Source organism: Pseudophryne corroboree, chromosome 2 (genome assembly GCF_028390025.1).
Source record: "Pseudophryne corroboree isolate aPseCor3 chromosome 2, aPseCor3.hap2, whole genome shotgun sequence".
Lineage (NCBI taxonomy): Eukaryota > Metazoa > Chordata > Amphibia > Anura > Myobatrachidae > Pseudophryne > Pseudophryne corroboree.
In genome coordinates, this window is record NC_086445.1 from 550,806,244 (window position 1) to 550,878,332 (window position 72,089).

Sequence of the window (72,089 nt, forward strand, 5' to 3'; positions counted from 1 at the left end):
TGTCTGCATTTTCAAGGAGGCTGCGTGTCATCACATGCAGCTGCTCCGAACTAAAAAAATGCTGGAGGGGTCTCCTGCTGTCGTAGGTAGGCTGCGTCGGCAGGAGGCATCCACAATTTCCGCAATCACACTGTAATTGCGGCACGATCATAATTTCAGTGTGATCGCAGTGGGTGGGCGGTGGGCTGCATGCTGGGCGCCCTTGCCCTGCGATGGGCGGCCCCCAGCATGCAATTTAAAGGATTGCAAATTACTGAATAACCCCCTCAGTGAGTCAGCTAAAAAGGACTTGTGCGCTGCACGTTTTTTCTTCTTCCCCTCATTAGATTTACTTAATGCTGTCTGCAACTGCAGCACTTGCAGCGCCCAGGGCTGTTAACTGCTGCATCTAGTTCACATTTTTCCACAAATTTGGATATATTCTGATTCTAATGTGTTGTAAGGATTGGTTATTTAGTATTTTACAATAATACACACACTTTCCAAAGGTAATTTCTAATTGATACCTAAATACCCTACGAAGGGTAACACCTGACATCGGGCCCGATTGAGACCTGATCGCTGCTGTGCGTTTTCGCACAGTGGGCGATTATCGAACTACTAGGCATGCGTATGCACCGCAATGTGCAGGCGTGTCACCAAACAGCGACAGGATTTCGATTGCACGCCCGTTCGCAAGGTGATTGACAGGAAGAGGACGTTTGTGGGTGGTAACTGCTTGTTTTCTCGGAGTGTCTGGATAAACGCATGCGTTCCCAAGTGTTTTCAGGGAGGGTGTGTGACATCAGCTCCGGCCCCGATCCGCCTGATTGCTTCGCACTGGAGGAGTAAGTATTGAGCTACGTACAGACTGCACAGAATGGGAAAAACATTAGATGGTGAGTGTGATGAGAATGGTTTTGCAGCTGTCCGCTGACTGAGGGGAATAATCGCACAGCGTACACATGTAATCACACACTTGCACGGGGCAAATTTTCTCTCCCCCTGAGCGGCGACTATCTCATCGCAAGACAGTGTAATTTACAGCACAGCGATCAGGTCTGATCGCTGCATCCATAAGGCTGGATGCAGCAATTCTGAAAATATGGCCAAACTTCTGAAAATGCAATTTTCAGAGGTTTGGCTGCCTGCCACATATGCACCAAGCTCCACATGCGATACATGCTGGAGCTTGGATGCAGTGGGCAATGCCAACCGCCTGTGGGCTACTTTCATCTTGCCACTTGAGAGGGATACAAGCAGAGCACTCCCATCACCCCCTGCGGTGCGTGCCTCACTCAACGCATGCACAGACAGACCTCGGGATCTAAGCCAGGAAGTCCCCACACTGCAAAGGACAACTCTTACTGGGAGAGCTGTGCTTTGCTGAAATATTCATGCATACGGTGTTAATAAATGCTGATACGCATGCGATGAGATGCGGAATGCATCGCATTGCGTCATGCATTCCGACCATAAAGTGCCACCTATTCAATTTGTATATCTCATGAACTATAGGGTTGTTACTCTGTTTTTGAAGTTAAAAGTACCAATGTTAGCCTTGTGGTGCGATGCAGCTGCGGTTCTAGATGCATGATTAAAAGGCTGCTCCCATATTGGGGCTGAGAGGGTGTCCGTTTCAGATAATGGTAGCATGCCGACCCCATTTTCTGGGCGTGCCAAGGCCAGTGTCCGTATCTCTCGGCACAGATTTACTGGCCTTGACTGCGGGGTTCAGGTGGCCATTCTGAGCAAGCTTAGGAAGAGTACACAACAGACAGGTATGTGAGTGGACTCAACATTGCGCCGACTGAGGGGCCGATTCAGGCACTGTAAGTATACACACTACCGATCGCCCGCTCGATGTGTCGATCCACTCATCCAGCTGGGCGGGGATTTAAGTGTACCCGTTGGCGATGGCCCCTGCAGCATATCTTTATAGATGCCAGCCATTGGTTGTGCTGCACATCCGACGAGATCTGACTGTGTACTACGTCATCCACAGTCATATCTGGTGTACACCAAAGCCGACAGGCTGGCGATACATCAGCCGTTATATCGCCTAGTGTGTACCCAGCTTAGCCTAACTTAGATGACCGATGGCTGCTAGATGGTTTTTCATGCTGCGTCTTTGGACACAGCACTCTGATCTGCAATTCCGGCAGTGGGTGTCTTTTGTCCACAGACGCCTCCTGCGGCAGTAGCATGTTTTTGCATCTCTGCTGAGTCCAAAGAAGCAGCAGCAATACAAATAGTGTACAACTTAGAATCAGACCCTAATACATTACTTTGTGAACTAAAACGGAACCTGTTTCAGACCTCTGAAAGCTTTGCTACCAGAATGGATATAGATTTGTTGGTGTCTGTTGGTCATTGTCATTTCTGCAATTCATGTGTGTAAGGACAAGGAAAAAAAAGTTCTAAAAACTGGAAATGAATCAACTTTGGGTTTTTATTATCCAGCTAGGCCTCATATTTTCTATAAGGAGAAAAAAAAATAAAAAATAAAAATATATATATATATATATATATATATATATATACAGTATATGTATGTATGTATGTATGTATGTGTGTGTGTGTGTGTGTGTGTGTGTGTATATATATATATATATATATATATATATATATATATATATATAGCGATTGGGGATGCCAAGAGTAGAAAGCCAGCCTAACATGTTAGTTATCATGCCATTTTAAAAGAGTTTTGACATTTTCATCACCCTATATATTTTCCTTGCAGTGTATGCGCTATCCCTGTTTCCTGGAGGGCGTTTCTGCTAATCATTTGGCATCTTTAGGAGAACAGCCCCTGGCTCCCAGTCTCTGTTCATCTATCAGAAGGGACTCTATGCCCAGATAAAATATTACCATCATACATTATGAGAATGCCGTTGCTATGGAAATGTATAGCCACAATACATCACACCCATGACATCACTTAGCTAATGTATTGCTAGGAATACTGTATGTAACAGGAGATGCACCTTATAAACAATGGAATTAAGACAGGGAAATGTTCAGTTAACAGATTTTTACACAGCAAAAAGCAATGGCAATGTGACAGATAAGACATATTCGTAAAATCTCTTTGGCTATATCTATTGTTTATCTTATTTTTTTTCCTGTTGCATGTGTCGAAGAGGCGGAGAAGGTTATGTTATGTATTGTAGTAACGTTTTCATAACAGAGCATGGCAAAAAGTGTTTTATTCTTTAATAATTACATTTGGAAAACATTAGATCCTAAGCATTATGTGCATTAGTGGGAAATTTTGGTAAGCATACAGTTTAAATAGCAGGGCAGGGGCAGGTTTCACCTATCCACAGATGCTGTAAATGACTTCACTCTAATCCCTGTCCCTGATTGTCCAAAGCAATATGTTTCTAACATCTACAGAGAGTATCTGGGGATGTATAGAGTTTTTAACCTGCAAATACACAACTTGATCCTACTGCTTGGCATAAGCAACGTAGACCCATATACAGGCTGGACGCATGTAGAGTACTTCCAACATGACGGAAAATAAGAGAATGTCTGTATGCATGGCAGTGGTGCAAGTAGAAAAAATGTCTCTCCTGCCCCTCAGTCTCCGGCCGTGGTGCGGGTGTCTACCTTCAATTCAGCGCCGATCCGTGACCCAATCAAAGCTCGTGGTCCGGCAGCCAATCAGGAGCCTTGGCTGCCGGTCCGCGAGCACTGATTGGCTCACGGGCCGGCGCTGAATTGAAGGTAGACACTGAGCGGCAGGAGAGGCGCACGCTGCGCTCTCCTCCCCTCAAGCAGCAGCAGCGGTGAGCAGCAGCGGAGGGAGGGAGTGGCGGCCCGGCGGCGGTGGGTACAGCATACCCACGGCTAAATTCTTAAGGGTACGCTGTACCCACCCGTACCCGCCCACTTGCACCGCTGATGCATGGTTATTGACTGATAAAGAATCTAATAATAATAATAATAATAATACTAAATTGAATAAAATAGCTATTTGGTTTAATAATCGGGTGCTGGAATATTGAGCCAATTGCTTCAGTGAAAGCTGCGATATTGCAACACTTGTGGCCATCATTACTCTCTGAGATATCACATATCACAGCCAACCAGCAATCTTGGAGCATCATGATTATATGTTAATGAAACCAACAAAAATACAATTCATTTAATAAGAAATCCAACCAGGCAGAGGCAGAACTCTGGGAGGCAACGGAGTCAGCTGCCGCCGGGCTCCTGCTTTGAAGGAGGGCACCTCCTCCGGTTCCGTGTGTTCAGCGACATTAATCAATTAAGTTAAATGACAGCAGCCGGTATCTCTTCCGTAGCCGACTTCCCCACTAGTCACTACACCTTACAAATCACACCCTCTTTATTATAGATACACTGGAAGCAGACACCTTACTGATGGAGCTATTTGCTCCTATAAAGGAAGCATGAGAATTCTAACTATATGAAGTTTTTTCTCTGACAATTACACGTAACTTCATATAGTTAGAATTCTCATGCTTCCTATGCAAGAGCAGATATCTCCATCAGTAAGGTGTCTGCTTCCAGTGTAATAGGTTGTGGGTTCTAATCCTGGATATGTCACTTGCAAACTAATTGTCAGAGAAATAATCAGCATTGTGAGTGACTGAGCAGATCTATGTAGTGTGTGGCTGGACCCCTACATAGATCTGCCTAGATGCAATGGTTTTGTAGTAGCTTCATATAGTTAGAATCTGCAGGCTTGCTATGCAGGAGCAAGTGTGTGTGTGTGTGTATATGTGTGTGTGTGTGTGTGTGTGTGTATATGTGTGTGTGTGTGTGTGTGTGTGTGTGTGTGTGTGTGTGTGTGTGTGTATATGTGTATATATATATAGTCAGGAAGAAAGACTGCGGCACTCAGGGTCTTGTTTTAGTATAAAGATGTATTAAAAATACATTACAAAGACCATCAACGTTTCGGGGTGTCTAGCCCCTTTGTCATCTTGACAAAGGGGCTAGACACCCCGAAACGTTGATGGTATTTGTAATGTATTTTTAATACATCTTTATACTAAAACAAGACCCTGAGTGCCGCAGTCTTTCTTCCTGACTATCCACAATTGTTGCTGGGGGCACCGGGGCGCTATATTCAGAGGAGGAGTGCCGGGCCATACATGATCTGTATATATATATATATATATATATATAATAAGAATTTACTTACCGATAATTCTATTTCTCGTAGTCCGTAGTGGATGCTGGGGACTCCGTCAGGACCATGGGGATTAGCGGCTCCGCAGGAGACAGGGCACAAAAGTAAAAGCTTTAGGATCAGGTGGTGTGCACTGGCTCCTCCCCCTATGACCCTCCTCCAAGCCTCAGTTAGGATACTGTGCCCGGACGAGCGTACACAATAAGGAAGGATTTTGAATCCCGGGTAAGACTCATACCAGCCACACCAATCACACTGTACAACCTGTGATCTGAACCCAGTTAACAGCATGATAACAGCGGAGCCTCTGAAAAGATGGCTCACAACAATAATAACCCGATTTTTGTAACAATAACTATGTACAAGTATTGCAGACAATCCGCACTTGGGATGGGCGCCCAGCATCCACTACGGACTACGAGAAATAGAATTATCGGTAAGTAAATTCTTATTTTCTCTGACGTCCTAAGTGGATGCTGGGGACTCCGTCAGGACCATGGGGATTATACCAAAGCTCCCAAACGGGCGGGAGAGTGCGGATGACTCTGCAGCACCGAGTGAGAGAACTCCAGGTCCTCCTCAGCCAGGGTGTGCCCCTGACCAAGTAGCAGCTCGGCAAAGTTGTAAAGCCGAGACCCCTCGGGCAGCCGCCCAAGATGAGCCCACCTTCCTTGTGGAATGGGCATTTACATATTTTGGCTGTGGCAGGCCTGCCACAGAATGTGCAAGCTGAATTGTACTACACATCCAACTAGCAATCGTCTGCTTAGAAGCAAGAGCACCCAGTTTGTTGGGTGCATACAGGATAACAGCAAGTCAGTTTTCCTGACTCCAGCCGTCCTGGAAACCTATATTTTCAGGGCCCTGACAACATCTAGCAACTTGGAGTCCTCCAAGTCCCTAGTAGCCGCAGGTACCACAATAAGCTGGTTCAGGTGAAACGCTGACACCACCTTATGGAGAAACTGGGGACGAGTCCGCAGCTCTGCCCTGTCCGAATGGACAATCGGATATGGGCTTTTGTGAGACAAAGCCGCCAATTCTGACACTCGCCTGGCCGAGGCCAGGGCCAACATCATGGTCACTTTCCATGTGAAATATTTCAAATCCACAGATTTGAGCGGTTTAAACCAATGTGATTTGAGGAATCCCAGAACTACGTTGAGATCCCACAGTGCCACTGGAGGCACAAAAGGGGGTTGTATATGCAGTACTCCCTTGACAAACTTCTGGACTTCAGGAACTGAAGCCAATTCTTTCTGGAAGAAAATTGACAGGGCCGAAATTTGAACCTTAATGGACCCCAATTTGAGGCCCATAGACACTCCTGTTTGCAGGAAATGCAGGAATCGACCGAGTTGAAATTTCTTCGTGGGGCCTTCCTGGCCTCACACCACGCAACATATTTTTGCCACATGTGGTGATAATGTTGTGCGGCCACCTCCTTCCTGGCTTTGACCAGGGTAGGAATGACCTCTTCCGGAATGCCTTTTTCCCTTAGGATCCGGCGTTCAACCGCCATGCCGTCAAACGCAGCCGCGGTAAGTCTTGGAACAGACATGGTACTTGCTGAAGCAAGTCCCTTCTTAGCGGCAGAGGCCATGAGTCCTCTGTGAGCATCTCTTGAAGTTCCGGGTACCAAGTCCTTCTTGGCCAATCCGGAGCCACGAGTATAGTTCTTACTCCTCTACGTCTTATAATTCTCAGTACCTTAGGTATGAGAAGCAGAGGAGGGAACACATACACCGACTGGTACACCCACGGTGTTACCAGAACGTCCACAGCTATTGCCTGAGGGTCTCTTGACCTGGCGCAATACCTGTCCAGTTTTTTGTTCAGGCGGGACGCCATCATGTCCACCTTTGGTCTTTCCCAACGGTTCACAATCATGTGGAAGACTTCCCGATGAAGTCCCCACTCTCCCGGGTGGAGGTCGTGCTGAGGAAGTCTGCTTCCCAGTTGTCCACTCCCGGAATGAACACTGCTGACAGTGCTAACACATGATTTTCCGCCCAGCGAAGAATCCTTGCAGTTTCTGCCATTGCCCTCCTGCTTCTTGTGCCGCCCAGTCTGTTTACGTGGGCGACTGCCGTGATGTTGTCCCACTGGATCAATACCGGCTGACCTTGAAGCAGAGGTCTTGCAAAGCTTAGAGCATTGTAAATTGCTCTTAGCTCCCGTATATTTATTAGAGATGAGCGGGTTCGGTTTCTTTGAATCCGAACCCGCACGAACTTCACTTTTTTTTTCACGGGTCCGAGCGACTCGGATCTTCCTGCCTTGCTCGGTTAACCCGAGCGCGCCCGAACGTCATCATGACGCTGTCGGATTCTCGCGAGACTCGGATTCTATATAAGGAGCCGCGCGTCGCCGCCATTTTCACACGTGCATTGAGATTGATAGGGAGAGGACGTGGCTGGCGTCCTCTCCATTTAGATTAGATTTAGAAGAGAGAGAGAGAGAGAGATTGCTGTGATACTGTAGATTAGAAGAGAGTGCAGAGTGCAGACAGAGTTTAGTGACTGACGACCACAGTGACCAGTGACCACCAGAGACAGTGCAGTTGTTTGTTTTATTTAATATATCCGTTCTCTGCCTGAAAAAAACGATACACAGTCACACAGTGACTCAGTCTGTGTGCACTGCTCAGCCCAGTGTGCTGCACATCAATGTATTGTATATAAAGCTTATAATTGTGGGGGAGACTGGGGAGCACTGCAGGTTGTTATAGCAGGAGCCAGGAGTACATGATAAATAATATTATATTAAAATTAAACAGTGCACACTTTTGCTGCAGGAGTGCCACTGCCAGTGTGACTAGTGGTGACCAGTGCCTGACCACCAGTATATTAGTAGTATTGTATACTATCTCTTTATCAACCAGTCTATATTAGCAGCAGACACAGTACAGTGCGGTAGTTCACGGCTGTGGCTACCTCTGTGTCGGCACTCGGCAGGCAGTCCGTCCATCCATAATTGTATTATATACCACCTAACCGTGGTTTTTTTTTTCTTTCTTTATACCGTCGTCATAGTCATACTAGTTGTTACGAGTATACTACTATCTCTTTATCAACCAGTGTACAGTGCGGTAGTTCACGGCTGTGGCTACCTCTGTGTCGGAACTCGGCAGGCAGTCCGTCCATCCATAATTGTATTATAATATATACCACCTAACCGTGGTTTTTTTTTCGTTCTTTATACCGTCGTCATACTAGTTGTTACGAGTATACTACTATCTCTTTATCAACCAGTGTACAGTGCGGTAGTTCACGGCTGTGGCTACCTCTGTGTCGGAACTCGGCAGGCAGTCCGTCCATCCATAATTGTATTATAATATATACCACCTAACCGTGGTTTTTTTTTCGTTCTTTATACCGTCGTCATACTAGTTGTTACGAGTATACTACTATCTCTTTATCAACCAGTGTACAGTGCGGTAGTTCACGGCTGTGGCTACCTCTGTGTCGGCACTCGGCAGGCAGTCCGTCCAACCATAATTGTATTATATACCACCTAACCGTGGTTTTTTTTTCATTCTTTATACCGTCGTCATACTAGTTGTTACGAGTATACTACTATCTCTTTATCAACCAGTGTACAGTGCGGTAGTTCACGGCTGTGGCTACCTCTGTGTCGGCACTCGGCAGGCAGTCCGTCCAACCGTAATTGTATTATATACCACCTAACCGTGGTTTTTTTTTCATTCTTTATACCGTCGTCATACTAGTTGTTACGAGTATACTACTATCTCTTTATCAACCAGTGTACAGTGCGGTAGTTCACGGCTGTGGCTACCTCTGTGTCGGCACTCGGCAGCCCGTCCATAATTGTATATACCAGTGACCTAACCGTGGTTTTTCTTTCTTTCTTTATACATACATACTAGTTACGAGTATACTATCTCTTTATTAACCAGTCTATATATTAGCAGCAGACACAGTACAGTGCGGTAGTTCACGGCTGTGGCTACCTCTGTGTCGGCACTCGGCAGCCCGTCCATAATTGTATATACCACCTAACCGTGGTTTTTTTTTCTTTCTTTATACATACATACTAGTTACGAGTATACTATCTCTTTATCAACCAGTCTATATATTAGCAGCAGACACAGTACAGTGCGGTAGTTCACGGCTGTGGCTACCTCTGTGTCGGCACTCGGCAGCCCGTCCATAATTGTATATACCAGTGACCTAACCGTGGTTTTTTTTTCTTTCTTTATACATACATACTAGTTACGAGTATACTATCTCTTTATCAACCAGTCTATATATTAGCAGCAGACACAGTACAGTGCGGTAGTTCACGGCTGTGGCTACCTCTGTGTCGGCACTCGGCAGCCCGTCCATAATTGTATATACCAGTGACCTAACCGTGGTTTTTTTTTCTTTCTTTATACATACATACTAGTTACGAGTATACTATCTCTTTATCAACCAGTCTATATATTAGCAGCAGACACAGTACAGTGCGGTAGTTCACGGCTGTGGCTACCTCTGTGTCGGCACTCGGCAGCCCGTCCATAATTGTATATACCACCTAACCGTGGTTTTTTTTTCTTTCTTTATACATACATACTAGTTACGAGTATACTATCTCTTTATTAACCAGTCTATATATTAGCAGCAGACACAGTACAGTGCGGTAGTTCACGGCTGTGGCTACCTCTGTGTCGGCACTCGGCAGCCCGTCCATAATTGTATATACCAGTGACCTAACCGTGGTTTTTTTTTCTTTCTTTATACATACATACTAGTTACGAGTATACTATCTCTTTATCAACCAGTCTATATATTAGCAGCAGACACAGTACAGTGCGGTAGTTCACGGCTGTGGCTACCTCTGTGTCGGCACTCGGCAGCCCGTCCATAATTGTATGTACACTGCAGTGCCACTCCTAGATGGGCCCGGTGTTTGTGTCGGCCACTAGGGTCGCTAATCTTACTCACACAGCTACCTCATTGCGCCTCTTTTTTTCTTTGCGTCATGTGCTGTTTGGGGAGGGTTTTTTGGAAGGGCCATCCTGCGTGACACTGCAGTGCCACTCCTAGATGGGCCCGGTGTTTGTGTCGGCCACTAGGGTCGCTAATCTTACTCACACAGCTACCTCATTGCGCCTCTTTTTTTCTTTGCGTCATGTGCTGTTTGGGGAGGGTTTTTTGGAAGGGACATCCTGCGTGACACTGCAGTGCCACTCCTAGATGGGCCCGGTGTTTGTGTCGGCCACTAGGGTCGCTTATCTTACTCACACAGCGACCTCGGTGCAAATTTTAGGACTAAAAATAATATTGTGAGGTGTGAGGTATTCAGAATAGACTGAAAATGAGTGTAAATTATGGTTTTTGAGGTTAATAATACTTTGGGATCAAAATGACCCCCAAATTCTATGATTTAAGCTGTTTTTTAGTGTTTTTTGAAAAAAACACCCGAATCCAAAACACACCCGAATCCGACAAAAAAAATTCGGTGAGGTTTTGCCAAAACGCGTTCGAACCCAAAACACGGCCGCGGAACCGAACCCAAAACCAAAACACAAAACCCGAAAAATTTCAGGCGCTCATCTCTAATATTTATGTGGAGAGAAGTCTCCAGACTTGATCACACTCCCTGGAAATTTTTTCCTTGTGTGACTGCTCCCCAGCCGTTCAGGCTGGCATCCGTGGTCACCAGGACCCAGTCCTAAATGCCGAATCTGTGGCCCTTTAGTAGATGAGCACTCTGCAGCCACCACAGAAGAGACACCCTTGTCCTTTTACTCTAAGCAGCTCTTTAGGAGAGCCACCTAGATTGCACCCTTCTCGGCCGGGCACAAAAATCTAACTGAGGCTTGGAGGAGGGTCATAGGGGGAGGAGCCAGTGCACACCACCTGATCCTAAAGCTTTTACTTTTGTGCCCTGTCTCCTGCGGAGCCGCTAATCCCCATGGTCCTGACGGAGTCCCCAGCATCCACTTAGGACGTCAGAGAAATATATATATATATATATATATATATATATATATATATATATATATATATGTAGGGTGGGGGGCACAAATATTTTCCTGGCAACTGGGACAAACTTACGCCACTGCATCTAGGATTACATTTAGAAAATGTGCTACTTCTTTTGCATACTTAAAAATAAACCTGGATGAGTTGTAGAAGACAGAGTATAAGTGCTACTGTTCACCAATTATACAGCCTAAGTTATGAGTTCTGTTTTGCTAACCTCATAGATGTTAAACCTAGGCTGGAGAGTACAGGTGCCCTCTGGGTCATTATACTACTACCGGCCCCAGATCCTTCATTCTGTACAAAGAGCACTACAAGATAATACAACATACAGTACAGCCATTTCCGGGCTCATTTGTCATTGGTGTCGTTATTGTTGATTAGATCAAATAAAAGGTAATTTCTAATGTCTCCCCCTCCACACACAGGGTCTTTGTGAGGCTTTTTATTGTCTCCAGCTAGACATGTTAATCGGTCAAAAGCCTTCCCGTTGCCGTTTCTTGTTTATCAGCCCACCAATCTGTACAGGCTTGCTGTTTAAATTCTGCCATCTAAATCGTTTTGTTTTATTATCCCCATCATATGCTATTAAGAGGCACAGAAACAAAATATATATGCATATACTTTTAGAAAGGTTATTATTATTCCTAATTATTTAGCTTGTGCTCTCATATAGACAGATAATATTACACTAGTGTATTCTGATTTGTTTAGTTAGAGATATATATAATAAACACATTAAGGGGTCTAATTATCAAACACATCCTCGGAAAATTGTATTTTCAGAACATTACTGCATTTTTGAGCATTGGTGTTATTTAACAAACATGCAACACAACAGATATCAGCATTATAAGCATTTCCAATTGGATCCCTCTAAGAGCAAAATGTGGAGAGAAGCCTATAGGCTTCTATAGGGTAATGTCAGCAAAAGTTTGCATTATCCACTGCATCCAAGCACCTGAATGCATCACTTTTTTCGGTGCTTGGTACAGAGGCGGAACTACCGCCAGTGCAACCAGTGCGTTGCACTGGGGCCCGCCTCTGTCCAGGGGCCCAAAGCATGTAATGAGTCAAACTGACTAATTACATGCCGCTGTGCGCTGCGGGCAACCGCTGCCCGCAGCGCACAGCCGCCCGGAGAGAGGAGAGGAGCAGCGGTACGGGGGAAGGAGGAGGAGGGAGGTGAAGGAGGGAGCCGCAGCAGCGCTTTACTACTGGTGGAGGCGCTGCTGCTGCTGCCCCTCTGCTTCACTATAGGCTGTCTTCCGAGAACAGCCTATAGTGAAGCAGAGGGGCAGCAGCAGCAGCGCCTCCACCAATAACACAGCGCTGCTGCGGCTTCCTCCTCCACCTCCCTCCTCCTCCTTCTCTCCAGCCCGGGAATCGTCTGACGCTGCACCGAGGAGCCTGAGCCAGCGGAGAGGGTAAGTATAATTCTTCTTTCTTTCTTTCTTTCTTTCTTTCTTTCTTTCTTTCTTTCTTTCGACTGCCTGCCGCTATGTGTAAAAATGGGGGACTGCCTGCCGCTATGTGTAAAAAGGGGGAATCTGCCTGCCGCTATGTGTAAAAATGGGGAATCTGCCTGCCGCAATGTGTAAAAATGGGGAATCTGCCTGCCGCAATGTGTAAAAATGGGGAATCTGCCTGCCGTAATGTGTAAAAAGGGGGACGCTGCCTGCCGTAATGTGTAAAAAGGGGGACGCTGTCTGCCGTTATGTGTAAAGTGTACGCTGTCTGCCGCTATGTTTAACAAGGGCACGCTGTCTGCTGTTATGTGTAAAAAAATGTACGCTGTCTGCCGCTATGTGTAACAAGGGCACGCTGTCTGCCGTTATGTGTAAAAAGGGGATGCTGTCTGCCGTTATGTGTAAAAAGTGCACGCTGTCTGCCGTAATGTGTAAAAAGGGGACGCTGTCTGCCATAATGTATAAAAATAAGATTTTACTTACCGATAAATCTATTTCTCGTAGTCCGTAGTGGATGCTGGGGACTCCGTCAGGACCATGGGGATATAGCGGCTCCGCAGGAGACAGGGCACAATAATAAAAGCTTTAGGATCAGGTGGTGTGCACTGGCTCCTCCCCCTATGACCCTCCTCCAAGCCTCAGTTAGGATACTGTGCCCGGACGAGCGTGCATAATAAGGAAGGATATTGAATCCCGGGTAAGACTCATACCAGCCACACCAATCACACCGTACAACCTGTGATCTGAACCCAGTTAACAGTATGATAACAACGAAGGAGCCTCTGAAAAGATGGCTCACAACAAGAATAACCCGATTTTTGTAACAATAACTATGTACAAGTATTGCAGACAATCCGCACTTGGGATGGGCGCCCAGCATCCACTACGGACTACGAGAAATAGATTTATCGGTAAGTAAAATCTTATTTTCTCTGACGTCCTAGTGGATGCTGGGGACTCCGTCAGGACCATGGGGATTATACCAAAGCTCCCAAACGGGCGGGAGAGTGCGGATGACCCTGCAGCACCGAATGAGAGAACTCCATGTCCTCCTCAGCCAGGGTATCAAATTTGTAGAATTTAGCAAACGTGTTTTTCCCTGACCAAGTAACTGCTCGGCAAAGTTGTAAAGCCGAGACCCCTCGGGCAGTCGCCCAATATGAGCCCCCTTCCTTTTGGAATGGGCTTTTACCGATTTTGGCTGTGGCAGGCCTGCCACAGAATGTGTAAACTGAATTGTATTACAAATCCAGCGACCAATCGTCTGCTTAGAAGCAGGAGCACCCATCTTGTTGGGTGCATACAGGCTAAACAGCGAGTCAGATTTTCTGACTCCAGCCTTCCTGGAAACATATTTTTCAGGGCCCTGACAACGTCAAGTAACTTGGAGTCCTCCAAGTCCCTAGTACCCGCAGGTACCACAATAGGTTGGTTCATGTGAAAAACAGAAAACACCTTAAGGAGAAATTGAGGACGAGTCCTTAATTCTGCCCTGTCAGAATGAAAAATTAAGTAAGGGCTTTATATATGATAAAGCCGCCAATTCTGTCACACGCCTGGCTGAAGCCAGGGCTAATAGCATCGTCACCTTCCATGTGAGATATTTTAAGTCCACAGTGGTGAGTGGTTCAAACCAATGTGACTTTAGGAAACTCAAAACCACATTGAGATCCCAAGGTGCCACTGGGGCACAAAAGGAGGCTGTATATGCAGTACCCCTTTTACAAACATCTGAACGTCAGGCACTAAAGCCAGTTCTTTCTGGAAGAAATTCGACAGGGCCGAAATTTGAACCTTAATGGACCCTAATTTTAGGCCCATAGACAGTCCTGTTTTCAGGAAATGTAGGAAACGACCCAGTTGGAATTCCTCTGTAGGGGCCTTCTTGGCCCCACACCACGCAACATATCTTCGCCAAATGCGGTGAAAATGTTTTGCGGTTACATCCTTCCTGTCTTCGACCAGGGTAGGGATGACTTCATCTGGAATGCCCTTTCAGGATCCGGCGTTCAACCGCCATGCCGTCAAACGCGGCCGCGGTAAGTCTTGGAACAGACAAGGCCCCTGCTGGAGCAGGTCCTTTCTTAAAGGTAGAGGCCACGGGTCTTCCGTGAACATCTCTTGAAGTTTCGGGTACCAAGTCCTTCTTGGCCAATCCGGAACCACGAGTATCATTCTTACTCATCTCCCTCTTATGATTCTCAGTACTTTTTGTATGAGAGGCATAGGAGGGAACATATACTCTGACTGGTACATCCACAGTGTTACCAGAGCGTCCACCGCTATTGCCTGAGGGTCCCTTGACCTGGCGCAATATCTAGTTTTTTGTTCAGGCGGGACGCCATCATGTCCACCTTTGGTTTTTCACAACGGTTTACAATCATGTGGAAGACTTCCCGATGAAGTCCCCACTCTCCCGGGTGGAGGTCATGCCTGCTGAGGAAGTCTGCTTCCCAGTTTTCCACTCCCGGAATGAACACTGCTGAGAGTGTTATCACATGATTTTTCGCCCAGCGAAGAATCCTTGCAGTTTCTGCCATTTCCCTCCTGCTTCTTGTGCCGCCCTGTCTGTTTACGTGGGCGACTGCCGTGATGTTGTCCCACTGGATCAATACCGGCTGACCTTGAAGCAGAGGTCTTGCTAAGCTTAGAGCATTGTAAATTGCCCTTAGCTCCAGTATATTTATGTGGAGAGAAGTCTCCAGACTCGATCACACTCTCTGGAAATTTTTTCCTTGTGTGACTGCTCCCCAGCCACTCAGGCTGGCATCCGTGGTCACCAGGACCCAGTCCTGAATGCCGAATCTGCGGCCCTTTCATAGATGAGCACTCTGCAGCCACCGCAGAAGAAACACCCTTGTCCTTGGAGACAGGGTTATCCGCTGATGCATCTGAAGATGCGATCCGGACCATTTTTCCAGCAGATCCCACGTAAAGGTTCTTGCGTGAAATCTACCGAATGGGATCGCTTTGTAAGAAACCACCATTTTTCACAGGATCCTTGTGCAATGATGCACTGATACTTTTCCTGGTTTTAGGAGGTTCCTGACTAGCTCTGATAACTCCCTGGCTTTCTTCTCCGGGAGAAAACATCCTTTTCTGGACTGTGTCCAGAATCATCCCTAGGAACAGTAGACGTGTCGTCGGAAAAAACTGCGATTTTGGAATATTTAGAATCCACTCGTGCTGTCGTAGAACTACTTAAGATAGTGCTACTCCGACCTCCAACTGTTCTCTGGACCTTGCCCTTATCAGGAAAGCGTCCATATTTCTTTTAAGAAGAATCATCATTTCGGCCATTACCTTGGTAAAGACCCGGGGTGCCGTGGACAATCCAAACGGCAGCGTCTGAACTGATAGTGACAGTTCTGTACCACGAACCTGAGGTACCCTTGGTGAGAAGGGCAAATTTGGACATGTAGGTAAGCGTCCCTGATATCCAGTGACACCATATCGTCCCCTTCTTCCTGGTTCGCTATCACTGCTCTGAGTGACTCCATCTTGATTTGAACGCTTGTATGTAAGTGTTCAAATATTTCAGATCTCACCTAGCCGTCTGGCTTCAGTACCACAATATAGTGTGGAATAATACCCCTTCCCTTGTTGTAGAAGGGGTACTTTGATTATCACCTGCTGGGAATACAGCCTGTGAATTGTTCCCAATACTGCCTCCCTGTCGGAGGGAGACGTTGGTAAAGCAGACTTCAGGAACTTGTGAGGGGGAGACGTCTCGAATTTCCAATGTACACCTGGGATACTACGTGTAGGATCCAGGAGTCCACTTGTGAGTGAGCCCACTGCGTGCTGAAACTCTTGAGATGACCCCCTACCGCACCTGAGTCCGCTTGTACGGCCCCAGCGTCATGCTGCGGACTTGGCAGAAGCTGTGGAGGGCTTCTGTTCCTGGGAATGGGCTGCCTGCTGCAGTCTTCTTCCCTTTCCTCTACCCCTGGGCAGATATGACTGGCCCTTTTGCCCGCCTGCCCTTATGGGGACGAAAGGACTGAGACTGAAAAGACTGTGTCCTTTTCTGTTGAGATGTGACTTGGGGTAACAAAAGGTGGATTTTTCAGCTGTTGCCATGGCCACCAGGTCCGATGGACCGCCCCTTTATACGGCAATACTTCCATGTGCCGTCTGGAATCTGCATCACCTGACCACTGTCGTCTGGCAGATATGGACATCACATTTACTCTTGATGCCAGAATGCAAATATCCCTCTGCGCATCTCGCATATATAGAAATGCATCCTTAAAATGCTCTATAGTCAATAAAATCTTGTCCCTGTCAAGGGTATCAATATTTTCAGTCAGGAAATCCGACCAAGCCCCCTCAGCGCTGCACATCCAGGCTGAGGCGATTGCTTGTCGTAGTATAACACCAGTATATATGTATATACTTTTAGGATATTTTTCAGCTTCCTATCAGCTGGCTCCTTGAGGGCTGCCGTATCTGGAGACGGTAACGCCACTTGTTTTTATAAGCGTGTGAGCGCCTTATTCACCCTAAGGTGTGTTTCCCAACTTGCCCTAACTTCTGGCGGGAAAGGGTATACCGCCAATAATTTTCTATCGGAGGAAACCCACGTATCATCACACACTTCATTTAATTTATCTGATTCAGGAAAAACTACAAGTAGTTTATTCACACCCTACATAATACCCTTATTTGTGGTACTTGTAGTATCAGAAATATGTAACACCTCCTTCATTGCCCTTAACATGAAACGTGTGGCCCTAAAGGAAAATACGTTTGTTTCTTCACCGTCGACACTGGAGTCAGTGTCCGTGTCTGTGTCTGTGTCGACCGACTGAGGTAAATGGGCGTTTTTACAAGCCCCTAACGGTGTCTGAGACGCCTGGACAGGTACTAATTTGTTTGCCGACCGTCTCATGTCGTCAACCGACCTTGCAGCGTGTTGACATTATCACGTAATTCCTAAATAAGCCATCCATTCCAGTGTCGACTCCCTAGAGAGTGACATCACCAATACAGGCAATTTGCTCCGCCTCCTCACCAACATCGTCCTCCTACATGTCGACACACACGTACCGACACACAGCACACACACACAGGGAATGCTCTGACAGAGGACAGGACCCCACTAGCCCTTTGGGGAGACAGAGGGAGAGTTTGCCAGCACACACCAAAAACGCTATAATTATACAGGGACAACCCCTTATACAAGTGTTTTCCCTTATAGCATTTTTATATATGTAATCATATCGCCAAATAAGTGCCCCCCCTCTCTGTTTTAACCCTGTTTCTGTAGTGCAGTGCAGGGGAGAGCCTGGGAGCCTTCCTCACAGCAGAGCTGAGCAGGAAAATGGCGCCGTGTGCTGAGGAGAATAGGCCCCGCCCCCTTTTCGGCGGGCTCTTCTCCCGGAGTTTGTGAGATCTGGCAGGGGTTAAATACATCCATATAGCCTCAAGGGCTATATGTGATGTATTTTAGCCATAAAAAGGTATTATACATTGCTGCCCAGGGCGCCCCCCCCAGCGCCCTGCACCTTCAGTGACAGTTGGTGACTGTTGGTGAAGTGTGCTGACAACAATGGCGCACAGCTGCAGTGCTGTGCGCTACCTTATGAAGACTGAAAGTCTTCTGCCGCCTGTTTCTGGACATCTGGACCTCTTCAACTTCGGCATCTGCAAGGGGGGTCGGCGGCACGGCTCCGGGACCGGACTTCATGGCTGGGCCTGTGTTCGATCCCTCTGGAGCTAATGGTGTCCAGTAGCCTAAGAAGCAAATCCATCCTGCACGCAGGTGAGTTTACTTCTCTCCCCTAAGTCCCTCGTAGCAGTGAGCCTGTTGCCAGCAGGACTCACTGAAAATAAAAAACCTAACTTAAACTTTTATTCTAAGCAGCTCAGGAGAGCCACCTAGATTGCACCCTTCTCGTCGGGCACAAAAATCTAACTGAGGCTTGGAGGAGGGTCATAGGGGGAGGAGCCAGTGCATACCACCTGATCCTAAAGCTTTTATTATTGTGCCCTGTCTCCTGCGGAGCCGCTATATCCCCATGGTCCTGATGGAGTCCCCAGCATCCACTAGGACGTCAGAGAAAAGAGGAATCTGTCCGCTGTAAGGTGTAAAAGGGTCTCTACCTGGTGTAGTGGTGCTACTGTGCGGCGTAATTTGAAGAATGGAGACTACTGTGCACCATTTTATGAATTGGTATTATTTTGTGGCCACACCCCTTCCCCACAAAGCCAAGCCACTATGTATTTTTGCGCGCGCCTACGGCGCGCACTGCCCCTGTTTTGCATGCAGGGGTGGGGCTCCGATACTGTTTCTTGCACACAGTGCTAAAATGTCTAGTTACGGCACTGTTGCTAGGTATCCATTTCTCAGGCCCTGAGCAGGTCCCCCTCACCAGATCCTCTCCAGGGGTGAGGGGGTGGACTTGGATGGGATGTGGGTGGGTGGGGGGGCCAAAGCATTTTGTCGCACCTGGGCCCACCGCTCGCTAGTTCCGCCACTGGCTTGGTACATAGAGGAAATGCAGCCTAAGTCCAAAAACGTCAGTGTCCTGGTTTCTGGACGCATTTTCAGTTTAGTACATCCTGCTCTATCAGTTCCTGAATTCCACAAATTGGAACAACCAAAGACACTATACTGTATATATATTCAAAAGTTCTTCACTGCATGCTGCCATGAATTCTGCAAAGTTTGTTACTGTATTCCCAATCAATGAATTTTGGTTAGTAACTTTTGTGGTTAGTACATACTTTAATAAATACCTTTTAAACATATAAATCGAAAACGGCAATCTGACTACAGTATTAGTAAAGTATTATTTACATTTTTTATTCATCCCAGTTTCTTTGCTATCAGTGAACATCATTATAATAAGAATTTACTTACCGATAATTCTATTTCTCATAGTCCGTAGTGGATGCTGGGGACTCCGAAAGGACCATGGGGAATAGCGGCTCCGCAGGAGACTGGGCACAAAAGTAAAAAGCTTTAGGACTACCTGGTGTGCACTGGCTCCTCCCCCTATGACCCTCCTCCAAGCCTCAGTTAGGATACTGTGCCCGGACGAGCGTACACAATAAGGAAGGATTTTGAATCCCGGGTAAGACTCATACCAGCCACACCAATCACACCGTACAACTTGTGATCTGAACCCAGTTAACAGCATGATAACAGAAGGAGCCTCTGAAAAGATGGCTCACAACAACAATAACCCGATTTTTGTAACAATAACTATGTACAAGTAATGCAGACAATCCGCACTTGGGATGGGCGCCCAGCATCCACTACGGACTATGAGAAATAGAATTATCGGTAAGTAAATTCTTATTTTCTCTAACGTCCTAGTGGATGCTGGGGACTCCGAAAGGACCATGGGGATTATACCAAAGCTCCCAAACTGGCGGGAGAGTGCGGATGACTCTGCAGCACCGAATGAGAGAACTCCAGGTCCTCCTCAGCCAGGGTATCAAATTTGTAGAATTTAGCAAACGTGTTTGCCCCTGACCAAGTAGCTGCTCGGCAAAGTTGTAAAGCCGAGACCCCTCGGGCAGCCGCCCAAGATGAGCCCACTTTCCGTGTGGAATGGGCTTTGTCAAAGTCAGAAAAATATCTCTATGCACACTAACATATTTGCACCTCACACAGGTCCGTGCTGCGCATGCGTACGCTCTCCCGTACGTGCGCATACTCACAGTCGCGGGCACCCGCAGGCGCACGGTATGCGTATTTACGGTAGAGTTTATGTGATCGTAGCGTGCGACTCAATCGTTACATATTTCCACTATATAACGTATTTTGTAGATCATGGTCCCTTTGATAGATTCTGAAAGTTTGGTTAATATAGAATGTTCGTGAACAGAGAAATCCCTCTTTGTTTGATACGAAGGGTCAGACAGGAGTAATACAGTGGTGTTTAGTACCCATCGGAAGAGTATTTAATTAGCAATATTCCGGTGTTGGTTTGAAGCGGATTAATCGCTCGTGCGAATAGTTATGGACATAAGAAGTTTATGAACATTTACTGTATTTGCACTTACTTATCCATGCGGCGGGAAACCCAGTTTCCCTCCCACCTGAGCTGTTGGAAATAGTCACGGCCCACCTGTATGAATCAACCTATGACCTTTTGTTATAATGCGAAGCCGAATTCCTGTGTCCAATGAACAATGAGATTGTAGGGACCATTGAATTGTATTGTGTGTGGGGCATAAATAGGCAGGCCGACCATATCCAGTTCACTCTCTTCAACGGTTCTCATTGCTGATAATCGGGAGCTGGATATCGAGGCGCATGCGATCGTTTCCCCTTGTGCGTAAGTGTTTCTCCGCAACTATATTGATCTTCTTGTTATTGTGGGCCAATTTCTCTCTCTCTCTCTCTTCTCCTCTTTCTCTCTTATTTTCCCTTAAATAGTAATTGTATTATATTTCCTGTGTAGTTATCTGGTTAGGTAGTCTATGTTATATTGTAGTGTATGATTTGTATTTGTATTAATTCTTTTGCAAGTATATCATTCATAATATATATATATTAGGCGTTGGACCCTAAGCACAGTATCTGTGTATTTCTTATAGTGTTAAGTATTCTCAGAGCGTCGGTGACGCTAGAACAGCTTTAAAGGTAATAAGGTTATACTGTGTTGCATTTACACCCTATCTCTACACTAAGGTTTTACAGCATACTGCATTGTTTATGGTTTAGATACAAAGGTTTAACATTGTTAGCGTCAGCGCCGCTGGTGATCTCCTCGTGGTCCCGAGCGTCCGCTACGCTATAGCGAATCATTACGTTAGTCAGCAGCCAATAGCGTGCCTGCCTGTGATCTCTTGGCCGTGAGCGAACGTGACGCTTGAGCGTCTCGACTACGGCTAAGCGATTGTTACGCAACGAGCGTAACCTTACGGTACTCCATACGTAAATAGCGTACAGTGTTCTTAGACCTCATAAAGGGTATTATATAAGATAAATATTTAGCTTTATCAATTGGGGGCTCATCCTGTCCTTCACATATCTGCACTAGGTAATTTCAGCAGACATTATCCAGCAGCAAAGGGCGGGAGATCATATTCCTCGTAGTGCTGTTTGGATAAGCGTCTGCTTCTCTTAGTAAAGGGTGCTGAAGGAATCCGGGAACCGGAGGTAAGAACAACACGCTAGTCTCTTTTAAAACTGTTTATTTTTCTGTCTTGCGTACACACGCACGCATATCTGCATTTCTTTTCATTAGTGTATTTTCATATATCACTCTCCTGTTTGCTATTGTATAATTGATAAACGTGCTAAGAGAGATTTGCCGCTATTTCATAGTTTAAGAGTAAAAAGGTAATATAGTTAAAGTATAGACAAACACAGCTGTGCCTGAGAGACAAGGCGAAGTCAGTGTGGTGCGCGGTAGATGATAAAGGATCATCTACATTGATAAACGTATAAATTGTGTTACGGTGGATCTTTGCTTTGCGTACACGTGTCTCTAACAAAGGACTGAGACTTGCGTACGCAACCCAAGGGCCGACGCATGCAGCGTATATCACGCAACGGAGCGTACGGGTACGCCCACGTAACTCAAATCACAAGTGTTAATTTTTTTTCAACGTGATAAATAGCGCAACGCGGTAAATAACGCAAGGCGATAAATCGCGCAAATCTATTTTAACATTCGAAATTTAAATTAACAGATCCTTCTCCTAATTTGTAACACATCTGGTCTAAAGAGAAATTTCTGCGCAGAAATAGAAATAGAAACAAAAGTGTATATGTGGTGAGTGAGTGTTTGTTTTTACAATTTTTGAGGTTGAACCACAAGAAAAGTCGAGTTCTCGTGAGGTACATGCGTGTAAGTGACGTACATGGTGGCTAGGGAGGCATCCCTGGTTAAAACATACAATTTGAGCATTAGAGTGTAGCAGACCAGGAGGTCATACTGTAACAGACCAGGAGGTCATAGCAGACCAGCAGGTTCAGGTACAGCAGACAAGGAAGTCCGCTATACAGTCCACAGGCACAACACCAAGAAAGGGTTGGTGCAACACCCATATAGGCCATACAAGCTCTGGCTGAAGGAATTCGCAGCCGTAATTTTCGATTCCACTGGTCGCTCCGTACATAAGATTAGTTGCTTATGTGCTGAACGATTGTACCGCACGTAATTGTGTACATTAGTAAACCTGACCGGTACTATTTGTGTACGAAGGTCATAAACGCTATTTGTACATTCTAACGTGATTTGTGTAATTTTTTATTTTAAGGGAGGTTCGCTGCTCACTCAGGAACTATCCAACAACCAATAGTTACTGGAAAGAGTAAGTGTTCTTCGGATCACCCTCACAGGTTCCAGTAAATAGAGGTTCAGGTCGCAGGGGCCCTGGGTCGAGTACGCCAGCACCATATCGGTGTGATCAGGTCGTATTGGTCGGCGTGGGCGAGTGAGTGGGGTACTCGGTAAACCGCCACCGTCAGCCTATTTTGAACATTTTGGTTTGCGTAAGGGTTGGCTGAATAAAGCAACACCTTCGAACTATGGGGGCCACTTGTTCAGGTAGGGGGCGATCAACCTCGGTTCGGGTTGATTCAGTGAACCGACCAGTCGGGTCGGCAAGGTACGTAATGTGTGAGAAATACGGAAGTCACACAGAAGCTTTATGTGATGAATGGGAGAGAATGACAATACATGACGGGGAGAAATTCCCAAGAGTAGGTAGCTTCAGCACAGAAGTGTTAACGAATTTAAGGAGAAGGATATGTCTCATTAAATCAGCCAAGAGACGAATCAAGCATTATGATTATTTACAGTTGTGGCAACAGGAGGGTGACATACAGAGAGGATTGGCTCAGGCGGCGGGATCTGGCTCGATCAGAAAACTGATAGCCACGGCCCCACCGCCACCATACATATCAGGAGAGAAATTGGTTGCGGAGAATGACGCATTAAGGTGTAACAAACAAACACTTAGCAACTGTGTAAATGTTAAAGATAATGTTAACCAATTAACCAATGCAAGTATTAACCCGTGTAAGTTGTACCCTGTTTTGAACTTTCCTCAGGAGTGTGATCAAGAGGACGAATCGGCAACAATTTCAGCGCTCTCTCTAGCAGCCACCATAGCAGAGACCACAGTAGGCACAGCTCCACCCCCGAGATTAGTAACAAAGGCCCCTAGCGGAGGGATAGGTGAGGTCGTATCAACGGGTAAGTACGGCACCATACACTATGCTGAAACTATTTCACCACAGCCTGTAGAATCTACACAGAATGAGGTTGTTAGAGTTAATCCTGTTAAGGTAATAGTAGTTCCAAATGGGAAAACAGACACTTCAGGAGTCACTCCTGTTAGGAACATTGCCATGTATAGCCCATTTTCCCGAATGGAATTAAGGACCATAGTGTCGGAATTCCCTGACCCTAGAAAAGACTTAGTTGCCAGCCAAAAATACATCAGAGACCTAGGTAACACTGTAGAGCCCAACAATAAAGACTGGCAGATATTGCTGAGAGCATGTTTACCCTCCAATGTCGACGCAGCTCAATTTTTAGCTGACTGTGGATTAGATCAGGATGTACCTCTTACAGAAGTATACAACAAAGACAATGTAAAAAGAATAAGTTTACAGTTAAAGGAGTATTTCCCAGCCGTAGTTAAATGGAACAAAATATTCTCCATTAAACAGAAGGAGTCAGAAACAGCTGCAGAGTATTTTCACAGAGCATTATCAGAAATGGCAAAATACACAGGCATAGAGGACATTAAAACAAACATAAACCATCGAGAAGTAGCAGTATCGGTACTGATGGATGGTTTAAAAGAGTCATTGAAGACTAGGGTACAGACCACACAACCATGTTGGCGAGGTCTGTCTGTGGCTACTTTGAGAGAGGCTGCTATTGATCACGATAGGAACATCACCAGACACAGGGAACAACAAGGTGATAAGTTAATGGCAGTAAGTATACAGGCCCTGACCACAAGGCAGCCTTTGTTTATATCACCAAACCCTGTGGGTAAGTCAAATGTGGTTACTTGTTATTCTTGTCATAAACAGGGACACATGGCACGAGATTGTAGAGTGAAGAATTCACGAAACTCATACCAACCCCCTAGACAACGACACGACACACGACATTGGGATCAGGGTCCGCAGAAACGGAGTTATGAGCCACATGCAGGGGAAACAAAAAGATATCCCCCGAACAGAGACTGGCAAGCCTCTGGTAGCTCCCAATTAACTCCATCACAAGTAGTTGCTGCCAGCGGGATTCAGGGAGGTCACCATACCCAATAGGGGTGTGGCCATACCTGTAATCTGCAGCCAGTAAAATTGATTGCAAGCCTTGGAAGTGAACCAGAAATTGCAATCAATGTAGCTGGTAAATCATTAAACTTTCTTGTAGACACAGGGGCGGCCAAATCAGTGATAAATTCGACAGTGGGCATGAGAACCACTGGTAAGACAATTCCAGCCATAGGGGTAACGGGAGTAGTCCAGCACTACCCTGTTAGCAAACCAGCCGAGATTACAATAGGGCCTTTACATACCAAGCATTCCTTTTTGCTGGCTGCATCGGCACCGACTAATCTCCTGGGAAGAGACTTACTGTGTAAAATGGGGTGCGTCATTTATTGTACTCCTGAAGGTGTATTCTTGGACATACCTGAGAATCACGCTCAGGAAGTGCGAGACATGTTAGACTCCCCGTCAAAATTAATGTCACATACCATTATGACAAATAGGACTCCCTCCCAAGTAGAAGAAATGACATCTCAGATACCAGAGTCACTTTGGACTAAAGATGGACAGGACACTGGATTAATGGCAAACGTAGCTCCGGTAGTTGTACAAGTAAAAGATGGTAGGATAGCTCCAAAAATCCCACAGTACCCTCTGAAGCCAGAGGTGGAGTTAGGAGTGTATCCCGTAATAGAGCGCTTGCTACAACAGGGCATTCTGGTAAGAACGTCCAGCACTGCCAATAGTCCCATCTTCCCTGTTAAAAAGAGTGGGGGGAGGGGTTACCGGCTAGTGCAGGATCTAAGGGGGATTAACAAAATAGTTGAGAGTCAGTTCCCCGTAGTGCCAAATCCAGCTGTCATCCTAATGCAAATCCCTCCCACTGCGAAATTTTTCACTGTTATTGACCTCTGCTCCGCTTTCTTTTCGGTACCTCTGCACCCTGACAGTCAATATTTGTTTGCATTTACATACAGAGGAGTCCAATACACATGGACTCGATTACCACAAGGATTCATAGATAGCCCAAGTATATTTTCTCAGGCTTTGCATGATTGTTTACAGTCTTTCCAACCAGTGAGTGGATCAGTATTAATACAGTACGTGGATGATCTACTACTGTGTTCTGATTCATTGGAAGCATCCCTGAAGGATACGAAACAGCTCCTGTTTCATCTTTCAGACACAGGACACAAGGTTTCCAAAGACAAGTTGCAATTATGCCAAACTAAGGTAAAATATTTGGGACACTGTCTAACACAAGGACTGAGACACCTGACCGCTGATAGAATTCAAGCAATTAGAGACATGACTCTGCCACAAACCCAGCAACAGATCAGAACATTTTTAGGAATGTGTGGGTATTGCCGTAACTGGATCCCAGGGTTTTCCATTCTAGCGTTACCCTTGCAGGAGATGGTCTCCTCAAACAAACCTGATCGGATTTCGCATACAGACGAGTCTGAGACAGCATTTGAGAGACTTAAACAGTGCCTAACGCAGGCACCAGCATTGGGTATGCCAGACTATGGGAAACCCTTTGAACTATACGGAACAGAAAGTGCTGGTTGCGCGGCAGGCGTACTAACCCAAAAGCACGGTGATGCCAGCAGGCCGGTAGCATATTACAGCGCTCAGCTAGATACGGTAGCGCGATCCCTCCCCACATGCTTGCGAAGCGTTGCTGCGATAGCATTGCTAGTAACGAAAAGCGAAGACGTCGTGCTAGGTCACAACCTCACAATTCATACACCACATGCAGTGTCAGCCTTGTTAAATTCTGCCCAAACCAGACACGTCTCATCAGCGCGGTTTACAAGATGGGAATTGGCACTAATGGCCCCCGTAAACATCACCATAAGGAGATGCAGTGCATTAAATCCTGCAACATATCTCCCAGGTGTGCCTGGACAGGCACAAAGGGTGGAGGATGAGAGTGGTGGGGAAGGAGGATTTAATACAAAGGAAGACACACATGATTGTATGGAATATTTGACCCAAAATTTTACCGCAAGGCCTGACATCAGTGACAACCCACTGGAAGATGTAGAACTTACGTTCTACACGGACGGTAGTTGTCATAGACAGTCAGACTCGGGAGACTTGTGTACTGGATACGCAGTCGTAGATGACCAAGGCACCATAGAAGCGGAACCGCTAGGCCCACCTCACTCAGCCCAGGTTGCTGAACTGGTCGCCCTAACCAGAGCATGTGAATTGGCTAAGGGCAAATCAGCCAATATCTACACCGATTCTAGATACGCATTCGGGGTAGTCCATGATTTCGGAGCCCTATGGCGCCTCAGAAATTTCATGACGGCAGCTGGTACACCGGTAGCGCATGCAGCTCACATAAAAAGGCTTCTAACAGCGATACAGGAACCCGACAGAGTGGCTGTTATCAAATGTAAAGCACACACATATAGCCAAGACCCAGTATCACTTGGTAACAGCCGAGCAGACGAAGCTGCTAAGTTAGCAGCTGCTACCCCCAGACAGACAGACACCACACAACTGATGGTATTTAATACCATCAACACACAGAAGTTGTGTGAGATGCAAAATTTGTGTTCCACACAGGAAAGGGCAGTCTGGAAGGCAAAAGGATATGGCCAGGAGTCCTCAGGACTCTGGACGGATGGACACGGTAAACCAGTGGCCCCCAGAGCATACCTTCCATGTTTAGCTGAGGCAGCTCACGGGCTGACTCATCTGGGCAAGGAAGGAATGTGCAAGTTGGTAAGAGCATATTGGTGTGCCCCAGGATTTTCATCTCATGCGAGTAAAAGGGCAATGTCATGCCTTACCTGTCTGAGAAAGAACATCGGAAAGGCAATACCTACAGAACCATCTCATATCCCACCTGCCGGCGGCCCTTTCCAGGTAATACAGATTGACTTTATTCAATTACCCCCTTGTCGAAATTTGAAATATGTACTTGTTTGTATAGATGTTTTTTCAAATTGGGTCGAAGCATTTCCGGCGGCCACAAATACCGCTATGTTTACTGCTAAGAAAATTGTGCAGGAATTTGTATGTAGATATGGTATCCCTAGAATTATCGAAAGTGATAGGGGTACCCATTTTACAGGTGATGTCTTTCAAGGAATGTGTAAATTGATGGGAATTGATAGCAAGCTGCACACTCCATACCGTCCACAGGCGAGTGCGAAAGTGGAAAGAGTGAACAGCACTATTAAAAATAAACTGAGTAAAGTGATGGCAGAGACAGGATTGACATGGCCAGAAGCTTTACCCATTGTACTGTACAGCATCAGAACCACTCCCAGGTCCCCTCTTAATCTGTCTCCCTTTGAAATCTTGTTTGGTCGACAACCGCATGTTATGATTAACCCTCAGGATGATTTGAAGTGTAACAATGAAGTGACTGTAAAATACTTGATTAACATGAGTAAACAGTTAAGGAACCAAAATGATAATCTGAAGTTAGTGATTCCTGATTTACCAGATAGTAATTGTCATGACATTGAACCTGGGGATTATGTAATGATACGGAATTTTCTACGCTCAGGTTGCCTTATTGACAGATGGGAAGGACCATACCAGGTCTTATTGACTAGCACTACAGCATTGAAGGTTGCTGAGAGAGAGACTTGGGTTCATTCGTCCCACTGTAAGAAGGTTGCTGATCCAGAAAGGCCCCGTGATAAGGAACAGACGATAGAGGTTGTATCACTGGAGTGTCTGTTCCAGGAGGACTGAGGCGGCACCTGAGCATTAAAAATCACAAGACCAAAAGCAGTTGTCGATCCCCTGTTCCCTTTTATTGTTTTTCTCCAACTTCCCATCCCCTCTCCCTCAAATTATTTTTTTTCCCCTTCTCATTCTTCTCCGTTTCCTCCTACAAGATGGACTTGCCCCAAGAGACTGTGATCCGGATTTTCCTGTTGACCATGATGTTGACCAGAGCAGTCTGTTCCGGCGAGAGTACCATGGAGGTCGAGAGAGGTTCTGGAATGGGTTCTGATGACAGAGATGGAGGCGTAGTTTTCCAAGAACAACTTAACCAACAAGTAAAGGCGAGTATCAGAAAACGATCCGATAGCATTGACCATAGAAGGAATTGTCAAGGATTGTTAGCTGAAGAAAACTGTATCTGTCGGCTCTGTAACAATGTCATTGAGGATGGGTGCATAAAGAAATGCCAGTCCAGTTTTAATATCCATATGGACCGGCATCCATTGAGTGACTATCACTCCTTAGTGGGTAGTGTGTTAAATAAAACAGATTGTTGGGTATGCTCTCAAGTACCTCAAGGTCATAGCAAATCAGGGCTAGTACCATTTCCTTTAACGTTAGGGGAGGTACTTGAGTTAAGTGGTGGGAGACCGGTGGACAGGAGGTTTAATATCTCCAGCCCTCCTAGTTTGAAGCTCCACCAATACCAGGTGGATAGGTCCCTATTATGTTTTAACATCTCCAATCCCCGAAAGCCGGGAAATTGGGAAGTGTCATGGAGTAATCAAACCATGACCTTTTCGCATAGAGCAGATAGAATGCCTACAGATACAGAGCTTATACGCCACATAGCCAGTAGAGGAAAATCTTTCCGGTATAGGTATACCCTAGGAAATAGGATTACGAGAGTTGGAGAGGTATCACCAGGATACTGTGCACATATCGTACAACCTGATACGTGTACTAAGCAGATGGAAGAATTAGGGTTAGGAGATTTCACATGGAAGGTGTGTAATATGGTTATGTCCTACTCCGTCCCATATGTTCTCCCCGATGATGCATATTTCATATGCGGGAGAAAGGCGTATAAGTGGCTTGCCCCAAACTCTGAAGGATTGTGTTATATTGGAAAAGTACTGCCTGAAGTAATAACTGTATCACATGACAAAATGAAAGACATACACCGTGTTGCCCAAACTCCTTATACTCACACCCATTACGAGCACGTAGTTAAACGGCACCTGATAGAAAGAACAGAGCATCCGGCCTCTGACATGATCCATGAATCCACCGGGATTCAGTTTCTAATCGCGTTAGATATCACTCGCACCGCCAGAGGAGTGTTGAATTATAAATACATATCCGCGCTCGCCAATTTGTTAGATAATATCACTGAAATGTATGATGACACGTTTAGGTATACTGGAAGAGAACTTCAGGCTTATAAAACAGAACTGGTACAGCATAGAATGGTTCTTAATTACCTCACAGCAGTGACAGGCGGATATTGTGTCACACTGGCAACACAATACGGCGTGAAATGTTGCACATATATTACGAATAGCACCGAGGACCCGGTCGAGGTCATAGACCAAAAGATGGACGATATTCTCCAACTGAAGTGGGAATTTCGCAGGAGACACAATCTCACTCTTGCTGCTGTAGGTAATGAGCTGACTGGTTGGGTGTCATGGTTGAACCCGCGAAATTGGTTCTCTGGTTTAGGAGACTGGGCTCAAGGAGTCATAATGGATGTTGGGAAGTTTCTCCTATGTATCTTAGGTGTTATCATAACGATCGGTTTGATATTTAGATGCGGTCAGGCTTTAATGAGGTGCAATCGTCGTACTAGGGTAATGAGTTTAAGGAGTGAGGAAACTGTAATTCCAATGGACTTGATTTATGACCCAAATGTAGAAACAATGATGTGATGAAAATGCGATTTCTACGGTCCGTTTCTTTCACCTGTTTTTCCGTTTCCTCCAAGGTAAAAAGACCCACTTGGACGAGGAATTTGATGAGCCGATATACAGACAACAGAGGGATTAAAGAAGAAGTTTTGACAACCTGATACACAGATTTTTGATGAACTATGCCATGGATCCCCAGTTTCCCTAGAAATTTTAAAATTACGCTAGCCCAACACTTTTGTAAATCTATGGACATTGACAGCTTTTGCTCGCACCTTATGGGCAAAAGCACAAAGAAGACTGCATTCAACAGACACCAAACAAGACCTCAATCGACGAATGTACATTTACCTGACATAGAATACCACCGCATTACCGTAATTATGTCTTTTCTTCATTTCTACAACCCTCAGGTAATGACACACATAGTCGATAGGGAATACAGGCACAGATATCAGCAATCACATATCTCCCCCATTCATGTATCATCAACTAAAATGTGCTCCCCCATTTTGTTACAACCAAAGCCGAAAAGAGCTCGGTAAAGTTTGACAGCCCATCCACAGACCCGTACCACGGGATAAGAAGGAATTCAAATGTATACTTCGCAATACCTCGAAGCTTGATGTACCACACGTACGGCACGATGATACATGACCCCCCAAACATGGATTCATACACACATGCTTCTGCTATCTCACTAGGTCATACCCTTTTCCTACCTTCTCCTCTCCTCCCCTACCCAATCATGTAAATGTATTAACCCCTGACATATATTTTTCTCTTTTTGAAATGTTTTAGAAGGTGGCAGTTATTGTTGACTGCCAAAGGGTGGACTGTCAAAGTCAGAAAAATATCTCTATGCACACTAACATATTTGCACCTCACACAGGTCCGTGCTGCGCATGCGTACGCTCTCCCGTACGTGCGCATACTCACAGTCGCGGGCACCCGCAGGCGCACGGTATGCGTATTTACGGTAGAGTTTATGTGATCGTAGCGTGCGACTCAATCGTTACATATTTCCACTATATAACGTATTTTGTAGATCATGGTCCCTTTGATAGATTCTGAAAGTTTGGTTAATATAGAATGTTCGTGAACAGAGAAATCCCTCTTTGTTTGATACGAAGGGTCAGACAGGAGTAATACAGTGGTGTTTAGTACCCATCGGAAGAGTATTTAATTAGCAATATTCCGGTGTTGGTTTGAAGCGGATTAATCGCTCGTGCGAATAGTTATGGACATAAGAAGTTTATGAACATTTACTGTATTTGCACTTACTTATCCATGCGGCGGGAAACCCAGTTTCCCTCCCACCTGAGCTGTTGGAAATAGTCACGGCCCACCTGTATGAATCAACCTATGACCTTTTGTTATAATGCGAAGCCGAATTCCTGTGTCCAATGAACAATGAGATTGTAGGGACCATTGAATTGTATTGTGTGTGGGGCATAAATAGGCAGGCCGACCATATCCAGTTCACTCTCTTCAACGGTTCTCATTGCTGATAATCGGGAGCTGGATATCGAGGCACATGCGATCGTTTCCCCTTGTGCGTAAGTGTTTCTCCGCAACTATATTGATCTTCTTGTTATTGTGGGCCAATTTCTCTCTCTCTCTCTCTCTTCTCCTCTTTCTCTTATTTTCCCTTAAATAGTAATTGTATTATATTTCCTGTGTAGTTATCTGGTTAGGTAGTCTATGTTATATTGTAGTGTATGATTTGTATTTGTATTAATTCTTTTGCAAGTATATCATTCATAATATATATATATTAGGCGTTGGACCCTAAGCACGGTATCTGTGTATTTCTTATAGTGTTAAGTATTCTCAGAGCGTCGGTGACGCTAGAACAGCTTTAAAGGTAATAAGGTTATACTGTGTTGCATTTACACCCTATCTCTACACTAAGGTTTTACAGCATACTGCATTGTTTATGGTTTAGATATAAAGGTTTAACATTGTTAGCGTCAGCGCCGCTGGTGATCTCCTCGTGGTCCCGAGCGTCCGCTACGCTATAGCGAATCATTACGTTAGTCAGCAGCCAATAGCGTGCCTGCCTGTGATCTCTTGGCCGTGAGCGAACGTGACGCTTGAGCGTCTCGACTACGGCTAAGCGATTGTTACGCAACGAGCGTAACCTTACGGTACTCCATACGTAAATAGCGTACAGTGTTCTTAGACCTCATAAAGGGTATTATATAAGATAAATATTTAGCTTTATCAGCTTTTACAGATTTTGGCTGTGGCAGGCCTGCCACAGAATGTGCAAGCTGAATTGTACTACAAATCCAACGAGCAATCGTCTGCTTAGAAGCAGGAGCACCCAGCTTGTTGGGTGCATACAGGATAAACAGCGAGTCAGATTTTCTGACTCCAGCCGTCCTGGAAACATATATTTTCAGGGCCCTGACTACGTCCAGCAACTTGGAATCCTCCAAGTCCCTAGTAGCCGCAGGCACCACAATAGGCTGGTTTAAGTGAAATGCTGAAACCACCTTAGGGCGAAATTGAGGACAAGTTCTCAATTCTGCCCTGTCCGTATGAAAAATTAGGTAAGGGCTTTTATAGGATAAAGCCGCCAATTCTGAGACGCGCCTGGCTGAAGCCAGGGCTAACAGCATTACCACTTTCCATGTGAGATATTTTAAGTCCACAGTGGTGAGTGGTTCAAACCAATGAGATTTTAGGAATCCCAAAACTACATTGAGATCCCAAGGTGCCACTGGAGGCACAAAAGGAGGCTGTATATGCAGTACTCCCTTGACAAACGTCTGAACTTCAGGAACAGAAGCTAGTTCTTTTTGGAAGAATATTGACAGGGCCGAAATTTGAACCTTAATGGACCCTAATTTGAGGCCCATAGACAGTCCTGTTTGCAGGAAATGCAGGAATCGACCCAGTTGAAATTCCTCTGTAGGGGCCTTCCTGGCCTCGCACCACGCAACATATTTATGCCAAATACGGTGATAATGTTGTACGGTTACATCCTTCCTGGCTTTGATCAGGGTAGGGATGACTTCATCCGGAATGCCTTTTTCCTTCAGGATCCGGCGTTCAACCGCCATGCCGTCAAACGCAGCCGCGGTAAGTCTTGGAACAGACATGGTCCCTGCTGGAGCAGGTCCTTTCTTAGAGGTAGAGGCCACGGGTCTTCCGTGAGCATCTCTTGAATTTCCGGGTACCAAGTCCTTCTTGGCCAATCCGGAGCCACGAGTATAGTCTTTACTCCTCTCCTTCTTATGATTCTCAGTACTTTTGGTATGAGAGGAAGAGGAGGGAACACATACACTGACTGGTACACCCACGGTGTTACCAGAGCGTCCACAGCTATTGCCTGAGGGTCCCTTGACCTGGCGCAATATCTGTCCAGTTTTTTGTTGAGGCGGGACGCCATCATGTCCACCTTTGGTTTTTCCCAACGGTTCACAATCATGTGGAAGACTTCTGGGTGAAGTCCCCACTCCCCCGGGTGAAGATCGTGTCTGCTGAGGAAGTCTTCTTCCCAGTTGTCCACTCCCGGAATGAACACTGCTGACAGTGCTATCACATGATTTTCCGCCCAGCGAAGAATCCTTGCCACTTCCGTCATTGCCCTCCTGCTTCTTGTGCCGCCCTGTCTGTTTACGTGGGCGACTGCCGTGATGTTGTCCGACTGGATCAACACCGGCTGACCCTGAAGCAGAGGTCTTGCCTGACTTAGGGCATTGTAAATGGCCCTTAGTTCCAGGATATTTATGTGAAGTGACGTTTCCATGCTTGACCACAAGCCCTGGAAATTTCTTCCCTGTGTGACTGCTCCCCAGCCTCTCAGGCTGGCATCCGTGGTCACCAGGACCCAATCCTGAATGCCGAATCTGCGGCCCTCTAGGAGATGAGCACTCTGTAACCACCACAGGAGAGACACCCTTGTCCTTGGAGACAGGGTTATCCGCTGATGCATTTGAAGATGCGATCCGGACCATTTGTCCAGCAGATCCCACTGAAAAGTTCTTGCGTGGAATCTGCCGAATGGAATCGCTTCGTAAGAAGCCACCATCTTTCCCAGGACCCTTGTGCATTGATGTTCTGACACTTGGTCTGGTCTTAGGAGGTTCCTGACTAGGTCGGATAACTCCCTGGCTTTCTCTTCCGGGAGAAACACCTTTTTCTGTACTGTGTCCAGAATCATTCCTAGGAACAGCAGACGTGTCGTCGGAATCAGCTGCGATTTTGGAATATTTAGAATCCATCCGTGCTTTCGTAGTACTACTTGAGATAGTGCTACTCCGACCTCTAACTGTTCTCTGGACCTTGCCCTTATCAGGAGATCGTCCAAGTAAGGGATAATTAAGACGCCTTTTCTTCGAAGAAGAATCATCATTTCGGCCATTACCTTGGTAAAGACCCTGGGTGCCGTGGACAATCCAAACGGCAGCGTCTGAAACTGATAGTGACAGTTCTGTACCACAAACCTGAGGTACCCTTGGTGAGAAGGGCAAATTGGGACATGGAGGTAAGCATCCTTGATGTCAAGAGACACCATATAGTCCCCTTCTTCCAGGTTCGCTATCACTGCTCTGAGTGACTCCATCTTGAACTTGAACCTTTTTATGTAAGTGTTCAAGGATTTCAGATTTAAAATGGGTCTCACCGAGCCGTCCGGCTTCGGTACCACAAACAGCGTGGAATAATACCCCTTTCCCTGTTGTAGGAGGGGTACCTTGATTATCACTTGCTGGGAATACAGCTTGTGAATGGCTTCCAATACCGCCTCCCTGTCGGGGGGAGACGTTGGTAAAGCAGACTTCAGGAACCGGCGAGGGGGAGACGTCTCGAATTCCAATTTGTACCCCTGAGATACTACCTGCAGGATCCAGGGGTCCACTTGCGAGTGAGCCCACTGCGTGCTGAAATTCTTGAGACGGGCCCCCACCGTGCCTGAGTCCGCTTGTAAGGCCCCAGCGTCATGCTGAGGACTTGGCAGAAGCGGGGGAGGGCTTCTGTTCGTGGGAAGAGGCTGTCTGCTGCAGTCTTTTTCCCCTTCCTCTGCCCCGGGGCAGATATGAGTGGCCTTTTGCCCGCTTGCCCTTATGGGGACGAAAGGACTGAGCCTGAAAAGACGGTATCTTTTTCTGCTGCGAGGGGACTTGGGGTAAAAAGGTGGATTTCCCAGCCGTTGCCGTGGCCACCAGGTCCGATAGACCGACCCCAAATAACTCCTCCCCTTTATACGGCAATACTTCCATATGCCGTTTGGAATCCACATCACCTGACCACTGTCGCGTCCATAACCCTCTTCTGGCAGAAATGGACATCGCACTTACTCTTGATGCCAGAGTGCAAATATCCCTCTGTGCATCACGCATATATAGAAATGCATCCTTTAAATGCTCTATAGTCAACAATATATTGTCCCTGTCCAGGGTATCAATATTTTCAGTCAGGGAATCCGACCAAGCCACCCCAGCACTGCACATCCAGGCTGAGACGATTGCCGGTCGCAGTATAATACCAGTATGTGTGTATATACTTTTTAGGATATTTTCCAGCTTCCTATCAGCTGGTTCCTTGAGGGCGGCCGTATCAGGAGACGGTAACGCCACTTGTTTTGATAAGCGTGTGAGCGCCTTATCCACTCTAGGGGGTGTTTCCCAACGCGCCCTAACCTCTGGCGGGAAAGGGTATAATGCCAATAATTTTTTAGAAATTAGCAGTTTTTTATCGGGGGAAACCCACGCTTCATCACACACCTCATTTAATTCATCTGATTCAGGAAAAACTACGGGTAGTTTTTTCACACCCCACATAATACCCTTTTTTGTGGTACTTGTAGTATCAGAAATGTTCAAAACCTCCTTCATTGCCGTGATCATGTAACGTGTGGCCCTACTGGAAAATACGTTTGTTTCCTCACCGTCGACACTGGAGTCAGTGTCCGTGTCAGTGTCTGTATCGACCTGAGGTAACGGGCGTTTTATAGCCCCTGACGGTGTTTGAGACGCCTGTACAGGTATTAACTGATTTGCCGGCTGTCTCATGTCGTCAACAGTCTTTTGTAAAGTGCCGACACTATCACGTAATTCTTTCCATAAGACCATCCAGTCAGGTGTCGACTCCCTAGGGGGTGACATCACTTACACAGGCAATTGCTCCGCCTCCACACCATTTTCCTCCTCATACATGTCGACACAACGTACCGACACACAGCACACACACAGGGAATGCTCTGATAGAGGACAGGACCCCACTAGCCCTTTGGGGAGACAGAGGGAGAGTTTGCCAGCACACACCAGAGCGCTATATATATACAGGGATAACCTTATATAAGTGTTTTTCCCTAATATAGCTGCTGTATATATTTATATGCCAATTTAGTGCCCCCCCCTCTCTTGTTTTACCCTGTTTCTGTAGTGCAGGACTGCAGGGGAGAGTCAGGGAGCCTTCCTCCAACGGAGCTGTGAGGAAAAAATGGCGCCAGTGTGCTGAGGAGATAGGCTCCGCCCCCTTCTCGGCGGCCTTTCTCCCGCTTTTTTATGGAAAAATTGGCAGGGGTTAAATGCATCCATATAGCCCAGGAGCTATATGTGATGTATTTTTTGCCAAAAAAAGGTGTTTTATTGCGTCTCAGGGCGCCCCCCCAGCGCCCTGCACCCTCAGTGACCGGAGTGTGAAGTGTGCTGAGAGCAATGGCGCACAGCTGCGGTGCTGTGCGCTACCTTATTGAAGACAGGACGTCTTCTGCCTCCGATTTTCCGGACCTCTTCAGTCTTCTGGCTCTGTAAGGGGGCCAGCGGCGCGGCTCTGGGACCCATCCATGGCTGGGCCTGTGATCGTCCCTCTGGAGCTAATGTCCAGTAGCCTAAGAAGCCCAATCCACTCTGCACGCAGGTGAGTTCGCTTCTTCTCCCCTTAGTCCCTCGGTGCAGTGAGCCTGTTGCCAGCAGGTCTCACTGAAAATAAAAAACCTACTTTAAACTTTTACACTAAGCAGCTCAGGAGAGCCCCTTAGCCTGCACCCGTCTCGTTCGGGCACAAAAATCTAACTGAGGCTTGGAGGAGGGTCATAGGGGGAGGAGCCAGTGCACACCAGGTAGTCCTAAAGCTTTTTACTTTTGTGCCCAGTCTCCTGCGGAGCCGCTATTCCCCATGGTCCTTTCGGAGTCCCCAGCATCCACTAGGACGTTAGAGAAAGTTAATTTTGAGGGAGATTATCATGGCAAATACAAGTATATAGTATTCAGAAATGTTTGTAGTGGTCTTCATATCGCTTCTGCAGATTAAAGAAGATATAGCTCCAGGGGCGGTTTAAGAGAGGAGGGGGCTCACATGCAGACTCATGCGCAGGTGACTAATACCTACTACGCATGAGGAAATCACTGGGAAAATGGCAGCTGCACCATATACCGGATGATTTTTTCTGCAGCGCCAGTGCCAGATTCCGGAGAGGCAAGTACTAAAGTGCAGGGTGTGCAGGGTATGCAGTGTGGGTTCTCCTCTCCTGCACACTTATACATACGCCAATGTATAGGCATATATGTATGTAATAGACTGTGAGTTGCATGATTCCAGCGATTTACATAGATTTAAAATAGCAATAATGTAAAAGGCAAAATCAGGTTGATTTTCCCTTTTAAATTATTGGCACATTTATAAATTCATGGGCTAAAGCGTCATAATTAGACAGATGCTTGCAACTCGCAGCCTATTACATATGGGCCTTAGGGGGAGATTTGTCAAGTCTAAAGAGGACAAGTGGAGGTATTGAGCATAGTAACCAATCAGATTCTAGCTATCATTTTATAGAATGTAATAGAAATATGATAGCTTGAATTTGATTGGGTGCAAAGGGTAATACCTCCACTTATCCTCTTTAGAAAATTTGTAAATCCACCCCTCCCCCCACCCAAAAAAAAAAAGACCCGTTCTTAAATTCTAAATGATGAGTATTAAAAATATGTTATGGATGAGTATTAAAAATATGTTATTGTTTTTTGTTTGTTTTTAAAATAGTAATAACTAGAGATGAGGGGGTTCGGTTTCTCGGAAACCGAACCCCCCCCCGAACTTCACCCTTTTTACACGGGTCCGAGGCAGGTTCGAACCTTCCCGCCTTGCTCGGGTAACCCGAGCGCGCCTGAACGTCATCATCCCGCTGTCGGATTCTCGCGAGATTCGGATTCTATATAAGCAGCCGTGCATCGCCGCCATTTTCACTCGTGCATTGGAGATGATAGGGAGAGGACGTGGCTGGCGTCCTCTCCGTTTATTGTTGAAGTTGATTGGTTTATTGCTTAATTGTGGGGAGGACTGGGGAGCAGCTGTTAGGAGGAGTACAGTGCAGAGTTTTGCTGATAAGTGACCACCAGTTTTTATCCGTTCTCTGCCTGAAAAAAACGCTCCATACCATATCTGTGCTCGGTGTGCTGCATAATATATCTGTGCTGAGTGCTCACACTGCTTAATTGTGGGGACTGGGAGCAGCTATAGCAGGAGTACAGTGCAGAGTTTTGCTGACAGTGACCACCAGTATACGTTGTCTGCCTGAAAAACACTCCATATCTGTGCTCAGTGTGCTGCTTTATTGTGGGGACTGGGGACCACCAGTATAATTAATATTATATAGGAGGAGTATAGTGCAGAGTGCACTGCTGTACCTACCTCTGTGTCGTCATCCATTAAGTATACTATCCATCTACATTCTATACCTGTGGTGCATTTTAGTTTTGCAGTTTGCTGACACAGTGTCCACCAGTATACTATATATAGCAGTACGGTAGGTCACTGCTGTACCTACCTCTGTGTCGTCATCCATTAAGTATACTATCCATCTACATTCTATACCTGTGGTGCATTTTAGTTTTGCAGTTTGCTGACACAGTGACCACCAGTATACTATATATAGCAGTACGGTAGGCCACTGCTGTACCTACCTCTGTGTCGTCATTCATTAAGTATACTATCCATCTACATTCTATACCTGTGGTGCATTTTAGTTTTGCAGTTTGCTGACACAGTGACCACCAGTATACTATATATAGCAGTACGGTAGGCCACTGCTGTACCTACCTCTGTGTCGTCATCCATTAAGTATACTATCCATCTACATTCTATACCTGTGGTGCATTTTAGTTTTGCAGTTTGCTGACACAGTGACCACCAGTATACTATATATAGCAGTACGGTAGGCCACTGCTGTACCTACCTCTGTGTCGTCATCCATTAAGTATACTATCCATCTACATTCTATACCTGTGGTGCATTTTAGTTTTGCAGTTTGCTGACACAGTGACCACCAGTATACTATATATAGCAGTACGGTAGGCCACTGCTGTACCTACCTCTGTGTCGTCATCCATTAAGTATACTATCCATCTACATTCTATACCTGTGGTGCATTTTAGTTTTGCAGTTTGCTGACACAGTGACCACCAGTATACTATATATAGCAGTACGGTAGGCCACTGCTGTACTTACCTCTGTGTCGTCAAGTATACTATCCATCCATACCTGTGGTGCATTTCAGTTGTGCGCAGTAAATATAGTAGTAGGCTATTGCTATTGATACTGGCATATAATTCCACACATTAAAAAATGGAGAACAAAAATGTGGAGGTTAAAATAGGGAAAGATCAAGATCCACTTCGTGCTGAAGCTGCTGCCACTAGTCATGGCGGAGACTATGCAATGCCATCAACGTCGTCTGCCAAGGCCGATGCCCAATGTCATAGTAGAGAGCATGTAAAATCCAAAACACAAAAGTTCAGTAAAATGACCCAAAAATCAAAATTAAAAGCGTCTGAGGAGAAGCGTAAACTTGCCAATATGCCGTTTACGACACGGAGTGGCAAGGAACGGCTGAGGCCCTGGCCTATGTTCATGGCTAGTGGTTCAGCTTCACATGAGGATGGAAGCACTCATCCTCTCGCTAGAAAAAAGAAAAGACTTAAGCTGGCAAAAGTACAGCAAAGAACTGTGCGTTCTTCTAAATCACAAATCCCCAAGGAGAGTCCAATTGTGTCGGTTGCGATGCCTGACCTTCCCAACACTGGACGGGAAGAGCTTGCGCCTTCCACCATTTGCACGCCCCCTGCAAGTGCTGGAAGGAGCACCCGCAGTCCAGTTCCTGATAGTCAAATTGATGATGTCACTGTTGAAGTACACCAGGATGAGGATATGGGTGTTGCTGGCACTGGGGAGGAAATTGACAAGGAGGATTCTGATGGTGAGGTGGTTTGTTTAAGTCAGGCACCCGTGGAGACACCTGTTGTCCGTGGGAGGAATATGGCCATTGACATGCCTGGTCAAAATACAAAAAAAAATCACCTCTTCTGTGTGGAATTATTTCAACACAAATGCGGACAACAGGTGTCAAGCCGTGTGTTGCCTTTGTCAAGCTGTAATAAGTAGGGGTAAGGACGTTAACCACCTCGGAACATCCTCCCTTATACGTCACCTGCAGCGCATTCATTATAAGTCAGTGACAAGTTCAAAAACTTTGGGTGACAGCGGAAGCAGTCCACTGACCACTAAATCCCTTCCTCTTGTAACCAAGCTCCTGCAAACCACACCACCAACTCCCTCAGTGTCAATTTCCTCCTTACCCAGGAAAGCCAATAGTCCTGCAGGCCATGTCACTGTCAAGTCTGACGAGTCCTCTCCTGCCTGGGATTCCTCCGATGCATCCTTGAGTGTAACGCCTACTGCTGCTGGCACTGCTGTTGTTGCTGCTGGGAGTTGATCGTCATCCAAGAGGGGAAGTCGGAAGACCACTTGTACTACTTCCAGTAAGCAATTGACTGTCCAACAGTCCTTTGCGAGGAAGATGAAATATCACAGCAGTCATCCTGCTGCAAAGCAGATAACTCAGGCCTTGGCAGCCTGGGCGGTGAGAAACGTGGTTCCGGTATCCATCGTTAATTCAGAGGCAACTATAGACTTGATTGAGGTACTGTGTCCCCGGTACCAAATACCATCTAGGTTCCATTTCTCTAGGCAGGCGATACCGAAAATGTACACAGACCTCAGAAAAATACTCACCAGTGTCCTAAAAAATGCAGTTGTACCCAATGTCCACTTAACCACGGACATGTGGACAAGTGGAGCAGGGCAGACTCAGGACTATATGACTGTGACAGCCCACTGGGTAGATGTATTGCCTCCCGCAGCAAGAACAGCAGCGGCGGCACCAGTAGCAGCATCTCGCAAACGCCGACTTGTTCCTAGGCAGGCTAAGCTTTGTATCACCGCTTTCCATAAGAGGCACACAGCTTACAACCTCTTACGGGAACTGAGGAAGATCATCGCAGAATGGCTTACCCCAATTGGACTCTCCTGGGGATTTGTGACATCGGACAACGCCAGCAATATTGTGCGTGCATTACATCTGGGCAAATTCCAGCACGTCCCATGTTTTGCACATACATTGAATTTGGTGGTGCAGAATTATTTAAAAAACGACAGGGGTGTGCAAGAGATGCTGTCGGTGGCCCGAAGAATTGCGGGCCACTTTCGGCATTCAGGCACCGCGTACAGAAGACTGGAGCACCACCAAACATTCCTGAACCTGCCCTGCCATCATCTGAAGCAAGAGGTGGTAACGAGGTGGAAGTCAACCCTCTATATGCTTCAGAGGATGGAGGAGCAGCAAAAGGCTATTCAAGCCTATACATCTGCCCACGATATAGGCAAAGGAGGGGGAATGCACCTGACTCAAGCACAGTGGAGAATGATTTCAACGTTGTGCAAGGTTCTACAACCCTTTGAACTTGCCACACGTGAAGTCAGTTCAGACACTGCCAGCCTGAGTCAGGTCATTCCCCTCATCAGGCTTTTGCAGAAGAAGCTGGAGACATCGAAGGAGGAGCTAAAACAGAGCGATTCCGCTAGGCATGTGGGACTTGTGGATGGAGCCCTTAATTCGCTTAACCAGGATTCACGGGTGGTCAATCTGTTGAAATCAGAGCACTACATTTTGGCCACCGTGCTCGATCCTAGATTTAAAACCTACGTTGTATCTCTCTTTCCGGCAGACACAAGTCTGCAGAGGTTCAAAGACCTGCTGGTGAGAAAATTGTCAAGTCAAGCGGAACGTGACCCGTCAACATCTCCTCCTTCACATTCTCCCGCAACTGGGGGTGCAAGGAAAAAGCTAAGAATTCCTAGCCCACCCGCTGGCGGTGATGCAGGGCAGTCTGGAGCGAGTGCTGACATCTGGTCCGGACTGAAGGACCTGCCAATGATTACTGACATGTCGTCTACTGTCACTGCATATGATTCTCTCACCATGGAAAGAATGGTGGAGGATTATATGAGTGACCGCATCCAAGTAGGCACGTCAGACAGTCCGTACGTATACTCCGAAAGAGTGTTTAGTGCAGCCGCTCACCTTGTCAGCAATCGGCGTACGAGGTTACTTCCAGAAAATGTGGAGAAGATGATGTTCATCAAAATGAATTATAATCAATTCCTCCGTGGAGACATTCACCAGCAGCAATTGCCTCCAGAAAGTACACGGGGACCTGAGATGGTGGATTCCAGTGGGGACGAATTAATAATCTGTGAGGAGGGGGATGTACACAGTGAAAGGGGTGAGGAATCGGAGGATGATGATGAGGTGGACATCTTGCCTCTGTAGAGCCAGTTTGTGCAAGGAGAGATTGATTGCTTCTTTTTTGGTGGGGGCACAAACCAACCAGTCATTTCAGTCACAGTCGTGTGGCAGACCCTGTCGCTGAAATGATGGGTTCGTTAAAGTGTGCATGTCCTGTTTATACAACATAAGGGTGGGTGGGAGGGCCCAAGGACAATTCCATCTTGCACCTCTTTTTTCTTTCATTTTTCTTTGCATCATGTGCTGTTTGGGGACAATTTTTTGGAAGTGCCATCCTGTCTTGATTGACACTGCAGTGCCACTCCTAGATGGGCCAGGTGTTTGTGTCGGCCACTTGTGTCGCTTAGCTTAGTCACACAGCGACCTTGGTGCGCCTCTTTTTTTTCTTTGCATCATGTGCTGTTTGGGGACAATTTTTTGGAAGTGCCATCCTGTCTTGATTGACACTGCAGTGCCACTCCTAGATGGGCCAGGTGTTTGTGTCGGCCACTTGTGTCGCTTAGCTTAGTCAAACAGCCACCTTGGTGCGCCTCTTTTTTTCTTTGCATCATGTGCTGTTTGGGGACAATTTTTTGGAAGTGCCATCCTGTCTTGATTGACACTGCAGTGCCACTCCTAGATGGGCCAGGTGTTTGTGTCGGCCACTTGTGTCGCTTAGCTTAGCCATCCAGCGACCTCGGTGCAAATTGTAGGACTAAAAATAATATTGTGAGGTGTTCAGAATAGACTGGAAATGAGTGGAAATTATGGTAATTGAGGTTAATAATACTATGGGATCAAAATGACCCCCAAATTCTATGATTTAAGCTGTATTTTAGGGTTTTTTGAAAAATAACACCCGAATCCAAAACACACCCGAATCCAACAAAAAAATTTCGGTGAGGTTTTGCCAAAACGCGTCCGAATCCAAAACACGGCCGCGGAACCGAATCCAAAACCAAAACACAAAACCCGAAAAATGTCCGGTGCACATCACTAGTAATAACAGCTATTGCAGCTTGCTGCTGATTCATGGAGGAATAGTCTATACTCAATTCATCCACCCGTTCAAAGATTCTGTTTCTGAAATGGGACAGTGTCCTGTGAACCAGAGTCATAATTAGGGATGTGCGGCTGGGAATGCTCAAAACAACAGCATATCATCACCATAACATCACTAATTTTACCCCAAACCCCCCACAGGGTGCACATAAAAATTAAGAGATGTTGGGCTACCATTAGTATCGGCAATGTGCGCAGCTACTGTACAACTTGTATGGCAACATCAAATTTAATTTGAATTGCCCCATATAGTCTGCAAATGTTCACTGTGGCTAGCAGTGGTGAATTTCCCATTAGCACATGAGGCACGTCATCTCCTGCCTCTGAGGTATTATACTATATTTGCCTTTTTTTTTGCATGGTGCATGGAAAAGATCATAGTGAGGGCAGTTATAGAAGATAAATAACCTGTGAATCATGCACTCACCCTCTGAAGTTCTGCTCCCCAGAATAAGATTAATGAGATCGCCTCTAATATATTGTGACGTGAGTTCGGCCTGTATAATAGGAAGGTCTAAGCTCTTAATTTGCTGTAGTGACTTGGAATATAATCTCTATTCAGTGAACCAAAGTGGGTGTTATGAAAACACATGCCACGCTAGTTCATTCAAAGCAGCAGTCTGATTTAGTAACACCTCCTGTATTATGCAATATTAACTGATCTATTTTGGTTTTTGCAGCAGATGATAAAAAAAAACCCACAAAAAATATGATGCCATGCATATGGCACTCAGCCTATATCCAGGAGACGCAGAGGCCTACTGTGACTGGTCCGGCCAGAGAGTGCCCAAGTGCTGGAGAGCGCACTATGTCCCGGGCTCTATTCATTCCCCAATGTGGCGTATCAAGCCTATTTAAAGGACATTTAAGTGTTAAGAGCAATTAATTTAAAAAAAAAAATCTTTTTATTGCATGATCATTGAGTATACAACATACCAATTTCACAATTTCCAAAAGTAATCACATATCTTTATAAATATTCCAATCATCAATTTACAATTACAAAGTTAAAATATAAAATGAGTGTACTAAACCATGACTAAAAAAAAACGTAGGTGCACAACCTTAGTATATTTGGTCTGCATTATACAGAATGAAACATATAAGATGTGACTTTGCATAACACAACATAGCATAACATAACAAGACGTGGCCAAACAAGACATGGCAGGGCATGGCGAGTCAGCATCCAAGGGCGTAGCTACCATAGGTGCAGGGAGTGCAGCTGCTATGGGGCCCAGAGCTGAGAGGGGCCTACCTTCCCTGCAACAGTTACACGTATTATATACATTTTTCACCATTGGGTGGTACATAGGTACCATTACACACTTTTGCCTTGAGGCCTACAATATATCTAGTTGTGCCCCTGGTCCTGCTTATTGTAATGTGGTATAAAATGAACTGTAGGACATTTTAATGTTACATAATATAAACTGGAGCACTGTAATGTGGCACAATATGAAGTGGAGGCATTATAGTGTGGCATATTATGAACAGGTGGCACTGTAATGTGGCACACTATGAACAGGAGGCACTGTAATGTGGCATAATATAAACTGGAGGCACTGCAATGTCATAATGTCACTTGGGCAGTACTGTGTGGCATAATGTGTACTAGCCAGTGACGTGCGGTGGGGTGAGGCAGAGCCATTCCTGTCATACTTACGTTTAAACCAGAGTTTTGACTGAATAAAATATATGAAAAATACTGATAATTTGTTTGAAATATCTTCTTTGCATTATTCTAATAATTTTTATAGCCCAAACTCTGGAGTAAAAAGTCTATGGCAGGTGAGGCAGTGCCTCACCTGTGTATCCTTTCCACACATCTCTAATCAAAACTCACCAGACTTCCAGGAGTTTTTAATGCTGCACCTGTGTATAATGCCCAGATGTACCCTTTGGCTCATATATTGCATGTAAATCTGGCTCTGGGGTTAGCCAGTGCCTCCTGAGCCATTTAGCTCACCGCACGTCCCTGGTACTAGCAGCCCTACAATGTGGCATAACGTGAACTAGAGTACTACTATTGGGCATAAAATAAACTAGGGCACTACTATGGTTCAGAAAATAAACTAGGGCACCATTATGGGGCATAAAATTAACAACTGCTGCGGAGAGTTGTCTCTCTAGAAGCATTTGGATGGGGCCCTCAAAATGTTGCTATGGGGCCCACAAAGTTCTGGCTACGCCCCTGTAAGCATCCCTTCGTATTAGGGGGGTACATACCTTACGAATTTAAAATTATGGGTGGCTCATTAGTGGCTATACGAGTCTCCTATCAGGTCGTAACTAGAAAGTAATTTCCAATTCATCTCTAGATTGGTTTAGAATAGAAAAGATTGATATATAACTTTCTTATATATAAAAAAATTGTGTATCTTTGAATTTGATACATGAGAACAAGCGCTACATATTACAAATGTTCCGGCACGACTGCAAAAGGTTCTTGGTGGACTGCATTAACCAGTTAAATGTCTTCTCTCGAAACTGATTGGTGGAAAGTTTAAAACAATTCAGAGACTAGTGGGTATATTTCAAAGTACAAGAAAAATTGGGGCAGATGGGATGTTCTTAAGAAAGACTATAGGGAATTAGGCAAGAAACTTAAGGCAAGGACATCTAGGGTAATATTCTCCGAAATATTACCAGTGCCACGCGCTAGTCCAGGGAGACAGAGGGAGATTAGGTAGGTAAATGTGTGGCTTAGAGACTGGTGTAGGAAGGAGGGGTTTGTGTTCTTGGAACACTGGGTGAACTTCTCAGTCAGGCGCCATCTTATTTGTTGCGATGGATTGCACCTGAATGAGGATGGGGCTGCGGTGGCGGGGGTATGGGATGGTTAGAAGGTTGGAGGAGCTTTTAAACTAGGAGCCTGGGGGGAGGGTTTAGCTAGAAGCTACGGGTCAAATGATGAGAACAGTAAGGATGGGGGTAGTGAACAAATTGGGGGTGGCAAAGGGGGGAGGGAAAGATCAGCTGGCAAGGGTAATTGCGGGGGTATTGACTCAGAAATTACCGACAAAGTTATTGCACACGGTATCCCTACATTATTATCTTAAGACGATTATGGTCCTACAGTACGGTATATAGAATATGATGTCCATAGCATAAGGGGAAATATCTTCATGGGGGGGGTTAGAAAGACCTAATAGGTCTTATAGTAGTAGTAAAGAAGGCTCTATTAAGTATGATGGTGGTGCTAAGCGAGGCAGGAGAATAACAGTCTAGAAAGGCACTTGTAAATAAGGATAACATTCCATTAAAACAAACTGGCAAGGGAAATATTAAGCTATAATGTATGCTTGCAAACGCAAGAAGCCTATCCGGTAAAATGGGGGAATTGGAATGGCTTGTATCAAAAAATCAATATGATATTATAGGTATTACGGAATCATGGTGGGACAACTCCCGCGACTTGGTTGCAAATTTGGAGGGGTATTCACTTTTCAGGAGAGATAGGGCTACCAAAAGGGGAGGAGGGGTATGTCTCTATGTAAAATCATCTCTAAAGCCAAGCATAATAGATGTTTTTTACGAGGGGACTGGAGATAATGTGGAATCGCTATGGGTTGTGATCGCAAGCGGGGGCATTGAAGCAAAAAAACTAGTCATTGGCACGTAATACAAACAACCGGATATTAGCATACGTGACGAGGAACAACTCTGGCAGCAAATTGAAAAAGCTGCGGGAATGGGGGACATCCTAGTAGTGATAGGGGATTTCAACTATCCTGATATAAATTGGAGTAACGATTCATGTGTAAAAGCTAGGAGCAGCAGTTTTCTAAACACATTAAAGGATCAGTACTTGTCTCAATTAGTTGAGGACCCAGCCAGAGGTAATAATATCCAGGACAAAACACAAAAGAAAAAATAACAGCGCTACTTTTGATATGTTATAAATGAATCATGTGTGATAAGATATTCTAAATAACCCTTATTTATTATAAAAGGATAAAAAGGAGTTTGTTAACCCCAAATTAATATCACTGGAACACATACAGACAATAATAAACATACATAACAATGTTTAAACTGCATAAGAATTTTTAGCTGGCAGCATTAATATATTGTCCTCTTATCCGCGGTCAATTATCAGGGACTTGTCATACAGTTCTGTGGGCTACAGTCCATATGTGTATCTATAAACGTGGTCACAGACCAATAGCAATGGTCCCAGGTGTTTTGTAATATTTACCGGTCCCAAGGTATTTGTGAAGGGAAAAGTTCTCCTCGTGTTGAGCCTTTTGTGGCAGGATTTCACCAAGATGGCAATGGTTCACAGCACGATGAATGGAGTACCCTTTAACCTTTGTGGTTCGGACCAGAGGTGACCCAGATCGTCCAATGGATGGCAGATGGAATCAGAGTCCACAGAGTCCCATAGACCAAGGTGCAAAGAGGAACAAGCCTGACGTGTTTCGCTGTCAGTGGACAGCTTTTTCATAGGTCTTTTCAAAGGCCTTTGAAAAAGCTGTCCACTGACAGTGAAACGCGTCAGGCTTGTTCCTCTTTGCACCTTGGTCTATGGGACTCTGTGGACTCTGATTCCATCTGCCATCCATTGGACGATCTGGGTCACCTCTGGTCCGAACCACAAAGGTTAAAGGGTACTCCATTCATCGTGCTGTGAACCATTGCCATCTTGGTGAAATCCTGCCACAAAAGGCTCAACACGAGGAGAACTTTTCCCTTCACAAATACCTTGGGACCGGTAAATATTACAAAACACCTGGGACCATTGCTATTGGTCTGTGACCACGTTTATAGATACACATATGGACTGTAGCCCACAGAACTGTATGACAAGTCCCTGATAATTGACCACGGATAAGAGGACAATATATTAATGCTGCCAGCTAAAAATTCTTATGCAGTTTAAACATTGTTATGTATGTTTATTATTGTCTGTAAGTGTTCCAGTGATATTAATTTGGGGTTAACAAACTCCTTTTTATCCTTTTATAATAAATAAGGGTTATTTAGAACATCTTATCACACATGATTCATTTATAACATATCAAAAGTAGCGCTGTTAATTTTTCTTGTGTTTTGTGCATGTACTGCGGAGAGTGACTACCTCCATTAAAACAGCTGCTAGGTAAACCAACCCAAAGTAGCGCCCGTTTTAGATAAATTTCGTAATAATATCCTGGACCTAGTTATTACCAATAATGTAGACATTATATCGGACATTAAATTTGGGGAGACCTTTGGAAACAGTGATCACTATATGATCTCATTCAACATTAGTTTAAAAAAACAAAGCTATAAGGGATCAACCAAAACATTAAACTTTAGAAAAGCTAACTACAATATGCTGAGGCAGGCACTAAACGACATTGACTGGGAAGTCTTATTTCAGGGTAAGGACACTTCGGAAATGTGGGATGCTTTAAAGGGTTGCTTGATAGCAATATTCACAAATTCATTCCCATGGGCAATAAACGCAGGAGTACTAAACACAAACCAATGTGGCTTAATGAGGAGGTCAAAAAAGAAATGGCTAATAAGAGGCGTGCTTTCAAAGCCTTTAAGTCAATTGGAGGGGAGGGGGTACTCCAGAATTACAAGGAATGCAATAAATGATGCAAAAAGGTAATTAGAGCAGCTAAAATTGTAAAGGAAAAGCAAATAGCTATAGAGAGTAAAACCAATCCTGAAAAGTTTTATAAATACATAAACAGTAAAAGGTTAAAAAAGGAGGTCCATTAAAAGATGAACTAGGAGCCTTGATGAACGATGACAAAATAAAAGCGGATATAATGAACAATGTTTTTTCATCAGTATTCACCAGGGAGGATCAGACGGTGACAGTAGTGCATAACGACAGTGACGATAATGATTCATGGCTAGATATTTGTTTAAGTGAGGATTTAGTCTTGGAGAGACTAAGCAACATAAAGATTAATAAATCACCGGGCCCAGATGGCTTTCACCCGATGGTTATTATGGAGCTTAGGGCTCAGCTAGCAAAACCCTTATACTTTGATTTTCTATAGTTCAATTAGATCAGGTATGGTACCGAGGGATAGGCGTATAGCTGAGGTAGTGCCATTATATATAAAAGGGATCTAATAATCATCCTGGGAACTATCGACCAGTTAGTATAACCTCTATAGTGGGTAAAATATTGGAAGGAATTTTGAGGGATACCAAAGGGGATTATCTGCGGATTTCTAAGTGTATTAGCAATAGTCAGCATAGTTTTGTGAGGACAGATCGTGTCAAACTAACAATTAGCTTCTGCGAGGAAGTGAGCGATAATCTCGACCAGGGTAAAGCAGTGGATGTGGTCTTTTTAGATTTTGCAAAAGCCTTCGATACAGTGCCTCACAGGAGACTGATCATCAAATTAAGGGAATTTGGCCTAGGAAATACTATTTGTACATGGATAGGAAAATGGCTGGATAACAGGGTATAACGAGTAGTGGTTAATGGGATGTTTTCCAGCTGGGCATCAGTAGTCAGCGGAATACTGCAAGGGTCCGTAATTGGCCTGCTACTGTTCAATATATTTATTAATGATTTAGGAATGGGCCTGGAAAGCACAGTGTCAATCTTTGCAGATGATACTAAACTGTGTAAGGTAATTAATTCAGAAATCGATGTGGAGTCTCTACAGAATGACTTACCGGTACTTAAACTTGAAACTTGGGCGTCTAAATGGGGAATGAGATTCTATATTGAAAAATGCAAAGTTATGCACTTTGGGATTAGAAACAAACTTGCATCCTACACTCTTAATGGGGAAAATATATGTGTAGTAGTAGTGGAAAAAGATTTGGGGGTGCTCATAGATAATAGGCTTAATAACAGTACACAATGTCAAAATGCAGCAAAGAAGGCAAGTAAAGTCCTTGCGTGCATAAAACGGGGTATTGAGTCAAGGGACGAGGATGTAATCCTGCCTCTGTATAAATCATTGGTACGTCCGCATCTGGAATATTGTGTTCAATTTTGGGCACCATATTATAAAAAAGATATCGGGGAGCTTGAAAGAGTTCAAAGGCATGCTACTAAACTGATTTAAAGGGTTAGAGACACTGGAGTACAAGGAAAGGCTTACTGGGTTAAATTTGTATTCCCTTGAAAAGAGGAGACTAAGAGGAGACATTATTAATATCTTCAAATATGTAAAGGGTCAATACAAAGAGTTAGCAGGGGATTTGTTTATTAATAAAACTCTGTATAGGATACATGGGCACTCACTGAGGCTAGAGGAGAGAAAATTCCGTACACAACATAGGAAAGGATTCTTCACCGTAAGGGCAATAAGGATTTGGAACTCCCTGCCTGAGAAGATGATAATGGCGGACTCTTTAAATGCATTTAAAAACGGATTAAACAGTTTTCTTGCTGAAAAAGGCATCCAAGGCTATAGCATTTAATTTATTGACATTAAGTATATTGGAGTGATACGAAATATAGTTGCCAATAGGTACAAAACCATTATTTTGGCTGGTGCATTACAATATGCATTGCTTAATACGGATACAGGTTGAACTCAATGGGCATTTTGCCTATTTTAAACCTAACTATGTAACTACTAACTATGTAACTATGTAGATGTATTCAGTCTGGAGAAGGCATAAAGAAGTGATAAAGCAGTGATAAGTGCAAGGTGATAACACACCAGCCAATCAGCTCCAATATGTAAATTGACAGTTATGAGCTGATTGACTGGTGCGTTATCACATTGCACTTATCACCACTTTATCACTTCATTATGCCTTCTCCAGGCTTAATACATCTGCCCCAATGTTCTTGACTGGCGCTATTTGTTAGTGCAGAACCTGGAAACTTCATCTAAACATTTTTATCTCTTAACATCAGAGGTCTCTATAGACGAGCAAGGAGCATGGCTGCAGCTCACTGGGGGGCGTGGCCATTCTGCTAGTGTGCATATCCTCATCCCAAGTGGATGTTTATTTTTAACGAAACATACATCTTGATGATGGTAAGTAGCAAACCAAGCGCACAGATCGGAGGTAGATGCACAAGTGTATGCATGTTAATTCTGTATACCCATTTCCTTCTGTGTACTCTATGCAAAGCCAGAGCATCTATGACCAGCTCAGCATCAGGCACAGTACAATATGTACAATCAGAAATAATACATAAGAATTGTGCAAAACTGACTTGAAACAGGTGAAAGTCTAAGAAACCTCTAAGTGTTCTAATAACTATCATTTGTCTCAACAAGTCAGCTGTAAATAATACATGTGATGTGCAGACCTCACAAACCACAGGCAACTGTCGCTCTGTCTATCAATAAACATCAACATCAAGAGCAACAACACAAAACATGGTATAGAACAAAGGAGGGAAACATAGGCAGCTGGGAATAAGATGAGAAATGACAGAGCTGTGGGGACTTTTAAAACCTAGTTTGATTCTAGCCTGAAGAAGGCCTGGAGAGGGCAGTACCAGCTCTCTTCTACTACTGTATGTGGCTATTTCTGGGGCTTGATGTCAACAAGACAAGAAAACAGAGTAAGGATTTTGATGTGTTTTGTAAAATTACAAAGGAAGCACTTTGGCCTTTACCATCTTGGCACGTTAATAGAATTAATTTGCTGCACTTAGTACAATATATTTTGGTACTGTCTAGGTGTCTGTGGTGCATTCTGTAAACATGGGACAAATTTAATGCACTGCAGAAAATCATATTCAGTCAGTAGCCAATACATTTTAGAAAAGGGGTGCTCCTTTGGTGTTATAAACTCCTTGTATTGCATATTAAAAAAATGGAATGTTCCAAATAAAAGCTGAACAGCACGTACCTCCATAGTACGCACTATGTTATGATCTGCATGTGCAATATTGCAATTTGTTTCTATTACCAAAGACATCAGAGTTTATGGGGTACACAGTTGTAAGTGGCAAGGGCTGTAAAGGGGGCCCATTTATTGATCCCAACTGAAACTTCTTCTCATTCACAGACAGTCCGGTGAAGAGCCAAATTAAGGTGGCGCATCAGCCAGTATCTTAGCCCCATGGATGAGATGTATGCATTGGCGCTTGCCTTAGAGAGGCAGCGCAGGAAGTTTACTTCTCCCTCAATTTCCTCTCCATTGGACAGACCTATGAGTGTGCACAGTCCAGGAAGAAGAAGAAGAATTGAGTTTGCGTATATATCTGGATGGGTGTGGTTCATAAGGTCGACAGTGTCTATGTCGACCACTATTGGTCGACAGTGACTAAGTTGACACCTAAAATAGGTCGACACAAGCATTAAGTCACCATGAGCAAGGTCGACATGACAAAAGGTCGACATGAGGTTTGTTTGGTTTTGTGTTGTATTCTTCATAGTATGACCGGGAACCCCAATTAGTGCACCGTGTGCAGAGGTTACCATTCCCAATCATAGTCCACGTGGATCGTAAAGTATGAAAAAGTAAAAAAAAAATAGTTAAACTCATGTTGACCTTTAGTCATGTCGACCTAGTACATGTCGACCTAGTGACCATGTCGACCTAGAAACCATGTCCACCTAATGCATGTCGACCAATAGTGGTCGACCTAATGACTGTCAACCTAAGTGTGATTGACCTAGAGACCGGAGGGTAAATTTACTAAGATGGGAGTTCTATTTAAGATGGGATGTTGCCCATAGCAACCAATCAGATTCCAGGTATTATCTTCTAGAAGGTGCTAGATAAATGCGAAGTAGAATCTGATTGGTTGCTATGGGCAACATCCCCTCTTAAATAGAACTTCCATCTTCGTAAATTTACCCCCGGATACCATCTAAATCTGACCCACAGTTGTGCAGTGTTTCTCAGTTGTTATATTGCATTCCCTCACTTTATTTTATTTCTTTTATTTTCCTATTAGTTTTTATTGATTCTATCGCTATCTTTACTTTCTCTTTTAGGAATGTGCCAGTGCGTTATTTCCCCGTCTGCCCTCTTCCCTGATACTGAGGATGCCCTTGTGACTATGGGGTTGGTCAGCCACCGGTAGTGAGCATTGAAACAGACCGGTTGTTAGCAGCAAGATATCTGCCAGCTGGTAGGGACTCGCTGTGGCTGGGGACAGACCACTGCAGTGCACTCTGCTGGTTTTGAATGCTGGGGTTACAACAACAACTCAATTTGCTCAGTAAGCCCATAGTCAACAAGTATTGTCAATTTTGTGAGTGCAGGTGTTGTGGCTGCAGCCCTCCTTGGTTTAGTGGGCAGATAGGATGTATCGGAGCCACAGAGACGACCCTGATGCAGTTTTATAGCGAGGTGGTGGGGCAGGGCATTCCTGCGTCTGTGGATTCCATCGGCCAGTCTAAGCATACAGGCTTTACTTAGTATAGGCCCTATTTCAGCTGTGCACCCTGGTATTATTGATGGGCTAGGTGATAGCTCATGGCAAGCGCACCAGAGTTTCCACTGGGGCAGAGGTTCTCAAATGCGGTCCTCAAGGAACCCCAACGGTCCAGGTTATAAGTATGTCCATGCTTGGCCACAGGTGACTTAATTAGTACCTCAGTTAGTTTGATTAAACCATCTTTGCTGAGCCATGGATATACGTAAAACCTGGACCGTTAGGGTGCCTTGAGGACCGCATGTGAGAACCTCTGCACTGGGGCACTATTTCTACCACATCAACATAGGCCTTCACTGTGGCTACAGACACAGCACCTGCAGAGGTTAGGCCGCTGCACAATGCTACTGGTATTCATTTACAGCAGGAGGTGGTGGACAAAGACACATCATCAGTTTGTGACACAGACATGGTGTACACACAGAGGCATAACTCTGGGAGGCAATGGAGTTGGCTGCCGCCGGGCTCCTGCCCTGAAGGGGGCACCACTCCTCAGGGATGTTGGGGACTGGAGTCCCAGCAGCAGGCATTTGTAGCAATGGAGAGATAGAGCCACTGACATTCCTTAGTGGTGCAAGCTGTCTTAAGGCCCGTACACACTGGTCGATATATCGGCCATTCAAGAGAACGGCCGATATATCGCGGGACCGTCGGCCTGTGTGTACGGCCGATACGTCTGTGAACTCTGTCGTTCACAGACGTATCGCCTCGGCCCCGCAGCACAGCCGACGGCCAATATATCTACCGATATATTGGCGCATCGCTGTGTGTGTACGGCGGTCGGCCGACCACCCGTACACATGCTGCGGCCGCCGGTGGTGATTGACAGCTGAACTGGGCGGGCGTGTGCACATGCCCGCCCAGTTCATGACGTCAGTCCCCGACGGATCGAGCAGTGTGTATACTCAACACACTGCCCGATCCGTCCATAGATATACCTGCAGATCAATTGATCTGCAGATATATCTATTAGTGTGTACCCACCTTTACTCTTCTGTGCACATCTGCCCCCTTCCCCCGGCAAGTACTACAGTCACCTGCTGCTGGCCAGTGGCTGCAGCTGTGCAGGGAGGATGGGGGTCTCTGCTGGTGGTTTCTGGCTGCTCTGTGTGTTCTGCTGCTGCCTGTCCCTCCTCAGACCCTGCCTATCGAAGACACCCTGACGGCTTCCATCACAGACACCCAGACCCCAAAGTACAGGCTGGGTATTACTGTGTGTGTGGAGGGGGAAAGGGGGGGCCTGTTTCAGACATAGGCTGCATGTTACCGTGTGTGTGTCTATCTATCTTTCTAAGGGGGGGGATCACCAACATTTACATTGCATCCGGGCGCCTGCGACAAACTTACGCCACTGTATACACATGCACTAAGTTTAGGGGAGTGTTTACATCTGGGGTTCATCTAGGTAGGGTAAGATTAAATTATGCTTTTTGTTAATAAATCCTGACTAATTTTTGTATCATGTGTTATTTGCAACAGTATACATTATTCAGAGACCTAAATAGAGTATATTGTAGCAAGTTGTCGTCAAGTTCTTTTTGGATCTACTATAGTATTTTACATGGAAGATGGAAGACACTACGGAAACAAACGTTCACTACACACACACTATATGGTGGGCCCTACCAATGGGCCTGATTCAAATGCGGTGGCAACTTGGATGATGTTGCAACTGAGTGATTATCGGCAGACTTCCTTTGCGATGCCGATCGCAGTGAGGAATCACACGTACAATGAGTGACAGAAAGAGGCCATTAGGGGAGGTTATGGGGAGTGTCTGTAAAAACGCGATCATATACGCATGAAACATGGTGCCATTCTGCGCAGCCATGGAGACCCTCAGGGAGTCAATGTTCCCCAGTTGCTGAGACTGTTTCGATGGCATTGGTGGGCATCTCTTCACTTGTGGGTGGCTGCTACACATGCGATGTCTCGCAGTTTTGTCACATAGGGGGGTATTCAATGCTTGTTGGATCCTTTCCAACGGACAGGATCCAACAATGCAGTATTCAATGAGCGGGCAAATTCGACAGGATTTGGCCGTTCCTGACAATGCCAATCCAACTTTTTTTTAAAGTTGGATTGACATTGTTGGAAACGGGGCCAAAATCTGTCGGATTTGGAAGCAGAATCTGGCAAAACATGTGGATCCGCGGCTAATCTGCCGATCCACGTGTTTTCCGACAAGTCGCAAATGCCAACCTGTATGAAAAATGGCAGCCCGATTGAATAGGTCGAAACAGTTTCCGACCTAAAAAATTCGGAACTGCCGTCTTTCCGACAAGACGGCAGTTCCGACTTCAATTGAATACCTCCATAAAAAAGATTGCGTTGGCATTGTGACCGCATCTGAATCAGGCCCAGTGTTTTTAGCTGGTAGGCCCTTCATGTCCCAGTTCGACACTGGTAGGAACAGTACCGACGTTTGATCCAGCTGGTGCTTGGGTGAGCGATACAATTCCTGGTGAATTGTGTTTGGCGGAGTATCAATCATTTGATCGCGCAATTGAGTCTTTAAAATCTTGGACCCTGGCACTTTGTTAGGAAAACCTGATATTGAGGCATTCTGTATGTTACCCCCTGCATCCTGATTTTTTCAGGCTTATGGGGATTTACTTGGTGGAGGGATATTTCATAGACAAGTGTTCTATATTTTGCGCTTCATTCATTGGTGTGTGGATGCTGGCACAGGGTAGACAGGGGTAGCTCACTACCTCAGTAAATTACTGTGTGTAGGTCTGCATAATTCACCAAGATGTTCTTTCTTAATGTTTTACTTTCAGGCGCTTTTCTGATAGGGAGACAGTTCTGCAGAAAAAAGGCTACTTCTGTTGTGAGGCCACACTATTTTCTGTGCCTATCTGCAGAAATTAAGCAGGATGTTAGGGTATGGGATTCACATTCTAATGCGGTTTTGTTCTGGTCTTCTCTGGCAAGTAACAATGCTGAGTTACAATTATTCATGGATGCTTCTGGTTCGTCAATTGTTGGGGCTAATATCAATGACACGTGGTTTGCTGCACCGTGGCAATCTAATTGTGTCCAGGAGGGTTTGACAGAAAAACTTTCTGTAGCGTTGAGGCGACTAGTTATATAACTCAAGTGTCTTTTTCTGGTGAGACAACTTAAGAGTTGTGCAACCTGTTACCTTACAGCATGCGACATCATTGGTGGTGCACTTGTTGTCCAGACATATATTGTGCTGCTTGCACTGTAATATCCTCTTTCAAGGAAGACTTGTCACAGGGGTGGATAATGCTATTTTGGGATGCCCTTTCTAGATTTAACGGGACTAAATTTAAAGGCAGGTAAGCAATGTAACAAAGCAATGAGGAAGGCTAGACAGATGCTTGGTTGCATAGGGAGAGAAAACAGCAGCAAAAAAAAAAAAGTAATAATGCCACTGTATAGGTCATTGGTACGGCCTCATCTGGAACACTGTGTTTAATTCTGGAGGCCATATCTTTAGAAGGATATTAATACATTAGAGACTGTACAAAGAAGGGCAACTAAAATTATGCATGGCCTACATAACAAAACGTACATGGAAAGACAAAAAGATCTTAACATGTATAGGTTGCAGCAGAGTACGGAAAGGGTGGACATTATAGAAACTTTCAAATATATAAAAGGTTTTAACTAGTGATGTGCACCGGACATTTTTCGGGTTTTGGTTTTGGATTCGGTTCCGCGGCCGTGTTTTGGATTCGGACGCGTTTTGTCAAAACCTCACCGAAATTTTTTTTTCGGATTCGGGTGTGTTTTGGATTCGGGTGTTTTTTACAAAAAACCCTAAAAAACAGCTTAAATCATAGAATTTGGGGGTCATTTTGATCCCATAGTTTTATTAACCTCAATAACCATAATTTCCACTAATTTCCAGTCTATTCTGAACACCTCACACCTCACAATATTATTTTGCACCGAGGTCGCTGGATGGCTAAGCTAAGCGACACAAGTGGCCGACACAAACACCTGGCCCATCTAGGATGGCACTTAAAAAAAATAGTCCCCAAACAGCACATGATGCAAAGAAAAAAAGAGGCGCACCAAGGTCGCTGTGTGACTAAGCTAAACGACACAAGTGGCCGACACAAACACCTGGCCCATCTAGGAGTGGCACTGCAGTGTCACGCAGGATGGCACTTCAAAAAAATTGTCCCCAAACAGCACATGATGCAAAGAAAAATTAAAGAAAAAAGAGGTGCAAGATGGAATTGTCCTTGGGCCCTCCCACCCACCCTTATGTTGTATAAACAGGACATGCACACTTTAACGAACCCATCATTTCAGCGACAGGGTCTGCCACATGGCTGTGACTGAAATGACTGGTTGGTTTGGGCCCCCACCAAAAAAAGAAGCAATCAATCTCTCCTTGCACAAACTGGCTCTACAGAGGCAAGATGTCCACCTCATCATCCTCCGATTCCTCACCCCTTTCACTGTGTACATCCCCCTCCTCACAGATTATTAATTCGTCCCCACTGGAATCCACCATCTCAGGTCCCTGTGTACTTTCTGGAGGCAATTGCTGCTGGTGAATGTCTCCACGGTGGAATTGATTATAACTCATTTTGATGAACATCATCTTCTCCACATTTTCTGGAAGTAACCTCGTACGCCAATTGCTGACAAGGTGAGCGGCTGCACTAAACACTCTTTCGGAGTACACACTGGAGGGAGGGCAACTTAGGTAGAATAAAGCCAGTTTGTGCAAGGGCCTCCAAATTGCCTCTTTTTCCTGCCAGTATACGTACGGACTGTCTGACGTGCCTACTTGGATGCGGTCACTCATATAATCCTCCACCATTCTTTCAATGGTGAGAGAATCATATGAAGTGACAGTAGACGACATGTCAGTAATCGTTGGCAGGTCCTTCAGTCCGGACCAGATGTCAGCACTCGCTCCAGACTGCCCTGCATCACCGCCAGCGGGTGGGCTCGGAATTCTTAGCCTTTTCTTCGCACCCCCAGTTGCGGGAGAATGTGAAGGAGGAGATGTTGACGGGTCACGTTCCGCTTGACTTGACAATTTTTTCACCAGCAGGTCTTTGAACCTCTGCAGACTTGTGTCTGCCGGAAAAAGAGATACAACGTAGGTTTTAAATCTAGGATCGAGCACGGTGGCCAAAATGTAGTGCTCTGATTTCAACAGATTGACCACCCGTGAATCCTGGTTAAGCGAATTAAGGGCTCCATCCACAAGTCCCACATGCCTAGCGGAATCGCTCTGTTTTAGCTCCTCCTTCAATGTCTCCAGCTTCTTCTGCAAAAGCCTGATGAGGGGAATGACCTGACTCAGGCTGGCAGTGTCTGAACTGACTTCACGTGTGGCAAGTTCAAAGGGTTGCAGAACCTTGCACAACGTTGAAATCATTCTCCACTGCGCTTGAGTCAGGTGCATTCCCCCTCCTTTGCCTATATCGTGGGCAGATGTATAGGCTTGAATGGCCTTTTGCTGCTCCTCCATCCTCTGAAGCATATAGAGGGTTGAATTCCACCTCGTTACCACCTCTTGCTTCAGATGATGGCAGGGCAGATTCAGGAATGTTTGGTGGTGCTCCAGTCTTCTGTACGCGGTGGCTGAATGCCGAAAGTGGCCCGCAATTCTTCGGGCCACCGACAGCATCTCTTGCACCCCCCTGTCGTTTTTTAAATAATTCTGCACCACCAAATTCAATGTATGTGCAAACCATGGGACGTGCTGGAATTTGCCCAGATGTAATGCACGCACAATATTGCTGGCGTTGTCCGATGTCACAAATCCCCAGGAGAGTCCAATTGGGGTAAGCCATTCTGCGATGATCTTCCTCAGTTTCCGTAAGAGGTTGTCAGCTGTGTGCCTCTTCTGGAAAGCGGTGATACAAAGCGTAGCCTGCCTAGGAACGAGTTTGCGTTTGCGAGATGCTGCTACTGGTGCTGCCGCTGCTGGTCTTGCTGGGGGAGGCAATACATCTACCCAGTGGGCTGTCACAGTCATATAGTCCTAAGTCTGCCCTGCTCCACTTGTCCACATGTCCGTGGTTAAGTGGACATTGGGTACAACTGCATTTTTAGGACACTGGTGAGTCTTTTTCTGAGGTCTGTGTACATTTTCGGTATCGCCTGCCTAGAGAAATGGAACCTAGATGGTATTTGGTACCGGGGACACAGTACCTCAATCAAGTCTCTAGTTGCCTCTGAATTAACGGTGGATACCGGAACCACGTTTCTCACCGCCCAGGCTGCCAAGGCCTGAGTTATCTGCTTTGCAGCAGGATGACTGCTGTGATATTTCATCTTCCTCGCAAAGGACTGTTGGACAGTCAATTGCTTACTGGAAGTAGTACAAGTGGTCTTCCGACTTCCCCTCTGGGATGACAATCGACTCCCAGCAGCTACAACAGCAGCGCCTGCAGCAGTAGGCGTTACACTCAAGGATGCATCGGAGGAATCCCAGGCAGGAGAGGACTCGTCAGACTTGCCAGTGACATGACCTGCAGGACTATTGGCTTTCCTGGGTAAGGAGGAAATTGACACTGAGGGAGTTGGTGGTGTGGTTTGCAGGAGCTTGGTTACAAGAGGAAGGGATTTAGTGGTCAGTGGACTGCTTCCGCTGTCACCCAAAGTTTTTGAACTTGTCACTGACTTATGATGAATGCGCTGCAGGTGACGTATAAGGGAGGATGTTCCGAGGTGGTTAACGTCCTTACCCCTACTTATTACAGCTTGACAAAGGCAACACACGGCTTTACACCTGTTGTCCGCATTTGTGTTGAAATAATTCCACACCGAAGAGCTGATTTTTTTTGTATTTTGACCAGGCATGTCAATGGCCATATTCGTCCCACGGACAACAGGTGTCTCCCCGGGTGCCTGACTTAAACAAACCACCTCACCATCAGAATCCTCCTTGTCAATTTCCTCCCCAGCGCCAGCAACACCCATATCCTCATCCTGGTGTACTTCAACAGTGACATCTTCAATTTGACTATCAGGAACTGGACTGCGGGTGCTCCTTCCAGCACTTGCAGGGGGCGTGCAAATGGTGGAAGGCGCAAGCTCTTCCCGTCCAGTGTTGGGAAGGTCAGGCATCGCAACCGACACAATTGGACTCTCCTTGGGTATTTGTGATTTAGAAGAACGCACAGTTCTTTGCTGTGCTTTTGCCAGCTTAAGTCTTTTCATTTTTCTAGCGAGAGGATGAGTGCTTCCATCTTCATGTGAAGCTGAACCACTAGCCATGTACATAGGCCAGGGCCTCAGCCGTTCCTTGCCACTCCGTGTCGTAAATGGCATATTGGCAAGTTTACGCTTCTCCTCAGACGCTTTTAATTTTTGGGTCATTTTACTGAACTTTTGTTTTTTGGATTTTACATGCTCTCTACTATGACATTGGGCATCGGCCTTGGCAGGCGACGTTGATGGCATTTCATCGTCTCGGCCATGACTAGTGGCAGCAGCTTCAGCACGAGGTGGAAGTGGATCTTGATCTTTCCCTATTTTAACCTCCACATTTTTGTTCTCCATTTTTTAATGTGTGGAATTATATGCCAGTAACTATCAATAGCAATGGCCTACTACTATATATACTGCGCACAACTGAAATGCACCACAGGTATGGATGGATAGTATACTTGACGACACAGAGGTAGGTAGAGCAGTGGCCTTCCGTACCGTACTGCTATATATACTGGTGGTCACTGTCAGCAATCTGCAAAACAAAAATGCACCACAGGTATAGAATGTAGATGGATAGTATACTTAATGATGACACAGAGGTAGGTACAGCAGTGGCCTTCCGTACCGTACTGCTATATATAGTATACTGGTGGTCACTGTGTCAGCAAACTGCAAAACTAAAATGCACTACAGGTATAGAATGTAGATGGATAGTATACTTAATGACGACACAGAGGTAGGTACAGCAGTGGCCTTCCGTACCGTACTGCTATATATAGTATACTGGTGGTCACTGTGTCAGCAAACTGCACAACTGAAATGCACCACAGGTATAGAATGTAGATGGATAGTATACTTAATGACGACACAGAGGTAGGTACAGCAGTGGCCTTCCGTACTGTACTGCTATATATATAGTATACTGGTGGTCACTGTGTCAGCAAACTGCAAAACTAAAATGCACCACAGGTATAGAATGTAGATGGATAGTATACTTAATGACGACACAGAGGTAGGTACAGCAGTGGCCTTCCGTACTGCTATATATAGTATACTGGTGGTCACTGTGTCAGCAAACTGCAAAACTAAAATGCACCACAGGTATAGAATGTAGATGGATAGTATACTTAATGATGACACAGAGGTAGGTACAGCAGTGGCCTTCCGTACCGTACTGCTATATATAGTATACTGGTGGTCACTGTGTCAGCAAACTGCAAAACTAAAATGCACCACAGGTATAGAATGTAGATGGATAGTATACTTAATGACGACACAGAGGTAGGTACAGCAGTGGCCTTCCGTACTGCTATATATAGTATACTGGTGGTCACTGTGTCAGCAAACTGCAAAACTAAAATGCACCACAGGTATAGAATGTAGTTGGATAGTGTACTTAATGACGACACAGAGGTAGGTACAGCAGTGGCCTTCCGTACCGTACTGCTATATATAGTATACTGGTGGTCACTGTGTCAGCAAACTGCAAAACTAAAAGGCACCACAGGTATAGAATGTAGATGGATAGTATACTTAATGACGACACAGAGGTAGGTACAGCAGTGGCCTTCCATACCGTACTGCTATATATACTGGTGGTCACTGTGTCAGCAAACTGCACAACTGAAATGCACCACAGGTATAGAATCTAGATGGATAGTATACTTAATGACGACACAGAGGTAGGTACAGCAGTGGCCTACTGTACCGTAATGCTATATATTATACACTGGTCAGCAAAACTCTGCACTGTACTCCTCCTATATAATATTATACTGGTGGTCCCCAGTCCCCACAATAAAGCAGCACACTGAGCTCAGATATGGAGTGTTTTTCAGGCAGACAACGTATACTGGTGGTCACTGTCAGCAAAACTCTGCACTGTACTCCTGCTATATAATACAGCTGCTCCCCAGTCCCCACAATTAAGCAGTGTGAACACAGATATATGCAGCACACTGAGCACAGATATGGAGCGTTTTTTTCAGGCAGAGAACGGATAACTGGTGGTCACTGATCAGCAAAACTCTGCACTGTACTCCTCCTATATTATACAGCTGCTCCCCAGCCCTCCCCACAATTGAGCAATAGTGCACAATCAAGTTCAACAATAACGGAGAGGACGCCAGCCACGTCCTCTCCCTAACATTTCCAATGCATGAGTGAAAATGGCGGCGACGCGCGGCTGCTTTATATAGAATCCGAATCTCGCGAGAATCCGACAGCGGGATGATGACGTTCGGGCGCTCTTGGGTTAACCGAGCCATACGGGAGAATCCGAGTATGGCTCGGACCCGTGTAAAATGGGTGAAGTTCGGGGGGATTCGGTTTCCGAGAAACCGAACCCGCTCATCACTAGTTTTAACAAGGTACAGGAGGGAGACATTTTTGCAAAGGAAGAAAAGTATTAGAACAAGAGGACATGCACTGAAACTCGAGAAATAGGTTAAGGGGAAATTTGAGGAAAAATAACTACACAGAAAGGGTAGTGGATAAGTGGAATAGCCTCCCAGCAGAGGTGGTATAGGCTAAGATAGTAGAGTAATTGAAACATGCATGGGATAGATATAGGGCTATCCTTACAAAGAAATAAGGATCAAATAGGGTTTGAGGTAATAATATAGTTAAAAAAGGGGCAGACTGGATGGGCCAAGAAGAGCCGGCCCTAGACATAGGCAAACTAGGCAATTGCCTAGGGCATCTGGTATGCCTAGGGGCACAAGCGGCTTCTGCTGATTAAATGATATGCGGCATGCCTATATTCTGTGTTTAGCATTTTGTATGCAGATACAGCCACAGTCACACACAGTATATAGGCATGCCACATATCATTTTAATCAGCAGATGCTGCTTGTGCATCCTAGCCACATAGCAAAGCAAATAAGATGCATTTTCATTAAAAAAATGTGCCCGACGTTAGCATTGAGGCAAGATTTATGAGGACACATCTGTATCCAAGCAGAGGCAGAGGTCACAGGTCACAGTGTTAGTGGCAGTGTGAGTGCTGTGTGCATGTGAGTGGGTTGGTTGTGCAGCAGTGTTCGTAATATGCATAAGGAGCATTGTGTGTCATGTAAAAATGTATTAATAATGTGCAACATATGTGTAAGGGGCACTATGTGTGTCATCATGTGTGTAAGGGCATTAATAATGTGCGGCATATGTGTAACTGTACTACTGTATGTGTGTCATTATGTGTATAGGGGCACTAATAATGTGCAGCAAATGTGTAGGGAGCACAATGTGTGTCATTATGTGTATAAGGGCATTAATAATGTGCAGCATATGTGTAAGGGACATTATGTGTAAAAGGGCATTAATAAAGGTTGTCATAATGTGTAAGGCGCATTATGTTTATAAGGACATTAATAATGTGTCTCATATGTGTAAGGGGCTTTACTGTGTGGCATTATGTGAATAAGGTGCTCTACTATGTGGCATTGCGTATAGAAAGGGCACTAATGTGTCGTCTAATGTGAATAAAGAGCAATAGGGTGTGGTGTAATGTGAAAAAGGAGCAATTCAGTGTGATGTAATGTGAATAAGGGGCTCTACTGTGAGGAGTAACGTTTATAAGGTAAAGTGATACTACTGTGGGATGGAATATGAATTATGGACACTATCGCATGATCAAATGTGGATAAAGTTGCAGTACTGTGTGGCGTAATTGGAATTGGGGTTACTATTGTGTGGCCATGCCTCTTGCCAGCAAAAACACACCCCTTTTTGGGCTGAGCGCCAAATGTGCGAACTGTTCCTATTTAAAATATAGGGGGTACAAACACCAAAATAAGGACTGCTATGGATATGAGGGGTGGTGGTGCTGGGAAAGAGGTGCAAGGTCAGAGGCGGAACCAGTGGTGGTGCTTGAGGGCACCAGCCAAAATCTTGCCTAGGGCATCCTATTGGTTAGGGCCGGCTCTGGTAACACAAACATGGTAATACATGCTGTTGAAGTCTGTACCGGCTTCACAGTGATTAAGCAGTGAAGCAGATGTGAACATTTAAAGAACGATGTATGCTTTTTCATATATCTACCCCTATGTTACGTATTATTATCTTCTGGTTCATGTTGCTGTATGTAATTTGTCTGCGTAATGATTCTTTCCAAAGTACAGCATAATAGGTCAGTATTTTATATATACAATGTACAAAATATAATGCACTCACCGAGTGTCTTATGCACAGTGCTTTATCATCCACTATACACTTACGGTCACTAGGGCCATCTTTCCGTATGGGCTAAATGGGCAGTTGCCCAAGGGCCCCAGGAGTATAAGGGCCATGTGCTGATAGCTGAGGGTCCCCTTTTTCCAGGGGTACCAGATTTTTTTAAATCGGCCCTGGGGAACTGGAGATACACGACTTCAAAGCAGTGGTCCCCATCCAAGGCTGTTAATTGCTCTTCCCAGCCACATATCTCGGGGGTTCTGTCTGACTTAGAGTTTTTCTGAGGATATTCCCCAAAAGCTGGGACTCTCCCCTTTCGGTGGACACTGGCAGCTTGTCTCTACTATGCCCAGAACCAGAGATATCAGCCTTCCAGCTGCTGGTTCCTGCTCCAGCTCTACACACCTGGTATGCAGTTTTATATTTTACTCAACAGATTGCTCTGGATTCTGAACTCTGATCCCCAAGTCCCGAGTACCTCCTGAAAGGTAGGTCTCTCTAGTGTTTTCCCATTGAAAGCAAATAAATCTATTTCCAGAAACTGGAGATATCTGCAGTCAAGCAAGCTGCTCTCCCACCAGAAAATGAAGAATATTAAGCCCACTCCACTATCCACCCATCCCCAATGTATTAAACACCCCCTACCACCCTGAAAGTCATGTACCAGGGCCCCTTCATTCAGCCCAATGCCCCCTGCTACAGTTTAGTGTTCTCCTTCCTGCCCATCTCCCTCCATCTGTGCAGTAAAGTAATAATTAGCAGAAATTACTGCTCCGGGTCCTACATGCTGAGCGGAAAATAGAACACCCCCTACTGCCCGCAGGATATCAAACTGCCGCTGATAGCACCTCTCACCCCTACCGCTGAAGGATGGGTAGGGGCATCAGTGCATTGCTTTGCCAAGGGGCCTACACAGCTGTTAAGATGGCCCTTATGATCACGTATCTTTTCTGCACAAAAGGCTTGTTATGTATTATGGAACTACAAATACCAGCATACCAAGTCAGCTGGATAAAGGCTACTTAATTATTAATATCAGTGATAATAACTTCTATAAAGTCTGTCCTGAGTCTGACGTACAGTGGGAACAGGAAAAGGGGACATACATCTCTGGAGAGATCTCAAAATGGCTGTGCACCAACGCTTCCCATCCAACCTGATGGAGCTTGAGAGGTGCTGCAAAGAGGAATGGGCGAAACTGGCCAAAGATAGGTGTGCCAAGCTTGTGGCATCATATTCAAAAAACTTCCTGTAATTGTTGCTAAAGGGGCATCAACAAAGTATTGAGCAAAGGCTATGAATACTTATGTACATGTAATTTCTTAGTTTTTTATTTTTAAAAAAATTAGCAAAAATCTCAAAAAATCTCTTTTCACGTTGTCATTATGGGGTATTTTGTGTAGAATTTTGAGGACAAAAAATAATTTATTCCATCTTGAAATAAGGCTGAAACATAACAAAATGTGGAAAAAGTGAAGCGCTGTGAATACTTTCCGAATGCACTGTATGAGATGCTATTTGTTTGTTTTTTTACCAATTCTCTGACTGATTGCTAATCATCGATGTCAGCCAGCTGATGTATGGCCAGCATAAGATTCTGGACATACTCATGTCCCCTGCTAATGGCTCTCACTGCAGGGGACGGAGAGAAGGGACTACAGGAAAGTGCAGCTGGGTTAAGTGTAGGGGGACCCCTCAACCTGGATCTAATATCCTAGTTTATCTATATAGGGCTAGCATATTCTGTGCGCTTTACAATTTGGTACACAGTAATAAAACAAGACTGGGTATTGACAAACAGAGAGGTCAAAGGACTATAGGAAAATACAGTAGGAACTTAATACATGCGGATTAGTGCTACTGCACATATAAAAGTGCTTAGTAGTGAGCTGAAAGCACAAATATCTAGAAACAGTGAGACGAGAATGGAAAGAACACATATATATTTTGTTTGAACTGTGTGGAGATAATTAGAGTAGTTTAGGGAGGTAAGAGGATGGTTCTGGAGTCTGCTAACTCTGTACCAGGGAACAGTTTGACATTATAGCCATGAGACCCATACAGTGAGCGTCTTACTGATTCTTGTATAATGAGAAGAGTCAAGCTGGCAGCATCACCCAGGAGGGGAGACAAATGCCCTGACAGGACATCACCAGATGACATCACGCTGGCAATGTACCCGATGCTCTCTCATCAGCGGTAGAACTTGGGGACACCCATCCTGCTACTATGCGGTACCAAGCAGCTGCAACCAGAAACACACACACACCAGCCGAACTCCCCGCCGTCAAGTCCAGCGCAGTTCCCTTACGTCATGTCATGAGGGACGGAGAAGAGGACGTCACAGGGAGAGCCGCCATTTTTGTTCACCCGGCGGCTGCTGCTGATGGTAGCGGTCACCGAGTTACATCATTGGCAGCTAAGTAAGTGAGGTTATATTATTATCCCTCCTGTGTGTGTGCCCTGGGCTGTGCCTATGGCTTCCGTTCCCATAGGTGCGGTGTGTACACATTATTACCATGTGGGGTGTGCATATGTAACTTTTACAGAGTTGTTCAAGCAAAATATGAATAAAGACTTTTAATACAGTAGTTTACAGGTGATTGTGTAAGTATATAGATGCAGGAGAGCTGTGCCTCCGGGTATGTACCTCCTTTTCTGCGGGTAGCTGCAGAGTGCTGTCCCATTCGCCTTCCGTCTGTTGCTGGCTGGAAAGTTGTGCCCTGGTTTCTGTGTTGTTTCTTTACATTGCATAAAATTGTTGAAGTGTACGAATATCATTTTACAGAATAGTGCGTACATTTATTATTTATTATTGTTTAGTTTCTGTCAGGTGTCAGCGTTCTATGTAGTAATTTCTGCTTGGCCAGCTTCTTATTCACTTCTTATTCCAGCTCCAGCTTCTTATTCACTTCTTATTCCACTCCAGCTTCTTATTCACTTCTTATTCCACTCCAGCTTCTTATTCACTTCTTATTCCAGCTCCAGCTTCTTATTCACTTCTTATTCCAGCTCCAGCTTCTTATTCACTTCTTATTCCACTCCAGCTTCTTATTCACAACATGTTGTATTAAAACAGTTAGATCAAGTTGGATCACTCCGTTAACATTGACAATGCTTACACAAGCTTCCATTGTATTTTTCCTGTGCCAACAAGGTTTTTGGCATGCAATCGATTGCCAAAGTGGACACAAACCATATTTTACCATTTTGAGTAAGTAGCTGTGATTTTGCAAGGATTAAATAGTCTTGTTGGGGTCCCAGAAACAAACTTAGTGTTAGGAATCCACCAGAGACGAGATCACCTAGACACTGTTTGGTGGGCTAGTATCTTTTGGCCAAAAAGTATACCAAGAACCTCGAATTTGCTCTATGTTAGATTGCAGAGCTTATTATAATTATCCTGACTAGCAGTACTTGGTATTGTGGAGTGGGCATCGGCACCACTATAGAATAATTCAGGCTGAACTCCCAGTTATTGGAAAATCTGCCCAATAATTGCATTGTGTGTACTTAAGATTATACATTTCCCTATACTGTATAGTGGGGGTCATTCCGAGTTGTTCGCTCGCTAGCTGATTTTAGCAGCATTGCACACGCTAGGCCGCCGCCCTCTGGGAGTGAATCTTAGCATAGCAGAATTGCGAACGAAAGGTTAGCAGAATTGCGAATAGAAAATTCTTAGCAGTTTTTGAGTAGCTCGAGACTTACTCCTACACTGCGATCAGCTCAGGCCGTTTCGTTCCTGGTTTGACGTCACAAACACATCCAGCGTTCGGCCAGCCACTCCCCCGTTTCTCCAGACACTCCCGCGTTTTTCCCTGACACGCCTGCATTTTTTAGCCAATGCCGGGAAAACGCTGAGTTACCACTCAGAAACGCCCCTTTCCTGTTAATCATTTACCGAACACCAGTGCGACTGAAAAGCGCTGCAGACGCTATAGCAAAACAGCTAAGTTTTTAGTAAAATAACTAAGCGTATGCGCTCTGCGAACCTTGCGCATGCGCAGTAAGCGACTAATCGCAGTATAGCGAAAATCGGCAATGAGCGAACAACTCGGAATGACCCCCAGTGTACCATATTTCATATTTCCACTCTTCTTTTTCCTTTCCCCCCCCCCAGTATTATAAACTTAAAACTCAAAGCCAAAACCAAGATCTTTAGAAAGGTCCTAACTACCAGAACGCTAAGTATTCACAACTTTTTCAATACCCTGACAGTTTGCTATCAATAAAATAAAACACAACTCAGTTTTATGGTTTAATTGCGTTTATTTTTATTTGATTTTATTGTATGCAGGAGACTGTGGGGGGTATTTAATAAACAATTATCTCATAAACACTGGAAATTGTAGAGATGTTTGTTTAAAAAAAGAGATAAATATCTATTCTCCGTACCCTCCCACATCTGAAGAAGAAATATTTACCTCTTAATTTAAACTAACATCTCCAGAAAACATAAATGTCAAATTTTCCAGCTTTTATGAGATAATTGCTTATTAAATATCCTCCTGAGCTTTATCTTCTCACTATTACATACATGGTAGGGACAGGACCATGCGGCAATGTATCGTCAGGTCCAGGCAGAGAAGTGGGGGCAGGTCCACGCTGCTCGATGGTGGCCGGTCCATCCTGCACGGTGGTGGCAGGTCCACACTGCGATGTGGTGGCAGGTCCACGCTGCGATGTGGTGTGGCAGGTCCACATAGCACGATTGTTACAGGTTCATGTTGCACACTGGTGGCAGGTTCATGCTGCATGGTGGTGGCAGGTTCATGCTGCACGGTGGTGGCAGGTTCATGCTGCACGGTGGTGGCAGGTTCATGCTGCACGGCGGTGGCAGGTTCATGCTGCACGGCGGTGGCAGGTTCATGCTGCACGGCGGTGGCAGGTTCATGCTGCACGGCGGTGGCAGGTTCATGCTGCACGGCGGTGGCAGGTTCATGCTGCACGGCGGTGGCAGGTTCATGCTGCACGGTGTTGGCAGGTGCATGTGGTGCTGTGGTGGCAGGTGCATGTGGTGCTGTGGTGGCAGGTGCATGTGGTGCTGTGGTGGCAGGAGCATGCGGCGATGGTGTGCCATGTCCAATTTACGCAATTGTGCCAGCTTCACGCTGCACGGTGGTGGCAGGAGAATGCTGCCCAGTGGTTTCTGGTCGATGCTGAGCGGTGGTGGCATGGCTGCAGGAGGCAACATTGTCGCCTCTCACTGCAGATATGGCAGTAAACTGCCTGGAGGTGAGCTTATCTAGCTACAGGGGCCATGGGCCAGTGACATCACAATTGTGCTGACATCACAATGAAGTATAGATCACATGCAAGAGGACAAGGTCATTGTCCATTAACTAACAATATTGCCGGGGACTGTAGGCTTAAATGCATTGATCAATACATGAACTAAAACGCCACTGTTTGTTAGATAATATAGTGAGTGCAGAGCTCCAGGGATTTCTATTTAAACAATGTGGTCACAAACTGTGTTGCACCCCAAATATAGGAATACAGTAGGTGATTGCCGTGGAATAGTGGTTTCTGTTTATTAGATTCCTTTTTAAATTCATCTTTTTGTGATCACATTTCCTCATGCACCCTGTTTAACTTAATTATAGCTTGTATCAGCTGTTTTCCTTGGTGCTTAACAACAGGTGTGTTGGTAACGGTCTCACCTATATAAGCAAAGTTGCTGTGAGCTTTAGACCAGATAGCATGACCAAAGGTTAACACTAATGTGATAGATATTTTCATGATAATTATTTAGAGCAATAGAGTAGGACCTGCAGCATAGTGGAGTCCCTTGCCGGGGGCTGCAGTTACGTTGCCGGCGGTCAGGATACCTACGCCGGAATCCCGACCACTGACAATGCCGCCAGCCGGAATCCTGGCAAACGGGCTATTCCCACTCGTGGGTGTGCACTAAAGTGGGAATAGAGCACGCAAGGGGACTCTATCTATCTATCTATCTATCTATCTATCTATCTATCTATCTATCTATCTATCTGTCTGTCTGTCTGTCTGTCTGTCTGTCTGTCTGTCTGTCTGTCTCTCTAGCTCTCTGTCTGTCTCTCTAGCTCTCTGTCTGTCTCTCTAGCTCTCTCTCTGTCTGTCTGTCTGTCTATTTATCTATCTATACACACACACACACACACACACACACACACACAGTACTGTATATATGCACGCGTGTGTGTGTGTGAGTGTTGTGCATATGGAGCCGCAAAGGGGGGCGGAACAAAGCTGTGATGATGTGAAAGCCAGAGAGGGGGCAGAGCAAAGTGGGGGGTCTCTCTCTCTCTATATACAATACATACATTATACGAACCACAGTATTCACATATATAATACATACATTATACGAACCACAGTATTCACAC